The sequence below is a fragment of the Canis aureus genome, chromosome 26 (genome assembly GCF_053574225.1).
Source record: "Canis aureus isolate CA01 chromosome 26, VMU_Caureus_v.1.0, whole genome shotgun sequence".
NCBI lineage: Eukaryota > Metazoa > Chordata > Mammalia > Carnivora > Canidae > Canis > Canis aureus.
In genome coordinates this window covers 4,197,912-4,270,000 of record NC_135636.1, presented here as the reverse complement: position 1 = coordinate 4,270,000, position 72,089 = coordinate 4,197,912, and positions in this window count along the sequence as shown.

Here is a 72,089-nt window from a genome sequence, read left to right as displayed (position 1 = left end):
CACCTGGACATGTTGACTCTGGAACCTCTCTGGGCCTCATCCTTACCTGGTGACTCTGGTCCCCATCTGGATGTCACCTGGACCAGGTGATTCTGGTACCCCTCTAGGCCTCAACCAGGTCTTGTGACTCTGGTACTCCACTGCACCACACCTGAACCTAGTAAATATGCTCCATCTGGGTCTCATTGGACCTGGTGATTCTGATCCCAACCTCGGCATCATCGGGACATGGTTTCACTGCATGGTCTGCAGGTTGGCCTCACCTGGACCTGTTAAATCTCGTCCCTACCTGGGCATCATCGGGACATGGTTCCTCTGCATGGCCTGCAGGTTCGCCTCACCTGGACCTAGTGAGTGGGGTTGCCACCTGGGACTCGCCCATGCCTGGTGACACAGGTCCCCACGTGGGCCTCACTTGGACCTGTTGAATCTGGACCTTACCTGGTCCTCACCCGGAACTGTTAACTCAGGTCACCACCTGGGAATCACCTGGACCTGGTGAATCTGGTCCCCTTCTGGGGTCATCCATTCCTGGTGACTTTGTTCCCCAACTGGACCTGATTGCTGTGGACTCCTTCTTGGCCTCACCTGGAACTGGTGACTCTGATACTAACTGGGCCTCACCCTGATCTAGTGACTCTGGTCCTCACCTGTGGACCATTATCAACTGGATACTCTGTTCCACACGTGAGCCTCACCTGGACATGATGACTCTGGATCCCCTCTGGGCCTCAGCCTGACATGGTGACTCTGGTCCCCATCTGGATTTCACCTAGACCAGGTGAATCTGGTACCCCTCTAGGCCTCAACTTGACCTGGTGACTCTGGGCCCCAAGTGGGCCTCACCGGGACCTAGTGAACATGCTCCCCACCTGCGCCGCATCTGGGCATGGTGACTCTGGTTTTACCTGGGCATCCTCGGGAAATGGTTACTGTATTCCCCACTGGGACTGACCTGATCATGGCAACTCTGGTCCTGACTTTGACCTCTTCTGTACCAGGTGACTCTGGCTCTACCTGGGCCTCACCTGTAACTGGTGACTCTGATCCTAAGCATGGCCTCACCTGACCTGGTGACTGTGGTTCCCATCGGGATCTGACCAGGTCCTCATGTCTCTGGTGTCACCTGGGCCTCACCAGGACTTGGTGACTCTCGTACCCACCTGGGTAGCATCAGGATATGGTTACACTGTTCACTAACAGTGACCCAGCCGGACCTATTATCTCTGGTCTTCACCTCGCCACACCTGGACATGGTGACACTGGTTCCCACCTGGGTCTCACCTGGACATGGTGAGTCGGATCCCCACAGGGTCCTCACATCTAAGTGGTGATTCTCGTTCCCACATGGACATCATGTGGACCTGGTGGCTGCAGTGTTTCTAGCTTCTCATGTACCTCGTGACTCTGGTCCCCACCAGGGCCTCACCAAGACCTGGTGAGTGTGGTTGCCACCTGCACCTCACCTGGACCTGGTGATTCTGGTCTGCACCTGAGACTACCCTGGATCTGGTGACTATGGTCCCAACCTGGGCTTCACCTAGCCCTGTTGACCATGGTCCTCATCACGGAAAAATGGCACCCGGTGACTGTGTTCCACACCTGGACCTCACCTGGGGCAGGTGACTCTGTTCCCCCTGTGGGTCTCACCGTGCTCTAGTGACTGTGAACCCCACTTTGGCCTGACTAGGACCTGCTGACCCTGGTTGCCACCTGCGCGTGACCTCGAACTGTTGACTCTGGTTATTTCAAGGGCATCCCCTGTACCTTGTGATCCTGGTTCCCACCTGGGCCTCACCTGGGCCTGGTGACTCTTGTCACCACCGGGGACTCACTTGGACCTGGTTACAGTGTTCCACACTGGGCCTCAAGTAGAACTCTTGACCCTGGTTCCCAAGCCTGCCTCACATGGACCAGTTGCCTCTGATACCTACCAGCGACTGACGTGTACCTGGTAACTCTGGTCCTCACCTGGGCCTCATCTGGACCTAGTGACTCTGGTCCCCACCTGGGCTTCACCTGGATCTGGTGACTCTGGTCCCCACCTGGACCTCTCCTAGACCTGGTGACTCTCTTTCCAACCTGGGCCTCACCTGGATCTGGTGACTCTGGTCCTCAGTTTGGCCTCTCCTGGACCTGGTGTCTCTCGTCCCCACTTTGACCTAACTCAGAACTGCTGAATCTTGCCCCACCTAGGCCGCACCCAGACCTGGTGACTCTTGTCCCCAGCTATGCCTCAATTCGACCTGATGAATCTGGTCCTCACGTGGGCCTTAGATGGACCTGGAACTCAGCTGGATAGAGTGGCTCTGGTTCCCACAATGGGCTCACCTGATACTGGTGACTGGGGTCTTTTTCTATGCCTCACCAGGACCAGTGATTCTGTTCCCCATCTGGGCCTGCATGGCCCTAGTGACTCTGGTCCTCACCCAGGCATCATTGGGACCTGGATACTCTATTCCACACCTCGGCCTCACTTTGACCAGGGACCTCTGGTCCCATTCTGGGCCTCAAACTAAATTGGTTACTCTGGTTCCCCCTCTGGGACTCACCCTTACCTGGTGAATCTGGTCACGCCTTGGGCTTCACTTTGGCCTGGTGAATCTGGTCCTTAGCTGGTACTCACCTGGATCTGGTGACTGGTCGCCACCTGGGCCTCACCTGGACCTGGTGAATCTCTTCCCCATCTGGGCCTCACTCAGTCCTGGTGACTTTGTTCCCCACCTGGACTTGATTGCTTTGGACACTTTCTTGGCCTCACCTGGAACTGGTGATTCTCGTTCCCACATGGACATCATGTGGACCTGGTGGCTGCAGTGTTTCTAGCTTCTCATGTACCTCGTGATTCTGGTCCCCACCAGGGCCTCACAGGGACCTGGTGAGTGTGGTTGCCACCTGCACCACACCTGGAACTGATGATTCTGGTCTGCACCTGAGACTACCCTGGATCTGGTGACTGTGGTCCCCACCTGGGCTTCACCCGGATTTGGGGACTCCGGTCCCCATCCGGGCCTCAACTGTACCTGTTGACCATGGTCCTCAACTGGGCAAAATTTGGACCCGGTGACTGTGTTCCACAACTGGATCTCACCTGGACCACATGACTCTGGTCCCCCTCTGGGTCTCACTGTGCCTTCGTGACTGTGAACCCCACTTTGGCCTGACTTGGACCTGCTGACCTGGTTGCCACCTGCGCCTGACCTCGAACTGTTGACTCTGGTTCTTTCAAGGGCCTCCCTGTACCTGGTGATCCTGGTCCCCACCTGGGCCTCACGTGGACGTGGTGACTCTAGTCACCACCGCGGACTCACCTGGACCTGCTTACTGTGTTCCACACCTCGGCCTCAAGTAGACTTGTTGACCATGGTCCCCATGCCGGCCTCACATGGAGATGTTGACTCTAATCCCCACCGGGTCCTCACGTGTACCTGGTAACTCTGGTCCTCACCTGGGACTCATCTGGACCTAGTGACTCTGGTCCCCACCTGGGCTTCACCTGGAACTGGTGGCTCTGGTCCCCTACTGGATTTCACCTGGAACTGGTGACGCTCTTTCCAACATGGACTTCACTTGGTGAATCTGGTCCTTAGCTGGTCCACATTTGGATCTGGTGACTGGTCGCCACCTGGGCCTCACCTGGACTTGGTGAATCCTGTTGCCACCTGCGCCCCCCCTGGAACTTGTGACTGTGGTCCCACCAGAACCTCACCTGGATCTGGAGGCTCTGGTTCCCATAAGGGGCTCTCCTGGACCTGGTTCTTGTGGTCTCCATCTAGCCTCACATGGAACACAATGACTCTGATCCATATTTGGGCCTCTCTTGGACCTGTGGACTCTGGTCCTTACCTGGGCATCATTGGGACATGGATACTCTCTTATATACCTGGGCGTCACCTGGACCTGGTGACTGTGGTCCCACCTGGGCCTCAGCTGGATGAGGTCACTGGTTCCCACAGGGACCTCACCTGGACCTGGTGACTCAGGTCCTCAAATGGGCATCATGGGACCTGTTATCTCAGTTCCAAATCGGGGCCTCACCTGGACCTAGTGATTCTCGTCCCCCTCTGGGCCTCACCCTGACCTGTTGACTCTGGTCCTCACCTGGATATCACAAGAACCGGGTGACTCTGGTCCCCCTTTGGGTCTCACCGGAGCTGGAGAGACTGGTAATCAACTGGGCCTCAACACGATCTGGTGAATCTACTCCTCACTTAGGCCTCGTCTGCACCTTGTGACTCTTATCCCACCTGGCATCAATGGGATATGGTTACTCTGTTCCCCACCTGGGCCTCACTTGGACATGATAACTGTTCTCCGCACTTTGGCCTCAACTGGTCCTGATGACTCTGGTCCCCCCACCTAGGCCTCAATCTGGACCTGGTGACTGTGGTCCCCACCTGGGTCTCACCTTGACCTGTTGCCTCTCGTTCCCACATGAACCACACCTGGACCTGGTGACTGTGGTGTCCTTGTAGACTCACATTTACCTGGTGACTCCGTTCCCGTCTAGGGCCTCACCTGGATCTGGTGACTCTGGCCTGCAGGTTGGCTTCACCTGGAATTGGTGAGTGGGGTTGTCACCTGGGCCTCACACATACCTGGTGACTCAGGTCCCTACGTGGGCCTCTTGGACCTGGTGAATCTAGTACTTACCTGGTCCTCTCCCCGACCCGGGGACTCTGGTCACGACCTGGGCCTCACCTGGACCTGGTGAATCTGTTCCATATCTTGGCCTCACCGAGTCCTGGTGACTTTGTTCCCCACTTGGACCTGATTGCTGTAGACTCTTTTTGTCTCACCTGGAACTGGTGACTCTGATCCTATCTGCGCGTCACCCAGATATGGTGACTCTGGAACTCACCTGGGCATCATTGGTACCTGATTACTCTGTTCCACACCTGAGCCTCACCTGGACATGATGACTCTGGTACCTCTCTGGGGCTCACCCTGACCTGGTGACTCTGGTCCCCATCTGGATGTCACCTGGACCAGGTGATTCTGGTACCCCTCTGAGCCTCAACCAGATCTGGTGACTCTGGTCCTCAACTGGGCCTCACCTGGACCTAGTGAATATACTCGATGTGAGCCACATTTGGACCTGGTGACTCTGCTCCCTACCTGGGCATCATCGGGAGATGGTTCCACTGCATGGCCTGCAGGTTGGCCTCACCTGGACCTCGTAACTCTGGTCCCTACCTGGGCTTCATCGGGACACCGTTCCTCTGCATGGCCTGCAGGTTGGCCTCACCTGGACCTGGTGAGTGGGGTTTCCACATGGGCCTCACACATACCTGGTGACATAGGTCCCCAAGCGGGCCTCACTTGGACCTGGTGAATCTGATCCTTACCTGGTCCTCACCCAGAACTGGTAACTCTGGTCACCACCTGGGAATCACCTGGACAGGGTGAATCTGGTCCCCATCTGGGCCTCCCCCAGTCCTGATGACTTTGTTCCCCACCTGGAACTGATTGCTGTGGACCCCTTCTTGGCCTCACCTGGAACTGGTGACTCTCATCCTAACTGGGCCTAAATCAATCTGCTGACTCTTGTCCTCCCCTGTGGACCATTATGAACTGGATACTCTGTTCCACAACTGAGCCTCACCTGGACATGATGACTCTGGATCCACTCTGGGCCTCACCCTGACGTGGTGACTCTGGTCCTCATGTGGATGTCACCTAGACTAGGTGAATCTGGTACCCCTCTAGGCCTCAACTAGATCTGGTGACTCTGGTCCTCAACTGGGCCTCACCGGGACCTAGTGAATATGCTCCCCAACTGTGCCTCATCTGGACCTGGTAACTCTGGTTCTACCTGGGCATCATCGGGACATGTTTACTGTATTCCCCACTGGGACTGACCTGATCCTGGTAACTCTGGTCCTGATTTGGCCTCTTCTGTACCAGGTGACTCTGGATCCACCTTGGGTTCACCGGTAACTGGTGACTCTGATCCTCAGCATGGCCTCACCTGACCTGGTGACTGTGGTTCCCATCGGGACCGCACCTGGACCTCATGTCTCTGGTCCCAACTGGGCTTCACCAGGACCTGGTGTCTCTGGTACCCACCTTGGTAGCATCAGGATACGGTTACACTGTTCACTAACAGTGACCCAGCCGGACCTATTAACTCTGGTCTTCACCTGGGCCACACCTGGACATGTTGACACTGGTTCCCACCTGGGTCTCACCTGGACATGGTGAGTCGGATCCAAAACTTGTCCTCCCCTGTACTGGTGATTCTCGTTCCCACATGGACATCATGTGGACCTGGTGGCTGCAGTGTCTCTAGCTTCTCATGCACCTCGTGACTCTGGTCCCCACCAGGGCCTCACAGGGACCTGGTGAGTGTGGTTGCCACCTGCACCTCAAGTGGACCTGGTCATTCTGGTCTGCACCTGAGACTACCCTGGATCTGGTGACTATGGTCCCCACCTGGGCTTCACCTGCTTTGGGGACTCCGGTCTCCATCTGAGCCTCACCTGGCCCTGTTGACCATGGTCCTCAACTGGGCAAAATTGGGACCCGGTGACTGTGTTAAACAACTGGATCTCACCTGGACCAGGTGATTCTGGTCTCCCTCTGGGTCTCACCGCGCCCTAGTGACCGTAAACCCAACTTTGCCCTGACTTGGACCTGCTGACCCTGGTTACCACCTGCGCCTCACCTCGAACTTTTGACTCTGGTAATTTCAAGGGCCTACACTGTACCTTGTGATCCTGATCCCCACCTGGGTCTCACCTGGACGTGGTGACACATGTCACAACCGCGTACTCACCTGGAGCTGCTTACTGTGTTCCACATCTGGGCCTCAAGTAGACTTGTTGACCATGGTCCCCAAGCCGGACTCACATGGACCTGTTGCCTCTGATCCCCACCGGGGCCTCACGTGTACCTGGTAACTCTGGTCCTCACCTGGGCCTCATCTGGACCTAGTGACTCTGGTCCCCACCTGGGCTTCACCTGGATCTGGTGACTCTGGTCCCCTCCTGTACTTCACCTGGATCTGGTGACTCTGGTCCCCACCTGGACCTCTCCTGGACCTGGTGACTCTCTTTCCAACATGGACCTCACCTGGATCTGGTGACTCTGGTCCTCAGTTTGGCCTCACCTGGACCTGGTTTCTCTCGTTCCCACTTTGACCTAACTCAGAACTGCTGAATCTTGCCCCACCTAGGCCGCACCCAGACCTGGTGACTCTTGTCCCCAGCTATGCCTCAATTTGCCCTAATGAATCTGGTCCTCACGTGGGCCTCACATGGACCTGGGACTCAGCTGGATATTGTGGCTCTGGTTCCCACAAGGGGCTCACCTGATACTGGTGACTGTGGTCTTATTCTATGCCTCACCAGGACCTAGTGATTCTGTTCCCCATCTGGGCCTGCATGGCCCTAGTGACTCTGGTCCTCACCCTAGAATCATTGGGAACTGGATACACTATTCCACACCTGGGCCTCACTTTGACCAGGGACCTCTGGTCCCATTCTGGGCCTCAAACTAAACTGGTTACTCTGGTATCCCCTGTGGGCCTCACCCTTACCTGGTGACTCTGGTCACCCTTGGGCTTCACTTGGACCTGGTGAATCTGGTCCTTATCTGTTCCGCACCTGGATCTGCTGACTGGTCGCCACCTGGGTCTCACCTGGACTTGGTGAATCCTGTTGCCACCTGCACATCACCAGGACCTTGTGACTGTGGTCCCACCTGGACCTCACCTGGATCTGGTGGCTCTGGTTCTCATATGGGGCTCTCCTGGACCTGGTTCCTGTGGTCTCCATCTGGCCTCACCTGGAACACAATGACTCTGATCCATATTTGGTCCTCTCCTGGACCTGTTGACTCTTGTCCTTACCTGGGCATCATTGGGACCTGGATACTCTCTTATATACCTGGGCCTCACCTGGACCTGGTGACTGTGGTCCCACCTGGGCCTCACCTGGACGAGGTGACTGGTTCCCACAGGGACCTCACCTGGATCTGGTGACTCAGGTCCTCATATGGATATCATGGGACCTGGTTTCTGAGTTCCACATCGGGGCCTCACCTGGACCTAGTGATTCTCGTCCCCCTCTGGGCCTCACCCTGACGTGCTGACTCTGGTCCCCCCCTGGATATCACCAGAACCGGGTGACTCTGGTTCCCCTCGGGACTCACCCGGAGCTGGGGTCACTAGTCCTCAACTCAGCCTCAACAGGACCTGGTGAATCTACTCCTCACTTAGGCCTTGTCTGGACCTTGTGACTCTTATCCAACCTGGCATCAATGGGACATGGTTACTCTGTTCCCCACCTGGGCCTCACCTGGACATGATAAGTTTTCTCCGCACTTTGGCCTCAACTGGTCCTGACGACTCTGGTCCCCCCACCTAGGCCTCAATCTGGACCTGGTTCCTGTGTTCCCCACCTGGATCTCACCTGGATCTGGTAACTCTGGTCCCTACCTGGGCATCATCGGGACATGGCTCCTCTGCATGGCCTGCAGGTTGGCCTCATCTTGACCTGGTGAGTGGGGTTCCCACGTGGTCTTACCCATGCCTGGTGACACAGGTCCCCACGTGGGCCTCACTTGGACCTGGTGAATGTGGTCCTTACCTAGTTCTCACCCGGAACTGGTAAATCTGGTCACCACCTGTGTATCACCTAGTCCTGGTGACTTTGTTCCCCACCTGGACCTGATTGCTGTGGACACCTTCTTGGCCTCACCTAGAAGTGGTAATTCTGATCCTAACTGGGCCTCTCCCAGATCTGGTGACTCTGGTCCTCACGGGTGGACCATTATGACCTGGATACTCTGTTCCACACCTGAGCCTCACCTGGACATGCTGACTCTGGATCCCCTCTGGGCCTCACCCTGACATGGTTACTCTGGTCCCCATCTGGATGTCATCTAGACCAGGTGAATCTGGTACCCCTCTGGGCCTCAACTAGATCTGGTGACTCTGGTCCTCAACTGGGCCTCACCTGTACCTAGTAAATATGCTCCATCTGGGCCTCATTTGGACCTGGTGACTCTGGTCCCTACGTGGGCAATATCGTGACCTGGTTCCACATAATGGCCTGCAGGTTGGCCTCTTCTTGACCTGGTAACTCTGGTCCATACCTGATCATCATCGGGACACGGTTCCTCTGCATGGACTGAGGTTGGCCTCACCTAGACCTGGTGAGTGGGCTTGCCACCTGGGCCTCACCCATACGTGGTGACACAGGTCTGACGTGGGCCTCACTTGGACCTGGTGAATCTGGTCCTTACGTGGTCCTCACCCGGAACTGGTAACCCTTGTCACCAAATGGGAATCACCTGGACCTGGTGAATCTGGTCCCCATCTGGGCCTCACCCATTCCTGGTGACTTTGATCCCCACCTTGACCTGATTGCTGTGGACTCCTTCTTGGCCTCGCCTGGAACTTGTGACTCTGCTCCTAACTGGGCCTCACCCAGATCTGGTGACTCTGGTCCTCACCTGTGAACCATTATGACCTGGATACTCTGTTCCACACCTGAACGACACCTGAACATGATGACTCTGGATGCCCTCTGGGCCTCACCCTGACATGGTGACTCTGGTCCCCATCTGGATGTCACCTAGACCAGGTGAATCTGGTACCCCTCTAGGCGTCAACTAGACCTGGTGACTCTGGTCTTCATCTGGGCCTCACCTGGACCTTGTGAATATTCTACCCACCTGCGCCTCGCTGGACCTGGTGACTCTGATTCTACCTGGGCATCATTGGGACATGGTTACTGTATTACCCACTGGGACTGACCTGATCCTGGTAACTCTGGTCCTGACTTTGGCCTCTTCTGTACCAGGTGACTCTGGCTCCAGCTGGGACTCACCTGTTCCTGGTGACTCTGATCCTAAGCATGGGTTCACCTGACCTGGTGACTGTGGTTCCCATCGGGACCTCACCTGGACCTCATGTCTCCGGTTACACCTGGGCCTCATCAGGACCTGGTGTCTCTGGTACCCACCTGGGTAGCATCAGGATATGGTTACACTGTTCACTAACACTCATCCAGCCGGACCTAATAACTCTGGTCTTCACCTGGGGCACACGAGGACATGGTGACACTGGTTCCCACCTGGGTCTCACCTGGACATGGTGAGTCGGATCCCCACCTGGTCCGCACCTGTAACTGGTGATTTTCATTCCCACATGGACATCATGTGGACCTGGTTGCTGCAGTGTTTCTAGCTTCTCATGTACCTCGTGTCTCTGGTCCCCACCGGGGCCTCTCCGGGACCGGGTGAGTGTGGTTGCCACCTGCACCTCACATGGACCTGGTGATTCTGCTCTGCCCCTGAGACTACCCTAGATCTGGTGACTGTGGTCCCCACCTGGGCTTCACCTGGATTTGGGGACTCTGGTCCCCATCTGGTCCTCACCTGGCCCTGTTGACCATGGTCCTCAACTGGGCAAAATTGGGACGTGGTGACTGTGTTCCACAACTGGACCTCACCTGGACCACGTGACTCTGGTTCTCCTCTGGGTCTCACCGTGCCCTAGTGACTGTGAACCCCACTTTGGCCTGACTTGGACCTGCTGACCCTGGTTGCCACCTGCGCCTGACCACGAACTGTTGACTCTGGTTCTTTCAAGGGCCTTCCCTGGACATGGTGATCCTGGTCGGACCTGGCTCACACCTGGACGTGGTGACTCCTGTCACCAATGGGGAATCACCTGGACCTGCTTACTGTGTTCCACACCTGGGCCTCAAGGAGACCTGTTGACCATGGTCCCCAAGCCGTCCTCACATGGACGTGTTGCCTCTGATCCCCACCGGATCCTCACGTGTACCTGGTATCTCTGGTCCTCACCTGGGCCTCATCTGGACCTAGTGACTCTGGTCCCCACCTGGACTTCACCTGGATCTGGTGACTCTGGTCCCCACCTGGAACTCACCTGGATCTGGTGACTCTGGTCCTCACTTTGGCCTCACCTGGACCTGGTGTCTCTCGTCCCACTTTGACCTAACTCAGAACTGCTGAATCTTGCCCCACCTAGGCCGCACCCACACCTGGTGACTCTTGTCCCCAACTATGCCTCATTTCGACCTAATGAATCTAGTCCTCACGTGGGCCTCACATGGACCTGGGACTCAGCTGGATAGAGTTGCTCTGGCTCCCACAAGGGGCTCACCTGTTACTGCTGACTGTGGTCTTATTCTATGCCTCACCAGTACCTAGTGATTCTGTTCCACATCTGGGCCTGGATGTCGCTAGTGACTCTGGTCCTCACCCAGGCATCATTGGGACCTGGATACTCTATTCCACATCTGGGTCTCACTTTGACCAGGGATCTCTGGTCCCATTCTGGGCCTCAAACTAAACTGTTTACCCTGGTTCCCCCTCTGGTCCTCACCCTTACCTGGTGACTCTGGTCACCCCTTGGGCTTCACTTGGGCCTGGTGAATTTGGTCTTTAGCTGGTCCTCACCTGGATCTGGTGATTGGTCGCCACTTGGGCCTACGTGGACTTGGTGTATCCTGTTGCCACCTGTGCCTCAACTGGACCTGTGACTGTGGTCCCACCTGGACCTCACCTGCATCTTGTGGTTCTGGTTCCCATATGGGGCTCTCCTTTACCTGGTTCTTGTGATCTCCATCTGGCCTCCCCTAGAACACAATGACTCTGATTCGTATTTGGGCCTCTCCTGGACCTGTTGACTCTGGTCCATCCCTGGGCATCATTGGGACCTGGATACTCTCTTATATACCTGGGCCTCACCTGGACCTGGTGACTGTGGTCCCACATGGGCCTCACCTGGATGAGGTGACTGGTTCCCACCGGGACCTCACCTGGACCTGGTGACTCAGGTCCTCATATGGGCATCATGGGACCTGGGTTCTCAGTTCCATATCGGGGCCTCACCTGGACCTAGTGATTTTCGGCCCCTCTGGGCCTCACCCTGACGTGGTGACTCTAGTCCCCACCTGGATATCACCAGAACCGGGTGACTCTGGTCCCCATCTGGGACTCATCCGGACCTGGGGACACTGTTCCTCAACTGGGCCTCAAGAGGACCTGGTGAATCTACTTCTCACTTAGACCTCTTCTGGACCTTGTGACTCTTCCCACCTGGCATTAATGGGAAATGGTTACTCTGTTCCCCACCTGGGCCTCAACTGGACATGATAACTTTGCTCCACACTTTGGCCTCAACTGGTCCTGATGACGCTGGTCCCCCCACCTAGGCCTCAATCTGGAACTGGTGACTGTGGTCCCCACCTGGGTCTCACCTGGATCTGGTGACTCTCGTTCCCACATGAACCACACCTGGACCTGGTGACTGTCGTGTTCTGGTAGACTCACATTTACATAGTGACTCTGGTCCCCGCTAGGGCCTCACCTTGATCTGGTGACTCTGCAGGTTTGCCTCACCTGGACCTGGTGAGTGGGGTTGCCACCTGGGCCTAACCCATACTTGGTGACTCAGGTCCCCACGTGGGCCTCTTCTACCTGGTGAATCTGGTCCTTACCTGGTCCTTTCCTAGACTCGGGGACACTGGTCACCACCTGGGCCTCACCTAGACCTGGTGAATCTGGTCCCCATCTGAGCCTCACCCAGTCCTGGTGACTTTGTTCCCCACCTGGACCTGATTGCTGTGATCTCTTTCTTGGCCTCACCTGGAACTGGTGACTCTGATCCTATCTGCGCGTCACCCAGACCTGGTGACTCTGGTCCTCACCAGGGCATCCTTGGTACCTGGTGACTCTGTTCCACACCTGAGCCTCACCTGAACATGAGGCTCTGGACTCTCGAATCACTCTGGGCTTAACCCTGACCTGCTGATTATGGTCTCCATCTGGATGTCACCTGGACCAGGTGATTCTGGTACCCCTCTCTGCCTCAACCACTTCTGTTGACTCTGGTCCTCAAATGGGCCTCACCTGGACCTAGTGAATATGCTCCATCTGGGCCTCCTTTGGACCTGGTGACTCTGGTCCCTACCTGGGTATTATCGGGACATGGTTCCTCTGCATGGCCTGCAGGTTGGCCTCACCTGGACCTGGTGAGTGGCGTTGTTTCCTTGGCCTCACCCAAGCTTGGTGACACAGGTCCCCACGTGGGACTCACTTGGACCTTGTGAATCTGGTCTTACCTGATCTTCACCCGGAACTCCTAACTCGGGTCACCACCTGGGAATCACATGAACCTGGTTAATCTGGTTCCCATCTGGTCCTCATTCAGTCCTGGTGACTTTGTCAACCCACCTGGACTTGATTGCTGTGGACTCCTTCTTGGCCTCACCTGGAACTGGTGACTCTGAATCTAACTGGGCCTCACCCAGATCTGGTGACTCTGGTCCTCACCTATGGACCATTATGACCTGGATACTCTGTTCCACACCTGAGCCTCACCCTGACATGATGACTGTGGTCCCCATCCGGATGTCACCTAGACTAGGTGAATCTGGTATCCCTCTAGGCGTCAACTTGACCTGGTGACACTGGTCCTCAACTGGGCCTCACGGGGACCTAGTGAACATGCTCCCCACCTGTGCCTCATCTGGACCTGGTGACTCTGGTCCTCACCTGGGCATTATTGGTACCTGGTGACTCTGTTCCACACCTTAGGCTCACCTGGACATGATGACTCTGGAACCTCTCTGGGCCTCACCCTGACATGGTGACTCTGGTCCCCATCTGGATGTCGCCTAGACCAGGTGAATCTGTTACCCCTCTAGGGCTCAAATAGACCTGGTGACACTGGTCCTCAACTGGGTGTCACCGAGACCTAGTGAATATGCTCCCCAGCTGCGCCTCATCTGGACCTGGTGACGCTGGGGCTACCTGGGCATCATCGGGACATGGTTACTCTGTTCCCCACTGGGACTGACCTGATTCTGGTAACTCTGGTCCTGACTTTGGCCTCTTCTGTACCAGGTGACTCTGCTTCCACCTTGGCCTCACCTGTAACTGGTGACTCTGATCCAAAGCATGGCCTCTCCTGACCTGGTGACTGTGGTTCCCATCGGACCTCACCTGGACCTCATGTCTCTGGTCCCACCTGGGCCTCACCAGGACCTGGTGTCACTGGTACCCACCTGGGTAGCATCAGGATATTGTTACACTGTTCACTAACAGTGACCCAGCCGGACCTATTAACTCTGGTCTTCACCTGGGCCACACCTGGACATGGTGACACTCGTTCCCACCTGGGTCTCACCTGGAAATGGTGAGTCAGATACCCACCTGCTCCTAACCTGTAACTGTTGATTCTCCTTCCCACATGGACATCATGTGGACCTGGTGGCTGCGGTGTTTCTAGTTTGTCATGTACCTTGTGACTCTGGTCCCCACCAGGACCTCACCGAGACCTGGTGACTGTGGTTGCCACCTGCACCTCACCTGGACCTGGTGATTCTGGTCTGCACCTGAGACTACCCTAGATCTGGTGACTGTGGTCCCCACCTGGGCTTCACCTGGATTTGGGGACTCTGGTCCCCATCTGGGCCTCACCTGGCCCTTTTGACCATGGTCCTCAACTGGGCAAAATTGGTGACTGTGTTCCACAACTGGACCTCACCTGGACCACGTGACTCTGGTGCCCCTCTGGGTCTCACCGTGCCCTAGTGACTGTGAACCCCACTTCGGCCTGACTTGGACCTGCTGACCCTGGTTGACACCTGCGCCTGACCTCGAACTGTTGACTCTGGTTTATTCAAGGGCTTCCCCTGTACCTGGTGATCCTGGTCCCCCCTGGGACTCACCTGGACGTGGTGACACTTGTCACCACCGGGGACTCACCTGGACCTGGTTACTGTGTTCCACACCTGGGCCACAATTAGATCTGTTGACCATGGTACCGAAGCCGGCCTCATATGGACCTGTTGCCTCTGATTCCCACCGGGGCATCACGTGTACCTGGTAACACTGGTCCTCACTTGGGCCTCATCTGGACCTAGTGACCCTGGTCCCCACCTTGGCTTCACCTGGATCTGGTGACCCTGGTCCTCAACTGGGCCTCACCTGGACCTATTCAATATGCTCCATCTGGGCCTCATTTGGACCTGGTGACTCTCTTCCCTACCTGGGCATCATCGGGACATGTTTCCACTGCATGGCGTTTAGGTTGGCCGCACCTGGACCTGGTAACTGTGGTTCTACCTGGGCATCATCGGGACACTCTTCCTCTGCATTGCCTGCAGTGTGTCCTCACCTGGATCTGGTGAGTGGGGATGCCACTTGGGCCTCACCCATACCTGGTGACCCAGGTGCCCACGTGGGACTCACTTGGACCTGGTGAATCTGGTCCTTACATGGTCCTGACCCATTCCTGGTGATTTTGTTCCCCACCTGGACCTGATTGCTGTGGACCCCATCTTGGCCTCACCTGGAAGTGGTGACTCTGATCGTAGCTGGGCCTCACCCAGATATGGTGACCTGGTCCTCACCTGTGGACCATTATGACCTGGATACTCTGTTCCACACCTGAGCCGCACCTGGACATGATGACTCTGGATCCACTCTGGGCATCACCATGACATGGTGACTCTGGTCCCCATCTGGATATCACCAGAACCGGGTGACTCTGGTCTCCCTTTGGGACTAACCCAGAGCTTGGGACACTGGTCCTCAACTGGATCTCAATAGTACCTGTTGAATCTACTCCTCACTTAGGTCTCGTCTGAACCTTGTGACTCTTTTCCCACCTGGCATCAACGGGACATGGTTACTCTGTTCCCCACCTGGGCCTCACCTAGACATGATAACTTTGCTCCACACTTTGGCCTCAACTGGTCCTGATGAATCTGGTCCCCCCACCTAGGCCTCAATCTGGACCCGGTGACTGTGGTCCCTACCTGGGGCTCACCTGGACCTGGTGACTCTCGTTCCCACATGAACCACACCTGGACCTGGTCCCTGTGGTGTTCTTGTAGACTCACATTTACCTGGTGACTCCGGTCCCCACTAGGGCCTCACCTGGATCTGGTGACACTGGCCTGCATGTTGGCCTCACCTGGACCTGGTGAGTGGGGTTGCCACCTGGGCCTCACCCATACCTGGTGACTCAGGTCCTCACGTGGGCCTCACCTGGACCTGGTGAATCTGGTCCCCATATGGGCCTCAGCTAGTCATGGTGACTTTGTTCACCACCTGGACCTGATTGCTGTGGACAGTTTCTTGGCCTCACCTGGAACTGGTGACTCTAATCTATCTGCACATCACCCAGACCTGGTGACTCTGGTCCTCACCTGGGCATCATTGGTACCTGGTGACTCTGTTCCACAGCTGAGCCTCACCTGGACTTAAAGACTCTGGAACCTCTCTGGGCCTCACCCTGACCGGGTGACTCTCGTCCCCATCTGGATGTCACCTGGACCATGGGATTCTGGTACCCCTCAAGGCCTCAACCAGGTCTGGGGACTCTGGTCCTCAACTGGGCCTCACCTGGACCTAGTGAATATGCTTAATCTGGGCCTCAGTTGGACTTGGTGTCTCTCGTCCCTACCTTGGCATCATCGGGACATGCATCCACTGCATGGCCTGCAGGTTGGCCTCAGCTGGACCTTGTAACTCTGGTCCCCACCTGGGCATCACCGGGACACGGTTACTCTGCATGGCCTCCAGGTTGGCCTCACCTGGCCCTAGTGAGTGGGGTTGCCACCTGGGGCTCACCCATACCTGGTGACACAGGTCCCCACTTGGTCCTCACTTTGACCTGGTGAATCTGGTCCTTTCCTGGTCCTCACCCGGACCTGGTAACCCTGGTCACCACCTGGGAATCACCTGGACCTGGTGATTCTGGTCCCCATCTGGGCCTCACCCAGTCCTGTTGACTTTCTTCCCCACCTGGACCTGATTGCTGTGGACTCCTTCTTGGCCTCAACTGGAACTGTTGACTCTGATCCTAACTGGGCCTCACCCAGATCTGGTGACTCTGATACTCACCTGTGGACCGTTATGACCTGGATACTTTGTTCCACACCTGAGCCTCACCTGGACATGCTGACTCTGGATCCCCTCTGGGCCTCACCCTGACATGGTGACTCTGGTCCCCGTCTGGATGTCACCTAGACCAGGTGAATCTGGAACCCCTCTAGGCCTCAACTTGTCCTGGTGACTCTAGGCCTCAACTGGGCCTCACCAGGACCTAGTGAACATGCTCCCCACCTCGCCTCATCTGGACCTGGTGACTCTGGTCCTACCTGGGCATCACCGGGACATGGTTACTCTATTCCCCACTGGGACAGACCTGATCCTGGTATCTCTGGTCCTGACGTTGGCATCTTCTGTACCAGGTGACTCTGGCTCAAACCTGGGTCTCACCAGTAACTGGTGACTCTGATCCAAAGCATGGCCTCACCTGACCTGGTGACTGTGGTTCTCATCGGACCTCACCTGGACCTCATGTCTCTGGTCCCACCTGGGCCTCACCAGGACCTGGTGTCTCTGGTACCCACCTGGGTAGCATCAGGATATGGTTACACTGTTCACTATCAGTGACCCAGCTGGACCTATTAACTCTGGTCTTCACCTGGGCCACAACTGGACATGGTGACACTGGTTCCCACATGGGTCTCACCTGGACATTGTGATTCGGATCCCCACCTGGTCCTCACCTGTAACTGGTGATTCTCATTCCCATATGTACATCATGTGGACCTCCTGGCTGCAGTGTTTCTAGATTCTCATGTACCTCGTGACTCTGGTCCCCACCAGGGCCTCACCGGGACCTGGTGAGTTTGGTTGCCACCTGCACCTCACCTGGACCTGATGATTCTGGTCTGCACGTGAGACTACCTTGGATATGGTGATGTGGTCCCCACCTCGGCTTCACTACTTTGGGGACTCAGGTCCCCATGTGGGCCTCACCTGGCCCTGTTGACCATGGTCCTCAACCTGGCTAAACTGCGACCCGGTGACTGTGTTCCACAACTGGACCTCAACTGGACCAGGTGACTCTGGTCCCACTCAGGGTATCACCGTGCCGTAGTGACTGTGAACCCCACTTTGGCCTGTCTTGGACCTACTGACCCTGGTTGCCACCTGCGCCTGACCTCAAACTGTTGACTCTGGTTCTCTCAAGGGCCTCCCCTGTACCTGGTGATCCTGGTCCCCAACTGGTCCTCAACTGGACGTGGGGACTCTTGTCACAACCGGGGACTCACCTTGACATGATTACTTTGTTCCACACCTGGGCCTCAGGTAGACCTGTTGACTATGGTCCCCAAGCCGGCCTCACGTGGACCTTTTGGCTCTGATCCCCGCCGGGGGCTCACGTGTATCTGGTAACTCTGATCCTCACCTGGGCCTCATCTGGACCTAGTGACTCTGGTCCCCACCTGGGCTTCACCTGGATCTGGTGACTCTGGTCCCCACCTGGACCTCTCCTGGACTTGGTGACTCTCTTTCCAACATGGACCTCACCTGGATCTGGTGACTCTGGTCCGAATCTGGACCTCTCCGGACCTGGTGTCTCTCTTGCCCACTTTGACCTAACTCAGAACTGCTGAATCTTGCCCCACCTAGGCCGCACCCAGACCTGGTGATTCTTGTCCCCAGCTATGCCTCAATTCGACCTGATGAATCTGGTCCTCACGTGGGACTCACCTGGTCCTGGGACTCAGCTGGATAGAGTGGCTCTGGTTCTCACAAGGGGCTCACCTGATACTGCTGAATGTGGTCTTATTCTATGCCTCACCAGGACCTAGTGATTCTGTTCCCCATCTGGGCCTGCATGGCCTTAGTGACTCTGGTCCTCACCCAGGTGTCATTGTGACCTGGATACTCTATTCCACACCTGGGCCTCTCTTTGACCAGGGACCTCTGGTCCCATTCTGGGCCTCAAACTAAACTGGTTACTCTGGTCCCCCCTCTGGGCCTCACCCTGCCCTGGTGACTCTGGTCACCCGTTGGGCTTCACTTGGGCCTGGAGAATCTGGTCCTTATCTGTTCCGCACCTGGATCTGGTGACTGGTCGCCACCTGGGCCTCACCTGGACTTGGTGAATCCTGTTGCCTCCTGCGCCTCACCTGGACCTTGTGACTGTGGTCCAACCTGGACCTCACCTGGACGAGGTGACTGGTTCCCACAGGGACCTCACCTGGACCTGGTGACTCAGGTCCTCATATGGGCTTCATGGGACCTGGTTTCTCAGTTCCACATCGGGGCCTCATCTGGACCTAGTGATTCTCGTCCCCCTCTGGGCCTCACCCGGACGTGGTGATTCTGATCCCCACCTGGATATCACCAGAACCAGGTGACTCTGGTCCCCCTCTGGGACTCACCCGGAGCTGGGACACTGGTCCTCAGCTGATCCTCAACAAGACCTGGTGAATCTACTCCTCACTTAGGCCTCGTTTGGACCTTGTGACTCTTTTCTCACCTGACATCAATGGGACATGGTTATTCTGTTCCCCACCTGGGCGTCACCTGTACATGATAACTTTGCTCCACACTTTGGCCTCAACTGCTCCTGATGACTCTCGTCCCCCACCGAGGCCTCAATCTGGACCTGGTGACTGTGGTCCCCACCTGGGTCTCACCTGGATGGTGACTCTCGATCCCACATGAAACACACCTGGACCTGGTGACTGTTGTTTTGTTGTAGACTCACATTTACCTGGTGACACCGGTCCCCACTAGGGCCTCACCTGGATCTGGTGACTCTGGCGTGCAGGTTGGCCTCACCTGGACCTGCTGAGTGGGGTTGCTACCTGAGCTTCATCCATACCTGGTGACTCAGGAACCCAAGTGGTTCTCTTGGACCTGGTGAATCTGGTCCTCTCCCAGACCCGGGGATTCTGGTCACCTCCTGGGCCTCACCTGGACCTGGTGAATCTCTTCCCCATCTGGGCCTCAACCAGTCCTGGTGAGTTTGTTCCCCACCTGGACCTGATTGCTTTGGACTCTTTCTTGGCCTCACCTGGAACTGGTGACTCTTATCCTCTCTGCACGTGACTCAGGCCTGGAGACTCTGGTCCCCATCTAGATGTCACCTGGACCAGGTGATTCTGGTACCCCTCTAGGTCTAAACCAGACCTGGTGTCTCTGGTCCTCAACTGGGCCTAGTCTGGACCTAGTGAATATGCTCCATCTGGGCCTCATTTGGATCTGGTGACTCTCTTCCCTACCTGGGCATCATCGGGACAAGGTTCCACTGCATGGCCTTTAGGTTGGCCGCACCTGGACCTGATAACTGTGGTTCTACCTGGGCATCATCGGGACGTGGTTACTCTATTCCCAGTGGGACTGACCTGATCGTGGTAACTCTGGTCCTGACTTTGGCCTCTTCTGTGCCATGTGACTCTGGCTCCCCCTGGACCTCACCTGTAAGTGGTGACTCTGATCCTCAGCATGGCCTCTCCTCACCTGGTGACTGTGGTTTCCATCGGTACCTCACCTGGACCTCATGTCTCTGGTCCAAACTGGGACTCACAAGGACTTGTATCTGGTACCCACCTGAGTAGCATCAGGATATGGTTACACTGTTCACCAACAGTGACGCGGCCGGACCTATTAACTCTCGTCTTCACCTGGTCCACACTTGGACATGGTGACACTGGTTCCCACCAGGGTCTCACCTGGACATGGTGACTCAGATCCCCACCTGGTCCTAACCTGTAACTTGTAATTCTCGTTCCCACATGGACATCATGTGGACCTGGTGGCTGCAGTGTTACTAGCTTCTCATGTACCTCGTGAGTCTGGTCCCCACCAGGGCCTCACCGGGACTTGGTGAGTGTGGTTGCCACCTGCACCTCACCAGGACCTGGTGATTCTGGTGTCCACCTGAGACTACCCTGGATCTGGTGACTGTGGTCCCCACCTGGGCTTCACCTGAATTTGGGGACTCCGGTCCCCATCTGGGCCTCAACTGGCCCTGTTGACCACGGTCCTCAACTGTGTAGAATTGGGACCCGGTGACTGTATTCCACACCTGGATCTCACCTGGACAAGGTGACTTTGGTCCACCTCTGGGTCTCACTGTGCCCTAGTGACTGTGAACCCCACTTTGGCCTGTCTTGGACCTACTGACCCTGGTTGCCACCTGCGCCTGACCTAAAACTGTTGACTCTGGTTCTCTCAAGGGCCTCCCCTGTACCTGGTGATCCTGGTCCCCAACTGGTCCTCAACTGGACGTGGGGACTCTTGTCACAACCGGGGACTCACCTTGACATGATTACTTTGTTCCACACCTGGGCCTCAGGTAGACCTGTTGACTATGGTCCCCAAGCCGGCCTCACGTGGACCTTTTGGCTCTGATCCCCGCCGGGGGCTCACGTGTATCTGGTAACTCTGATGCTCACCTGGGCCTCATCTGGACCTAGTGACTCTGGTCCCCACCTGGGCTTCACCTGGATCTGGTGACTCTGGTCCCCACCTGGACCTCTCCTGGACTTGGTGACTCTCTTTCCAACATGGACCTCACCTGGATCTGGTGACTCTGGTCCGAATCTGGACCTCTCCTGGACCTGGTGTCTCTCTTGCCCACTTTGACCTAACTCAGAACTGCTGAATCTTGCTCCACCTAGGCCGCACCCAGACCTGGTGACTCTTGTCCCTAGCTATGCCTCAATTCGACCTGATGAATCTGGTCCTCACGTGGACCTCACATTTACCTGGGACTCAGCTGGAAAGAGTGGCTCTGGTTCCCACTAGGGGCTCACCTGGTACTGCAGAATGTGGTCTTATTCTATGCCTCACCAGAACCTAGTGATTCTGTTCCCCATCTGGGCCTGCATGGCCTTAGTGACTCTGGTCCTCACTCAGGCATCATTGGGACCTGGATACTCTATTCCATACCTGGGCCTCACTTTTACCAGGAACCGCTGGTCCCATTCTGGGCCTCAAACTAAACTGGTTACTCTGGTTCCCCCTCTTAACCTCACCCTTACCTGATGACTCTGATCACCCCTTGGGCCTCCCCTGGGCCTGGTGACTCTGGCCTGCAGGTTGGCCTCACCTGGACTTGATTAGTGGGATGCAACCTGGGCCTCACCCATACCTGGTGACTCAGGTCCCCACATGGGCCTCTTGGACCTGGTGAATCTGGCACTTACCTGGACTTCTCCCAGACCCGGGGAGTCTGGTCACAACATGGGCCTCACCTGGACCTGCTGAATCTGGTCCCCATCTGGGCCTAACCCAGTCCTGGTGACTATGTTCCCCAACTGTACCTGATTGCTCTGGACTCTTTCTTGCCCTCACCTTGAACTGGTGACTCTGATCCGATCTGTGCGTCACCCAGACCTGGTGACTCTCGTCCTCACCTGGGCATCATTGAAACCTGGTTACTCTGTTCCACACCTGAGCCTCACCTGGACATGATGTCTCTGGGACCTCTCTGGGCCTCACCCTGACCTGGTGATCTGGTCCCCATCTGGATGTCACCTGGACCAGGTGATTCTGGAACCCCTCTAGACCTCAACCAGATCTGGTGACTCTTGTCCTCAACTGGGCCTCAACTGGACCTAGTGAATATGCTCCATCTGGGCCTCATTTGGACCTGGTGACTCTGGTCACTCACTGGGCATCATCTGGAAATGGTTCCACTGCATGGCCTGCTGGTTTGCCTCACCTGGACCTGGTAACTCTGGTCCGTACCTGGGCATCATCGGGACATCTTGACCTGGTGAGTGGGGTTCCCACCTGGATCTTACCCATGCCTGGTGACACAGGTCCCCACGTGGGCCTCACTTGGACCTGGTGAATGTGGTCCTTACCTAGTCCTCACCCGGAACTGGTAAATCTGGTCATCACCTGGGCATCACCTAGTCCTGGTGACTATGTTCCCCACGTGGACCTGATTGCTGTGGGCACCTTCTTGGCCTCACCTGGAAGTGGTAACTCTGATCCCAACTGGGCCTCTCCCAGATCTGGTGACTCTGGTCCTCACCTGGGCCTCATCTGGACCAAGTGACTCTGCATGGCCTGTAGGTTGGCCTCACCTGGACCTGGTAACTCTCGTCCCTACCTGAGCATCTTTCGGACCTGGTTCCTCTGCATGACCTGCAGGTTGGCCTCACCTGGAACTGGTGAGTGGGTTTGTCACCTGGGCCTCACCCTTGCCTAGTGACACAGGTCCCCACGTGGGCCTCACTTGGACCTGGTGAATCTGGTCCTTACCTGGTGGTCACCCGGAACTGGTAACTCTGGTCACCACATGGGAATCACCTGGGCCTGGTGAGTCTGGTCCCCATCTGGGCCTCACCCAGTCCTGTTGACTTTCTTCCCCACCTGGACCTGATTGCTGTGGACTCCTTCTTGGCTAACCTGGAACTGCTGACTCTGATGCTAACTGGGCCTCACCCAGATCTGGTGATTTTGGTCCTCACCTGTGGACCATTATGACCTGGATACTCTGTTCCACACCTGAGCCTCAACCGGATATGTTGACTCTGGATCCCTTCTGGGCCTCAGCCTGACATGAGGACTCTGGTCCCCATCTGGATGTCACCAGACCAGGTGAATCTGGTACCCCTCTAGGCTTCACCTAGACCTGGTGACTCTGGTCCTCAACTGGGCCTCAACGGACCTAGTTAACATACTCCCCACCTGCGCCACATCTGGGCCTGGTGACTCTGGTTCTACCTGGGCATCATCGGGACATGGTTACTCTATTCCCAATTGGAGTGACCTGATCCTGGCAACTCTGGTCCTGACTTTGGCCTCTTCTGTACCAGGTGACTCTGGATCAACCTTGGGTTCACCTGTAACTGGTGACTCTGATCCTAAGCATGGCCTCACCTGACCTGGTGACTGTGGTTCCCATCGGGACCTCCCCTGGACCTCATGTCTCTGGTCCAAACTGGGCCTCACCAGGACCTGGGGTCTCTGGTACCCACCTTGGTAGCATCAGGATACGGTTACACTGTTCACTAACAGTGACCCAGCAGGACCTATAAACTCTGGTCTTCACCTGGGACACACCTGGACATGTTGACACTGGTTCCCACCTGGGTCTCACCTGGACATGGTGAGTCCATCCACAACTGGTCCTCCCCTGTAACTGGTGATTCTCGTTCCCACATGGACATCATGTGGACCTGGTGGCTGCAGTGTTTCTAGCTTCTCATGTACCTCGTGACTCTGGTTCCCACCAGGGCCTCACAGGACCTGGTGAGTGTGGTTGCCACCTGCACCTCAAGTGCAACTGGTCATTCTGGTCTGCACCTGAGACTACCCTGGATCTGGTGACTGTGGTCCCCACCTGGGCTTCACCTGCTTTGGGGACTCTGGTCTCCATCTGGGCCTCACCCATACCTGGTGACTCAGGTCCCCACCTGGGCCTCTTTGATCTGTTAATCTGGTCCTTACCTGGTCCTCTCCCAGACCCGGGGACTCTGCTCACCACCTGGGCCTCACCTGGACCTGGTGAATCTGGTCCCCATCTGGGCCTCACCCATTCCTGGTGACTTTGTTCGCCACCTGGACCTGATGGTTGTGGTCTCCTTCTTGGCCTCACCTGGAACTGGTCACTCTGATCGTATCTGCACGTCACCCAGATCTGGTGAGTCTGGTCCTCACCTGGGCATCATTGGTACCTGGTGACTCTGTTCCTCACCTGAGTCTCACCTGGACATGATGACTCTGGAACCTCTCTGGGCCTCACCCTGACCTGGTGACTCTGGTCCCCATCTGGATGTCACCTGGTCCAGGTGATTCTGGTACCCCTCTAGGACTCAACCATATCTGGTGACTGTGATCCTCAACTGGGCCTCACCTGCACCTAGTGAATATGCTCCATCTGGGCCTCAATTGGAACTGGTGACTCTGATCCCTACCTGGGCATCATCGGGACATGTTCCACTGCATGGCCTGCAGGTTGGCCTCACCTGGACCTGAGAACTCTAGTCCCTACCTCGGCATCATCAGGACATGGTTCCTCTGCATGGCCTGCAGGTTGGCCTCACCTGGACCTGGTGAGAGAGGTTGTCACTTGGGCCTCACACATGCCTGGTGACACAGGTCCCCACGTGGGCCTCACTTGGACCTGGTGAATCTGGTCCTTCCCTGGTCCTCACCCGGAACTCGAAACTCTGTTCACCATCTGGGAATCACCTGGACCTGGTGAATCTGGTCCCCATCTGGGCGTCACCCAGTCCTCGGGGCTTTGTTCCCCACCTGGACCTGATTGCTGTGGACCCTTTCTTGGCCTCACCTGGAACCGGTGACTCTGATCCTATTTGCGTGTCACCCAGACCTGGTGACTCTGGTACTCACCTGGGCATCATTGGTACCTGGTGAATCTCTTCCACACCTGAGCCTCACCTGGACATGATGACTCTGGAACCTTTCTGGGCCTCCCCCTGACATGGTGATTCTGGTCCCCATCTGGATGTCACCTGGACCAGGTGTTTCTGGTACCCCTCTAGGCCTCAACCAGATCTGGTGACCCTGGTCCTCACCTGGGCCTCACTGGGACCTAGTGATCATGATCCCCACCTGTGCCCCATGTGGACCTGATGACTCTGGTTCTACCTGGGCATCATTGGACATGGTTACTCTATTCCACACTCGAACTGACCTGATCCTGGTAACTCTGGTCCTGACTTTGGCCTCTTCTGTACCAAGTGACTCTGGCTCCACGTGGGCCACACCTGTAACTGGTGACTCTGATCCTAAGCATGGCCTCAGCTGACCTGGTGACTGTGGTTCCCATCGGGACCTCACCTGGACCTCATGTCTCTGGTCCCACCTGGGGCTCACCAGGTCCTGATGTCTCTGGTACCCACCTGGGTAGCATCAGCATATGGTTATATTGTACACTAACAGTGACCCAGCCGGACCTATCAACTCTGGTCTTCACCTGGGCCACTCCTGGACATGGTGACACTGGTTCCCACCTGGATCTCACCTGGACATGGTGAGTCGGATCCCCACCTGGTCCTCACCTGTAACTGGTGATTCTCGTCCCCACATGGACATCATGTGGACCTGGTGGCTGCAGTGTTTCTAGCTTCTCATGTACCTCGTGACTCTGGTCCCCACCAGGACCTCACCGGGACCTGGTGAGTGTGGTTGCCACCTGCACCACACATGGACCTGGTGATTCTGGTCTGCACCTGAGACAAACCTGGAGCTGGTGACTGTGGTCCCCACCTTGGCTTCACCTGGATTTGGGGACTCCGGTCCCCATCTGGGCCTCACCTGGCCCTGTTGAACATGGTCCTCAACTGGGCAAAATTGGGACCCAGAGACTGTGTTCCACAACTGGACCTCACCTGGACCAGGTGACTCTCGTCCCCCTCTGGGTCTAAACGTGCCCTAGTGACTCTCAACCCCACTTTGGCCTGACATGGACCTGCTGACCCCAGTTGCCACCTGCGACTGACCTCGAACAGTTGACTCTGGTTCTTTCAAGGACCTCCCCTGTACCTGGTGATCATGGCCCCACTTGGGCCTCACCTGGACGTGGTGACTCTTGTCACCACCGGTTCTCACATGGACCTGGTTACTGTGTTCCACACCTGGGCCTAATGTAGACCTGTTGACCATGGTCCCCAAGCCCGCCTCACATGGACCTGTTGCCCCCTATCCCCACCGGTGCCTCACGTGTACATGGTAACTCTGGCCCTCACCTAGGCTTCATCTGGACCTACTGACTGGTCCCAACCTGGGCTTCACCTGGATCTGGTGACTCTGGTCCCCACCTGGAAGTCACCTGGATCTGGTGACTCTGGTCCCCAGCTGGACCTCTCCTCGACCTGGTGACTGTCTTTCCAACATGGAGCTCACCTGGATATGGTGACTCTGGTCCTCAGTTTGGCCTCACCTGGACCTGGTGTCTCTCGTCCCCACTTTGACCTAACTCAGAACTGCTGAATCTTGCCCCACCTAGGCCGCGCCCAGACCTGGTGACTCTTGTCCCCAGCTATGCCTCAATTCGACCTGATGAATCTGGTCCTCAAGTGGGCCTCACATGGACCTGGGACTCAGCTGGATAGAGTGGCTCTGGATCCCACATGGGACTCACCTGATACTGGTGACTGTGGTCTTATTCTATGCCTCACCAGGACCAAGTGATTCTGTTCCCCATTTGGGCCTGCATGGCCCTAGTGACTCTGGTCCTCACCCAGGCATCATTGGGACCTGGATACTCTATTCCACACCTGGGCCTCACTGTGACCAGGGACGTCTGGTCCCATTCTGGGCCTCAAACTAAACTGGTTACTCTGGTTCCCCCTCTGGGCCTCACCCTTACCTGGTGACGCTGGTCACCCCTTGGGCTTCACCTGGGCCTGGTGAATCTGGTCCTTAGCTGGTCCTCACATGGATCTGGTGACTGGTCGCCACCTGGGCCTCACCTGGACTTGGTGAATCCTGTTGACACCTGCGCCTCACCGGGACCTTGTGACTCTTTTCCCACCTGGCATCAATGGGACATGGTTACTCTGTTCCCCACCTGGACCTCACCTGGATATGATAAGTTTGCTCCACACTTTGGCCTCAACTGGTCCTGATGACTCTGGTCCCCCCACCTAGGCCTCAATCTGGACCTGGTGACTGTGGTCCCCACCTGGGTCTCACCTGGACCTGGTGTCTCTCGTTCCCACATGACCACACCTGGACTTGGTGACTGTGGTGTTCTTGTAGACGCACATTTACCTGGTGACTCCGGTCCCCACTAGGGCCTCACGTGGATCTGGTGACTCTGGCCTGAAGGTTGGCCTCACCTGGACCTGGTGAGTGGGGTTGCCACCCCGTACCTTATGACTGTTCCCCACGTGGGCCTCTTGGACCTGGTGAAACTGGTCCTTACCTGGTCCACTCCCAGACCCGGGGACTCTGGTCACCACCTGGGCCTCACCTGGACCTGTTGAATCTGGTCCCCATCTGGGCCTCACCCAGTCCTGGTGACTGTGTTCCCCACCTGGATCTGATTGCTGTGGACTCTTTCTTGGCCTCACCTGGAACTGGTGACTCTGATCCTATCTGCGCGTCACACAGATCTGGTCACTCTGGTCCTCACATGTGGACCACTAAGACCTGGACACTGTGTTCCACACCTGAGCCTCACCTGGACATGTTGACTCTGGAGCCCCTCTTGGCCTCACCCTGACCTGGTGACTCTGGTCCCCATCTGGGACTCACCCAGTCTTTGTGACTTTGTTCCCACATGGACCTGATTGCTGTGGAATCTTTCTTGGCCTAACCTGAAACTGGTGACTCTGATCCTATTGTGCGTCTCCCAGATCTGGTGACTCTGGTCCTCACCTTGGCATCATTGATACCTGGTGACTCTGTTCCACACCTGAGCCTCACCTGGACATGATGACTCTGGAACCTCTCTGGGACTCACTCTGACCTGGTGACTCTGGTCCCCATCTGGATGTCACCTGGACCAGGTGATTCTGGTACCCCTCTAGGGCTCAAAGTGATCTGGTGACTCTGGTCCTCAACTGATTCTCACCTGGACCTATTGAATATACCCCATCTGGGCCTCATTTGGACCTGGTGACTCTGGTCCCTACCTGGGCATCATCGGGATATGGTATCACGGCATGGCCTGCAGGTAGGCCTCACCTGGACCTGGTGAGTGGGGTTGTCCTCAACTGGGCAAAATTGGGACCTGGTGACTGTGTTCCACAAATGGCCTCACCTGGACCAAGTGACTCTGGTCCCCCTCTGGGGGTCACCGTGCCCTAGTGACTGTGAACCCCACTTTGGCCTGATTGGACCTGCTGACCCTGGTTGCCACCTGCTCCTGACCTCGAACTGTTGACTCTGGTTCTTTCAAGGGCCTCCCCTGGACCTGGTGATCCTGGTCCCCACCTGGGCCTCACCTGGACGTGGTGACTCTTGTCACCACCGGGGACTCACCGGGACCTGCTTACTGTGTTCCACACCTGGGCCTCAAGTAGACCTGTTGACCATGGTCCCCAAGCCAGACTCACATGGACATGTTGCCTCTGATCCCCACCGGGGCCTCACGTGTACCTGGTAACTCTGGTCCTCACCTGGGCCTCATCTAGACCTAGTGACTCTGGTCCCCACCTGGACTTCACCTGGAACTGGTGACTCTGGTCCACCCCAGGACCTCTTCTGGACCTGGTGACTCCTTTCCAGCATGGACCTCATGTGGATCTGGTGACTCTGGTCCTCAGTTTGGCCTCACCTGGACTTGGTGTCTCTCATCCCCACTTGGACCTAACTCAGAACTGCTGAATCTTGCCCCACCTAGGCCGCACTCAGACCTGGTGACTCTTGTCCCCAGCTATGCCTCAATTCGACCTGATGAATCTGGTCCTCACGTGTGCCTCACATGTACCTGGGACTCAGCTGCATAGAGTGGCTCTGGTTCCCACAAGGGGCTCACCTGATACTGGTGACTGTGGTCTTATTCTATGCCTCACCAGGACGTAGTGATTCTGTTCCCCATCTGGGCCTGCATGGCCCTAGTGCCTCTGGTCCTCACCCAGGCAGCATTGGGTGATGGGCCCAATGATCCTCACCCTGGATACTCTATGCCACACCTGTGCCTCACTTTGACCAGGGACTTCTGGTCCCATTCTGGGCCTCAAACTAAACTGGTTACTCTGGTTCCACTCTGGGCCTCACGCTTACCTGGTGACTCTGGTCACCCCTTGGGCATCAATAGGGCCTGGTGAATCTGGTCCTTAGCTGGTCTGCACATGGATCTGGTAACTGGTCACAACCTGGGCCTCACCTGGACTTGGTGAATCCTGTTGCCACCTGTGCCTCACCTGGACCTTGTGACTGTGGTCCCACCTGGACCTCACCTGGATCTGGTGGCTCTGGTTCCCATATGTGGCTCTCCTGGACCTGGTTCCTGTGGTCTCCATCTGGCCTCACCTGGAACACAATGACTCTGATCCATATTGGGTCTCTCCTGGACTTGTTGACTCTGGTCCTTACCTGGGCATCATTGGGACCTGGATACTCTCTTATATACCTGGGCCTCACCTGGACCTGGTGACTGTCGTCCCACCTGGGCCTCACCTGGACCAGGTGACTGGTTCCCACAGGGACCTCACCTGGACCTGGTGACTCAGGTCCTCATATGGGCATCATGGGACCTGGATTCTCAGGTCCACATCGGGGCCTCACCTGGACCTAGTGCTTCTCATCCCACTCTGGGCCTCACCCTGAAGTTATGACTCTGGTCCCCCCCTGGATATCACGAGGACCGGGTGACTCTGATCCCCTCTGGGACTCACCCGGAGCTGGGGACACTGGTCCTCAACTGGGCCTCAATAAGACCTGGTGAATCTACTCCTCATTCAGGCCTCGTCTGGACCTGTGACTCTTTTCCCACCTGGCATCAATGGGACATGGTTACACTGTACCCCACCTGGGCCTCACCTGGACATGATAACTCTGCTCCACACTTTGGCCTCAACTGGTACTGATGACTCTGGTCCCCCCACCTAGGCCTCAATTTGGACCTGGTGTCTGTGGTCCCCACCTGGGTCTCACCTGGCCCTGGTTACTCTTGTTCCCACATGAACCTCACCTGGACCTGGTGGCTGTGGTGTTCTTGTAGACTCATATTTACCTGGTGACTCCGGTCCGCACTAGGGTCTCACGTGGATCTGGTGACTCTGACCGGCAGGTTGGCCTCACCGGGACTTGCTGAGTGGGGTGGCACCTGGGCCTCACCCATACTTGGTGACTCAGGTCCCCACATGGGCATCTTGGACCTGGTGAATCTGGTCCTTACCTGGTCCTCTCCCAGACCCGGGGACTCTGGTCTCCACCTGGGCCTCACCTGGACCTAGTGAATATGCTCCATCTGGGCCTCATTTGGACCTGGTGACTCTGGTCACTTCCTGGGCAACATCAGGACATGATTCCACTGCATGGCCTGCAGGTTGGACTCACCTAGACCTGGTAAATCTGGACCCTCCCTGGGCATCATCGGGACACGGTTCTTCTGCATGGCCTGCACGTATGCCTCACCTGGCCCTGGTTTGTGGGTTTGCCTCCTGGGCCTCACCCATACCTGGTGACACTGGTCCCGACGTGGGCCTCACTTGGACCTGGTGAATCTTGTCCTTACCTGGTCCTCACCGGAACTGGTAACTCTGGTCACCACTTGGGAATCACCTGGACCAGTGAATCTGGTCCCCATCTGGACCTCACCCAGTCCTGGTGACTTTGTTCCCCACCTGGACCTCATTGCTGTGGACTCTTTCTTGACCTGACCTGGAACTGGTGACTCTGATCCTATCTGCGCGTCACCCAGATCTGGGGACTCTGGTCCTCACCTGGGCATCATTGGTACCTGGTTACTCTGTTCCACACCTGAGCCTCACCTGGACATGATGACTCTGGAACCTCTCTGGGCCTCACTCTGACCTGGAGACTCTGGTTCCCATCTTGATGTCACCTGAACCAGGTGATACTGTTACCCCTCTAGGCCTCAACGAGATCTGGTTACATTTGTCCTCAAATGGGCCTCACGTGGACCTCTTGAATATGCTCCATCTGGGCCTCATTTGGACCTGGTGACTCTTGTCACTACCTGGGCATCATCAGGACATGTTTCCAGTGCATGACCTGAAGGTTGGCCTCACCTGAATCTGGTAACTCTGGTCCCAACCAGGGCATCATCGTGACATGGTTCCTCTGGATGGCCTACAAGTTGGCCTCACCTGGACCTGGGGAGTGGGGTTGCCACTTGGGCCTCACCCATACCTGGTTACACAGGTCCCCATGTGGGCCTAACGTGGACCTGTTGAATCTTGTCCTTTCCTGGTCCTCACCCTGAACTGGTATCTCTGGTCACTACCTGGGAATCACCTGGACCTGGTGAATCTGTTCCCCATCTGGGCCTCACCCAGTCCTGCTGACTTTGTTCCCCACCTGGATCTGATTGCTGTGGACTCCTTCTTAGCCTCACCTGGAACTGGTGACTCTGATCCTAACTGGCCCTCACCCAGATCTGGTGACTCTGGTCCTCACCTGTGGACATTATGACCTGGATCTCTGTTCCACACCTGAGCCTCACCTGGACATGATGACTATGGATCCCCTCTGGGCCTCACCCTGACATGGTGACTCTGCTCCACATCTGGATGTCACCTAGACCGGGTGAATCTGGTACCCCTCTAGGCCTCAACTAGACCTGGGGATTCTGGTCCTCAAGTGCGCCTCACGGAGACCTAGAGAATATGCTACCCACCTACTCCTCATCTGGACCTGGTGACTCTGGTTCTACCTGCGCATCATCGGGACATGGTTACTCTATTCCCCACTGGGACTGTCCTGATCCTGGTAACTCTGGTCCTGACTTTGTCCTCTTCTGTACCAGGTGACTCTGGCTCCACCTGGGCCTCACCAGTAACTGGTGACTCTGATCCTAAGCATGGCCTCACCAGACCTGGTGACTGTGGTTCCCATCGGGACCTCACCTGGACCTCATATCTCTGGTCCCACCTGGGCCTGACCAGGACCTGGTGTCTCTGGTACCCACCAGGGTAGCATCAGGATATGGGTGCACTGTTCACTAACAGTGACCCAGCCGGACCTATTAACTCTGGTCTTCACCTGGGCCACACCTGGACATGGTGACACTCGTTCCCACCTGGGTCTCAACTGGACATGGTGAGTCGGATCCCCACCTGGTCCTCACCTGTAACTGGTGATTCTCGTCCCCACATGGACATCATGTGGACCTGGTGGCTGCAGTGTTTCTAGCTTCTCATGTACCTCGTGACTCTGGTCCCCACCAGGGCCTCACCGGGACCTGGTGAGTGTGGTTGCCACCTGCACCTCACCTGGACTTGGTGATTCTGGTCTGCACCTGAGACTACCCTGGATCTGGTGACTGTGGTCCCCACCTGGTCTTCACCTGGATTTGGGGACTCCGGTCCCCATCTGGGCCTCACCTGGCCCTGTTGACCATGGTCCTCAACTGGGCACCATTGGGGCCCGGTGACTGTGTTCCACAAATGGACCTCACCTGGACCAGGTGACTCTGGTCCCCCTCTGGTTCTCACCGTGCCCTAATGACTGTGAACCGCACTTTGGCCTGACTTGGACCTGCTGACCCTGGTTGCCACCTGCGCTTGACTTCGACCTGTTGACTCTGGTTCTTTCTTTTTTCTTTTTTTCTTAAATTTATTTTTTATTATTGGTGTTCTATTTACTAACATACAGAATAACCCCCAGTGCCCGTCACCCATTCACTCTCACCCCCCGCCCTCCTCCCCTTCTACCACCCCTAGTTCGTTTCCCAGAGTTAGCAGTCTTTACGTTCTGTCTCCCTTTCTGATATTTCCCACACATTTCTTCCCCCTTCCCTTATATTCTCTTTGACTATTATTTATATTCCCCAAATGAATGAGAACATATAATGTTTGTCTTTCTCCGACTGGCTTACTTCACTCAGCATAATACCCTCCAGTTCCATCCACGTTGAAGCAAATTTTGGGTATTTGTCATTTCTAATAGCTGAATAATATTCCATTGTATACATAAACCACATCTTCTTTATCCATTCATCTTTCGTTGGACACCGAGGCTCCTTCCACAGTTTGGCTATCGTGGCCATTGCTGCTATAAACATCGGGGTGCAGGTGTCCGGGCATTTCATTGCATTTGTCTCTTTGGGGAAAATCCCCAACAGTGCAATTGCTGGGTCGTAGGGCAGGTATATTTTTAACTGTTTGAGGAATCTCCACACAGTTTTCCAGAGTGGCTGCACCAGTTCACATTCCCACCAACAGTGTATGAGGATTCCCTTTTCTCCGCATCCTCTCCAACATTGGTTGTTTCCTGTCTTGGTAATTTTCCCCATTCTCACTGGTGTGAGGTGGTATCTCATTGTGGTTTTGATTTGTATTTCCCTGATGGCAAGTGATGCGGAGCATTTTCTCATGTGCATGTTGGCCATGTCTATGTCTTCCTCTGTGAGATTTCTGTTCATGTCTTTTTCCCATTTCATGATTGGATTGTTTGTTTCTTTGGTGTTGAGTTTGATAAGTTCTTTATAGATCTTGGAAACTAGTCCTTTATCTGATATGTCATTTGCAAATATCTTCTCCCATTCTGTAGGTTGTCTTTGAGTTTTGTTGACTGTATCCTTTGCTGTGCAAAAGCTTCTTATCTTGATGAAGTCCCAATAGTTCATTTTTGCTTTTGTTTCTTTTGCCTTCGTGGATGTATCTTGCAAGAAGTTACTATGGCCGAGTTCAAAAAGGGTGTTGCCTGTGTTCTTCTCTAGGATTTTGATGGAATCTTGTCTCACATTTAGATCTTTCATCCATTTTGAGTTTATCTTTGTGTATGGTGAAAGAGAGTGGTCTAGTTTCATTCTTCTGCATGTGGATGTCCAATTTTCCCAGCACCATTTATTGAAGAGACTGTCTTTCTTCTAATGGATTGTCTTTCCTCCTTTATCGAATATTAGTTGCCCATAAAGTTCAGGGTCCACTTCTGGATTCTCTATTCTGTTTCACTGATCTATGTGTCTGTTTTTGTGCCAGTAGACTCTAGTTCTTTCAAGGGCCTCAACTGTACCTGGTGATCCTGGTTCCCACCTGGGACTCACCTGGACGTGGTGATTCTTTTCACCACGGGGACTCACCTGGACCTGCTTACTGTGTTACACACCAGGGCCTCAAGTAGACCTGTTGACCATGGTCCCCAAGCCGGCCTCACATGGACCTGTTGCCTCTGATCCCCCCCGGGCCTCCACGTGTACCTGGTAACTCTGGTCCTCACCAGGGCCTCATCGGGACCTAGTGACTCTGGTTCCCACCTGGGCTTCACGTGGATCTGGTGACTCTGGTCCCCACCTGGACTTCACCTGGATCTGGTGACTCTGGTCAGCACCAGGACCTCTCCTGCACCTGGTGACTCCCTTCCAACATGGACCTCACCTGGATCTGGTGACTCTGGTTCTCAGTTTGGCCTCACCTGGAACTGGTGTCTCTCGTCCCCACTTATTTTTTTTTTCAATTTTTATTTATTTATGATAGTCACAGAGAGAGAGAGAGAGAGAGAGAGAGAGGCAGAGACACAGGCCGAGGGAGAAGCAGGCTCCATGCACCGGGAGCCCGATGTGGGATTCGATCCCGGATCTCCAGGATCGCACCCTGGGCCAAAGGCAGGCGCCAAACCGCTGCGCCACCCAGGGATCCCTCTCGTCCCCACTTTGACCTAACTCAGAACTGCTGAATCTGGTCCCACCTAGACCGCATCCAGACCTGGTGACTCTTGTCCCCAGCTATGCCTCAATTCGACCTGATGAATCTTGTTTTCAAGTGGGCCTCACATGTATCTGGGACTCAGCTGGATAGAGTGGCTCTGGTTCCCAAAAGAGGCTCACCGGATACTGCTGACTGTGGTCTTATTCTATGCCTCACCAGCACCTAGAATTCTGTTCCCCATCTGGGCCTGGATGGCCCCAGTGACTCTGGTCCTCACCCAGGCATCATTGGGACCTGGATACTCTATTCCACACTGGGGCCTCACTTGACCAGGCACCTCTGGTCCCATTCTGGGCTTCAAACTAAACTAGTTACTCTGGTTACCACTCTGGGTCTCACCCTTACCTGGTGACTCTGGTCACTGCTTGGGCTTCACTTGGGCCTGGTGAATCTGGTCCTTAGCTGGTCCGCACCTGGATCTCGTGACTGATCGCCACCTGGGCCTCACCGGGACTTGGTGAATCCTGTTGCCACCTGCGCCTCACCTGGTCTTTGTGACTGTGGCCCCACCAGGACCTCACCTATATCTGGTGTCTCTGGTTCCCATATGGGGCTCTCCTGGAACTGGTTCCTGTGGTCTCCTACTGGCCTCACCTGGAACAAGATGACTCTGATCCATATTTGGGCCTCTCCTGGACCTGTTGACTCTGGTCCATACCTGGGTATCATTGCGACCCGGATACTCTCTTATATACCTGGGCCTGACCTGGACCTGGTGACCGTGCTCCCACCTGGTCCTCACCTGGACGAGGTGACTGGTTCCCACAGGGACCTCACCTGTACCTGGTGACTCAGGTCCTCATATGGGCATCATGGGACCTGGTTCCACAGTTCCACATCGGGGACTCACCTGGACCTAGTGATTCTCGTCCCCTTCTGGGCCTCACCCTGACGTGGTGACTCTGGTCCCCACCTGGATATCACCAGAACCTGGTGTCTCTGGTCCCCGTCTGGGACTCACCCGGAGCTGGGGACACTGGTCCTCAACTAGGCCTCAGCAGGACCTGGTGAATCTACTCCTCACTTAGGCCTCATCTGGACCTCTTGACTCTTTTCCCACCTGGCATCAATGGGACATGGTTACTCTGTTCCCCACCTGGGCCTCACCTGGATATGATAACTTTGCTCCGCACTTTGGCCTCAACTGGTCCTGATGACTCTGGACCCACCACCTAGGCCTCAATCTGGACCTGGTGACTGTGGTCCCCACCTGGGTCTCACCTGGACCTGGTGACTCTCGTTCCCACATGAATCACACCTGGACCTGGTGACTGTGGTGTTCTTGTAGACTCACTTTTACCTGGTGACTCTGGTCCTCACTAGGGCCTCTCCTGGATTTGGTGACTCTGGCCTGCAGGTTGGCCTCACCTGGACCGGGGGAGTGGGGTTGCCACCTGGGCCTCACCCATACCTGGTGACTCAGGTCCCCAAGTGGTTCTCTTGGACCTGGTGAATCTGGTCCTTACCTGGTCCTCTCCCAGACCCGGGGACTCTGGTCACCACCTGGGCCTCAACTGGACCTGGTGAATCTGGTCCCCACCTGGGCCACACCCAGTCCTGGTGACTTTGTTCCCCACCTGGACTTGATTGCTGTGGACTTTTTCTTGGCCTCACCTGGAACTGGTGACTCTGATCCTATCTGGGCGTCACCCAGAACTGGTGACTCTGGTCCTCACCTGGGCATCCTTGGTACCTGGTGACTCTCTTCCACACCTGAGCCTCTCCTGAACATGATGATTCTTGAACCTCTCTGGGCCTCACCCTGACCTGGTGACTCTGGTCCCCATCTGGATGTCACCTTGACCAGGTGATTCTGGTATCCCTCTAGGGATCAACCAGATCTGGTGATTCTGGTCCTCAACTGGGCCTCACCTGGACCTAGTGAATATGCTCCATCTGGGCCTCATTTGGACCTGGTGACTCTGGTCCCTCTCTGGGCATCATCGGGAAATGGTTCCACAACATGGCCTGCAGTATGGCCTCACCTGGACCTGGTGAGTGGTGTTGCCACCTGGGCCTCACCCATACGTGGTGACACAGGTCCCCACGTGGGCTTCACTTGGACCTGGTGAATCTTGTCCTTACCTGGTCTTCACCCGGAACTGGTATGTCTGGTCACCACCTGGGAATCACATGGGCCTGGTGAATCTGGTCCCAATCTGGGCCTCACCCTGTCCTGGTGACTTTGTTCCCCACCTGGACCTGATTTCTGTGGACTCCTTCTTGGCCTCACCTGGAACTGGTGACTCTGATCCTAAGTGGGCCTCCCCCAGTTCTGGTGACTCTGGTCCTCACCTGCAGATCATTATGACCTGGATACTTTGTTCCAAACCTCAGCCTAAGCTGGACATGATGACTCTGGAACCCCTCTGGGCCTCACCCTGACATGGTGACTCTGGTCCCCATCTGGATGTCACCTAGACCAGGTGAATCTGGTACCACTCTAGGCCTCAACTTGACCTGGTGGCTATGGTCCTCAACTGGGCCTCACCGGGAACTAGTGAACATGCTCCCCACCTGCGCCTCATCTGGACCTGGTGACTCTGGTTCTGCCTGGGCATCATCCGGACATGGTTACTGTATTCCCCACTGGACTCACCTGATCCTGGTAACTCTGGTCCTGACTTTGGCCTCTTCTGTACCAGGTGATTCTGTCTCCACCTGGGCTTCACCTGTACATGGTGACTCTGATCCTAAGCATGGCCTCACCTGACCTGGTGATGGGGAACCCATCGGGACCTCACCTGGACCTCATGTCTCCGGTCCCACCGGGGCCTCACCAGGACCTTGTGTCTCTGGTACCCACCTGGATAGCATCAGGATATGGTTACATTCTTCACTAACAGTGAACCAGCCCTACCTATTAACTCTGCTCTTCACCTGGGCCACACCTGGACATGGTGATTCTGGTCTGCACCTGAGACTACCCGGGATCTGTTGACTGTGGTCCCCACCTGGGCTTCACCTGGATATTTTGACTCCAGTCCCCATCTGGGCCTCACCTGGCCCTGTTGACATGGTCCTCAACTGGGCAAAATTGGGACCCGGTGACTGTGATCCACAACTGGATCTCACCTCGACCAGGTTACTCTGGTCCCCCTCTGGGTCTCACCGACCTCTAGTGACTGTGAACCCCACTTTGGCCTGACTTGGACCTGCTGATCCTGTTTGCCACCTGCGCCTGACCTCGAACTGTTGACTCTGGTTCTTTCAAGGCCCTCCCCTGTACCTGGTGATCCTGGTCCCCAACTGGGCCTCACCTGGACGTGGTGACTCTTGTCACCACCGGGGACTCACCTCGACATGCTTACTGTGTTCCATACCTGGGCCTCAAGTAGATCTGTTGACCCTTGTCCCCAAGCCGGCCTCACATGAACCTGTTGCCTCTGATCAAAACCGGAGCTCACGTGTACCTGGTTACTCTGGTCCTCATCTGGGACTCATCTGGACCTAGTGAGTCTGGTCCCCATCTGGGCTTCACGTGGATCTGGTGACTCTGGTCCCCAACTGGACTTCACCTGGATCTGGTGACACTGGTCCCTACCAGGACCTCTCCTGGACCTGGTGACTCTCTTTCCAACATGGACCTCACCTGGATCTGGTGACTCTGGTCCTCAGTTTGGCCTCCCCTGGACCTGATGTCTCTCGTCCCCACTTTGACCTAACTCAGAACTGCTGAATCTTGCCCGACCTAGGCCGAACCCAGACTTGGTGACTCTTGTCCCCAGCTATACCTCAATTCGACCTGATGAATCTGGTCCTCACGTGGGCCTCACATGGACCTGGGACTCAGGTGGATAGAGTGGCTCTGTTTCCCACAAGGGGCTCCCCTGATACTGGTGACTGTGGTCTTATTCTATGCCTCACCAGGACCTAGTGATTCTGTTCCCCATCTGGGCCTGCATGGCCCTAGTGACTCTGGTCCACACCCAGGAATCATTGGGACCTGGATACTCTATTCCACACCTGGGCCTCACTCTGACCAGGGACCTCTGGTCCCAATCTTGGCTCCAAACTAAACTGGTTAATCTGAATCCCCCTCTGGGCCTCACCCTTACCTGGTGACTCTGGTCACCCCTTGGGCTTCACTTGGGCCTGGTGAATCTAGTCCTTAATTGTCCGCACCTGGATCTGGTGACTGGTCACCACCTGGGCCTCACCTGGACTTGGTGAGTCTTGTTGCCACCTCTGCCTCACCTGGACCTTGGACTTTGGTCCCACCTGAACCTATCCTGGATCTGGTGGCTCTGGTTCCCATATGGGGCTATCCTGGACCTGGTTCCTGTGGTCTCCATCTGGCCTCACCTGGAACTCAATGACTCTGATCCATATTTGGGCCTCTCCTGCTCCTGTTGACTCTGGTGCTTACCTGGGCATCATTGAGACCTGGATACTCTCTTATATACCTGGGCCTCACCTTGACCTGGTCACTGTGGTCACACCTGGGCCTCATCTGGACGAGGTGACTGGTTCCCACAGGGACCTCACCTGGACCTGGTGACTCAGGTCCTTATATGTGCATCATGGGACCTGGTTTCTCAGTTCCACATCGGGGCCTCACCTGGACCTAGTGATTCTCGTCCCTCTCTGGGCCTCACCCTGACGTGGTAACTCTGGTCCCCACCTGGATATCACCAGAACCGGGTGACTCTGGTCCCCCTCTGGGAATCACTTGGAGCTGTGGACACTGGTCCTCAACTGGGCCTCAACAGGACCTGATGAATCTACTCCTCACATATGCCTCGTCTGGACCTTCTGACTCTTTTCCCACCGGGCATCAATGGGACATGGTTACTCTGTTCCCCACCTGGGCCTCACCTGGACATGATAACTTTGCTCCGCACTTTGGCCTCAACTGGTCCTGATGACTCTGGTCCCCCCAACTAGGCCTCAATCAGGACCTGGTGACTGTGGTCCCCACCTGGGTCTCACCTGGACCTGGTGACTCTCGTTCCCACATGAACCACAGCTGGACCTGGTGACTGTGGTGTTCTTGTAGACTCACATTTACCTGGTGAGTCCGGTACCCACAACGGCCTCACTTGCATCTGGTGACTCTGGCCTGCAGGTTGGCCTCACCTGGACCTGGTGAGTGGGGTTGCCACCTGGGCCTCACCCACACCTGGTGATTCAGGTCCTCATGTTGGTCTCTTGGACCTGGTGAATCTGGGCCTTACCTGGTCCTCTCCCAGACCCGGGGACTCTGGTCACCACCTGGGCCTCACCAGGAACTGGTGAATCTAGTCCCCATTTGGGCCTCACCCAGTCCTGATGACTTTGTTCCCACATGGACCTGATTGCTGTGGACGCTTTCTTGGCCTCACCTGGAACTGGTGACTCTGATCCTATTGTGCGTCTCCCAGATCTGGTGACTCTGGTCCTCACCTGGGCATCATTGATACCTTGGTACTCTGTTCCACACCTGAGCCTCACCTGGATATGATGACTCTGGAACCTCTCTGGGACTCACTCTGACCTGGTGACTCTGGTCCCCATCTGGATGTCACCTGGACCAGGTGATTCTGGTACCCCTCTAGGGCTCAAGGTGATCTGGTGACTCTGGTCCTCAACTGGGCCTCACCTGGACCTAGTGAATATACCCCATCTGGGCCTCATTTGGACCTGGTGACTCTGGTCCCTACCTGGGCATCATCGGGATATAGTATCAGGCATGGCCTGCAGGTTGGCCTCACATGCACCTGGTGAGTGGGGTTGTCCTCAACTGGGCAAAATTGGGACCCGGTGACTGTGTTCCACATGTGGCCTCACCTGGACCAAGTGACTCTGGTCCCCCTCTGGGGGTCACCATGCCCTAGTGACTGTGAACCCCACTTTGGCCTGACTTGGACCTGCTGACCCTGGTTGTCACCTGCGCCTGACCTCGAACTGTTGACTCTGGTTCTTTCAAGGGCCTCCCCTGGACCTGGTGATCCTGGTCCCCACCTGGGCCTCACCTGGACGTGGTGACTCTTGTCACCACCGGGGACTCACCGGGACCTGCTTACTGTGTTCCACACCTGGGCCTCAAGTAGACCTGTTGACCATGGTCCCCAAGCCAGACTCACATGGACATGTTGCCTCTGATCCCCACCGGAGCCTCACGTGTACCTGGTAACTCTGGTCCTCACCTGGGCCTCATCAGGACCTAGTGACTCTGGTCCCCACCTGGACTTCACCTGGAACTGGTGACTCTGGTCCACCCCAGGAGGTCTCCTGGACCTGGTGACTCCTTTCCAACATGGACCTCATGTGGATCTGGTGACTATGGTCCTCAGTTTGGCCTCCCCTGGACTTGGTGTCTCTCGTCCCCACTTTGACCTAACTCAGAACTGCTGAATCTTGCCCACATAGGCCGCACCCAGACCTGGTGACTCTTGTCCCTAGCTATGCCTCAATTCGACCTGAGGAATCTGGTCCTCACGTGTGCCTCACATGTACCTGGGACTCAGCTGGATAGAGTGGCTCTGGTTCCCACAAGGGGCACACCTAATACTGCTGACTGTGGTCTTATTCTATGCCTCACCAGGACGTAGTTATTCTGTTCCCCATCTGGGCCTGCATGGCCCTAGTGCCTCTGGTCCTCACCCAGGCATCATTGGGTGATGGACCCAATGATCCTCACCCTGGATACTCTATTCCACACCTGGGCCTCACTTTGACCAGGGACTTCTGGTCCCATTCTGGGCCTCAAACTAAACTGGTTACTCTGGTTCCCCTCTGGGCCTCAGCCTTACCTGGTGACTCTGTTCACCCCTTGGGCTTCACTAGGGTCTGGTGAATCTGGTCCTTAGCTGGTCCGCACATGGATCTGGTGACTGGTCGCCACCTGGGCCTCACCTGGACTTGGTGAATCCTGTTGCCACCTGCGCCTCACCTGGACCTTGTGACTGTGGTCCCACCTGGACCTCACCTGGATCTGGTGGCTCTGGTTCCCATATGGGGCTCTCCTGACCTGGTTCTTGTGGTCTCCAAGTGGCCTCACTTGGAACACAATGAGTCTGAACAATATTTGAGCCTCTCCTGTACCTGTTGACTCTGGTCCTTACTTGGGCATCATTGGGAGCTGGATACTCTCTTATATACCTGGGCCTCACCTGGACCGGTGACAGTGGTCCCACCTGAGCCTCACCTGGACGAGGTGACTGGTTCCCACAGGGAGCTCACCTGGACCTGGTGACTCAGGTCCTCATATGGGCATCATGGGACCTGGTTTCTCACTTCCATATTGGGGCCTCACTTGGACCTAGTGATTCTCGTCCCACTCTGGGCCTCACCCTGACGTGGTGAGTCTGGTCCCCACCTGGATATCACCAGAACCGCGTGACTCTGGTCCCCTTCTGGGACTCACCCGGAGCTGGGGACACTGGTCCTCAACTGGGCCTCAACAAGACCTGGTTAATCTACTCCTCACTCAGGCCTCTTCTGGACCTGTGACTTTTTTCCCACCTGGCATCAATGGGACATGGTTACACTGTTCCCCACCTGGGCCTCACCTGGACATGATAACTTTGCTCCACACTTTGGCCTCAACAGGTCCTAATGACTCTGTTCCCCCCACCTAGGCCTCAATCTAGACCTGGTGACTGTGGTCCCCACCTGGGTCTCACCTGGACCTGGTGACTCTTGTTCCCACATGAACCACACCTGGACCTTGTGGCTGTGTTGTTCTTGTAGACTCATATTTACCTGGTGACTCCGGTCCCCACCAGGGCCTCACGTGGATCTGGTGACTCTGACCTGCATGTTGGACTCACCGGGACCTGCTGAGTGGGGTGGCCAACTGGGCCTCACCCATACCTGGTGACTCAGGTCCCCACCTGGGCATCTTGGACCTGGTGAATCTGGTCCTTCACTGGTCCTCTCCCAGACCCGGGGACTCTGGTCACCACCTGGGCCTCACCTGGACCTGGTGAATCTGGTCCCCATCTGGGCCTAACCCAGTCCTGGTGACTATGTTCCCCAACTGGACCTGATTGCTCTGGACTCTTTCTTGCCCTCACCTTGAACTGGTGACTCTGATCCGATCTGTGCGTCACCCAGACCTGGTGACTCTCGTCCTCACCTGGGCATCATTGGTACCTGGTTACTCTGTTCCACACCTGAGCCTCACCTGGACATGATGTCTCTGGGACCTCTCTGGGCCTCACCCTCACCTGGTGATCTGGTCCCCATCTGGATGTCACCTGGACCAGGTGATTCTGGAACCCCTCTAGGCCTCAACCAGATCTGGTGACTCTTGTCATCAACTGGGCCTCAACTGGACCTAGTGAATATGCTCCATCTGGGCCTCATTTGGACCAGGTGACTCTGGTCACTCACTGGGCATCATCTGGAAATGGTTCCACTGCATGGCCTGCTGGTTTGCCTCACCTGGACGTGGTAACTCTGGTCCCTACCTGGGCATCATCGGGACATCTTGACCTGGTGAGTGGGGTTCCCACCTGCATCTTACCCATGCCTGGTGACACAGGTCCCCACGTGGGCCTCACTTGGACCTGGTGAATGTGGTCCTTACCTAGTCCTCACCCGGAACTGGTAAATCTGGTCACCACCTGGGCATCACCTAGTCCTGGTGACTTTGTTCTCCACCTGGACCTGATTGCTGTGGACACCTTCTTGGCATTACCTGGAAGTGGTAACTCTGATCCCAACTGGGCCTCTCTCAGATCTGGTGACTCTGGTCCTCACCTGGGCCTCATCTGGACCTAGTGACTCTCGTCCACACCTGGGCTTCAACTGGATCTGGTGACTCTGGTCCCCACCTGGATTTCACCTGAAACTGGTGACTCTGGTCCATACCTGAACCTCTCCTGGACCTGGTGACTCACTTTCCAACATGGACCTCACTTGGATCTGGTGACTATGGTCCTCAGTTTGGCCTCACCTGGACCTGGTGTCTCTCGTCCACACTTTGACCTAACGCAGAACTGCTGATCTTGCCCCACCTAGGCCGCACACAGACATGGTGACTCTTGTCCCCAGCTATGCCTCAATTCGACCTGATGAATCTGGTCCTCACGTGGGCCTCCATGGACCTGGGACTCAGCTGGATAGAGTGGCTTTGGTTCCCACAAGGGGCTTACCTGATACTGCTGACTGTGGTCTTATTCTATGCCTCACCAGGACCTAGTGATTCTGTTCCCCATCTGGTCCTGCATGGCCCTAGTAACTCTTTTCCTCACCCAGGCATCATTGGGATCTGGATACTCTATTCCACATCTGCGCCTCACTTTCACCAGGGACCTAGGGTCCCATTCTGGGCCTCAAACTAAACTGGTTATTCTGGTTCCCCCTCTGGGCGTCACCCCTACCTGGTGACTCTGGTCACCCCTTGGGCTTCACTTGGGCCTGGTGAATCTGGTCCTTAGCTGTTCCGCACCTGGATCTGGTGACCGGTCGCTACCTGGGCCTCACCTGGATTTGGTGAAACCTGTTGCCACCTGCGCCTCCTCTGGACCTAGTGACTGTGGTCCCACCCAGACATCACCTGGATCTGGTGGCTCTGGTTCCCATATGGGGCTCTCCTGGACCTGGTTCCTGTGGTCTCCATCTGGCCTCACTTGGAACACAATGACTCTGAACCATATTTGGGCGTCTCCTGGACCTGTTGACTCTGGTCCTTACCTGGGCATCATTGGGACCTGGATACTCTCTTATATACCTGGGCCTCACCTGGACCTGGTGACTGTGGTCCCACCTGGGCCTCACCTGGACGAGGTGACTGGTTCCCACAGAGACCTCACCTGGACCTGGTGACTCAGGTCCTCATATGGGCATCATGGGACCTGGTTTCTCAGTTCCACATCGGGGCCTCACCTGGACCTAGTGATTCTCGTCCCCTCTGGGCCTCTTCCTGACGTGGTGACTCTGGTCCTCACCTGGATATGACCAGGACCGGGTGACTCTGGTCCCCATCTGGGACTCACCCGGGGCTGGCGACACTTGTCCTCAGCTGGGCCTCAACATGACCTGGTGAATCTACTCCTCACTTAGGCCTCGTCTGGACCTTGTGACTCTTTTCCCACCTGGCATCAATGGGACATGGTTACTCTGTTTCCCACCTGGGTCTCACATGGACATGATAACTTTGCTCCACACTTTGGCCTCAACAAGTCCTGATGACTCTGGTCCCCCTACCTAGTCCTAAATCTGGACCTGGGGACTATGGTCCCCACCTGGGTCTCACCTGGACCTGGTGACTCTCGTTCCCACATGAACCACACCTGGACCTGGTGACTATGGTGTACTTGTAGACTCACATTTACCTGGTCACTCCGGTCCCCACTAGGGCCTCACCTGGATCTGGTGACTCTGGCCTATAGGTTGGCCTCACCTGGACCTGGTGAGTGGGTTGCCACTAGGGTCTCACCCATACCTGGTGACTCAGGTCCCTACGTGAGCCTCTTGGACCTGGTGAATCTGGTCCTTACCTGGTCCTCTCCCAGACCCGATGACTCTGGTCACCACCTGGGCCTCAACGGACCTGGTGAATCTGGTCCCAATCTGGGCCTCACCCATTCTTGGTGACTTTGTTCCACACCTTGACCTGATTGCTGTGGACTCTTTCTTGGCCTCACCTGGAACTGGTGACTCTGATCCTATCTGCGCGTCACCCAGAACTGGTGACTCCGGTCCTCACCTGGGCATCATTGGTACCTGGTGACTCTGTTCCACCCCTGAGCCTCACGTGTACATGATGACTCTGGAACTTCTCTGGGCCTCACCCTGACCTGGTGACTCTGGTCCCCATTAGGACGTAACCTGGACTGGGTGATTCTGGTTCCCATCTAGGCCTCAAGCAGATCTGGTGATTCTGGTCCTCAACTGGGCCTCACGTGGACTTAGTGAATATGCTCCATCTTGGCCTCATTTGGACCTGGTGACTCGGGTCCCTACCTGGGCATCATCGGGACATGGTTCCGCGCATCGCCTGCAGGTAGGCCTCACCTGAACCTGGTGAGTGGGATTGCCACTGTGGCTCACCCATACCTGGTGACTCAGGTCCCCACGTGGGCCTCTTGGACCTGGTGAATCTAGTCCTTACCGCTTCTTCTCCCAACCTGGGGACTCTGGTCATCACCTGGGCCTCACCTGGAGAAGGGGAACTGGTCCCCATCTGGGCCTCACCCAGTCCTGGTTACTTTGTTCCCCACCTAGAACTGATTGCTGTGGACTCTTTCTTTGCCTCACCTGCAACTGGTGACTCTGATCCTATCTGAGCGTCACCCAGATCTGTTGACTCTGGTCCTCATCTGGGCATCTTGGTACCCGGTGACTCAGTTCCACACCTGAGCCTAACCTGGACATGATGACTCTGGAACCTCTCTGGGCCTCACCCTGTCCTGGTGACTTTGGTCCCCATCTGGATGTCACCTGGACCAGGTGATTTTGGTACCCCTCTGAGCCTCAACCAGATCTGGTGACTCTGGTCCTCAACTGGGCCTCACCTGGACCTAGTGAATATGCTCCATCTGGGCCTCATTTGGACCTGGTGACTCTGGTCCCTCCCTCGGCATCATCGGTACATGGTTCCACTGCATTGCCTGCAGGTTGGCATCACCTGGACCTGGTAACTCTGGTTCCTACATGGGCATCATCGGGACACGGTTCCTCTGCATGGCGCGAAAGATGGCTTCTCCTGGACCTGGTGAGTGTGGTTGCCACCTGTGCCTCACCCGTACCTGGGGACACAGGCTCCTCGTCGGCCTCTTGGACCTGGTGAATCTGGTCCTTACCTGGTCGTCTCCGATACCCGGGGTCTCTGGTCACCCCCTGGGCCTCACCTGGACCTAGTCAATTGGTCCCCATCTGGGCATCACCCAGTCCTGGTGACTTTGTTCCCCACTTGGATGATTGCTGTGGACTATTTCTTGGCCTCACCTTGAACTGGTGACTCTGATCCTATCTGCGCATTACCCAGACCTGGTGACTCTGGTCCTCACCTGGGCATCTTTGGTACCTGGTGACTCTGTTCCACACCTGAGCCTCACCTGGACATGTTGACTCTGGAACCTCTCTGGGCCTCATCCTGACCTGGTGACTCTGGTCCCCATCTGGATGTCACCTGGACCAGGTGATTCTGGTACCCCTCTAGGCCTCAACCAGGTCTTGTGACTCTGGTACTCCACTGCACCACACCTGGACCTAGTAAATATGCTCCATCTGGGTCTCATTGGACCTGGTGATTCTGATCCCAACCTCGGCATCATCGGGACATGGTTTCACTGCATGGCCTGCAGGTTGGCCTCACCTGGACCTGTTAAATCTCGTCCTTACCTGGGCATCATCGAGACATGGTTCCTCTGCATGGCCTGCAGGTTCGCCTCACCTGGACCTGGTGAGTGGGGTTGCCACATGGGCCTCGCCCATGCCTGGTGACACAGGTCCCCACGTGGGCCTCACTTGGACCTGGTGAATCTGGACTTTACCTGGTCCTCACCCGGAACTGTTAACTCAGGTCACCACCTGGGAATCACCTGGACCTGGTGAATCTGGTCCCCGTCTTGGGTCATCCATTCCTGGTGACTTTGTTCCCCAACTGGACCTGATTGCTGTGGACTCCTTCTTGACCTCACCTGGAACTGGTGACTCTGATACTAACTGGGCCTCACCCTGATCTAGTGACTCTGGTCCCCACCTGTGTATCATTATGAACTGGATACTCTGTTCCACACGTGAGCCTCACCTGGACATGATGACTCTGGATCCCCTCTGGGCCTCAGCCTGACATGGTGACTCTGGTCCCCATCTGGATTTCACCTAGACCAGGTGAACCTGGTACCCCTCTAGGCCTCAACTTGACCTGGTGACTCTGGGCCCCAAGTGGGCCTCACCGGGACCTAGTGAACATGCTCCCCACCTGCGATGCATCTGGGCATGGTGATTCTGGTTTTACCTGGGCATCCTCGGGAAATGGTTACAGTATTCCCCACTGGGACTGACCTGAACATGTCAACTCTGGTCCTGACTTTGGCCTCTTCTGTAACAGGTGACTCTGGCTCTACCTGGGCCTCACCTGTAACTGGTGACTCTGATCCTAAGCATGGCCTCACCTGACCTGGTGACTGTGGTTCCCATCGGGATCTCACCTGGACCTTTGTCTCTGGTCCCCACCTGGGTAACATCAGGATATTGTTACACTGTTCACTAACAGTGATCCAGCTGGACCTATTAACTCTGGTCTTCACCTGGGCCACACCTGGACATGGTGACACTAGTTCCCACCTGGATCTCACCTGGACATGGTGAGTCGGATCCCCACCTGGTCCTCACCTGTAACTGGTGATTGTCGTTCCCACATGGACATCATGTGGACCTGGTGGCTGCAGTGTTTCTAGCTTCTCAGTACCTCGTGACTCTGGTCCCCACCAGGGCCTCACCGGGACCTGGTGAGTGTGGTTGCCACCTGAACCTCACCTGGACTTGGTGATTCTGGTCTGCACCTGAGAATACCCTGGATCTGGTGACTGTGGTCTACACCTGGGCTTCACCTGGATTCGGGGACTCCGGTCCCCATCTGGGCGTCACATGGTCCTGTTGACCATGGTACTCAACTGGGCAAAATTGGGACCTGGTGACTGTGTTCCACACCTGGACCTCACCTGTACCAGGCGACTCTGGTCCCCCTCTGGGTCTCACCGTGCCCTAGTGACTGTGAACCCCACTTTGGACTGACTTGGACCTGCTGACCCTGGTTCCCACCTGCGACTGACATCGTATTGTTGACTCTGGTACTTTCAAGGACCTCCCCTGGACCTGGTGATCCTGGTCCCCACCTGGGCCTCACCTGGACGTGGTAACTTTTGTCACCACCGGTTACTCACCTAGGCCTTGTTACTGTGTTCCACACCTGAGCCTCAAGTAGACCTGTTGACCATGGTCCCCAAGCCGGCCTCACATGGACCTGTTGCCTCTGATCCCCACCGGGGCCTCTCGTGTTCCTGGTAACTCTGGTCCTCACCTGGGCATCATTGGTCCTGGTGACTCTGTTCCATACCTGAAGCTCCCCTGGACATGATGACTCTGTTACCTCTCTGGCTATCAACCTGACCTGGTGACTCTGGTCCCCATATGGATGTCACCATGACCAGGGGATTATGGTACCCCTCTGGGCCTCAACCAGGTCTGGTGACTCTGGTCCTCAACTGGGCCTCAACTGGACCTAGTGAATATGCTCCATCTGGGCCTCATTTGCACCTGGTAACTCTGGTCCCTACCTGGGCATCATCGGGACATGGTTCCACTGCATGGCCTGTAGGTTGGCCTCACCTGGACCTGGTAACTCTCGTCCCTACCTGAGCATCTTTCGGACCTGGTTCCTCTGCATGGCCTGTAGGTTGGCCTCACCTGGATCTGGTGAGTGGGTTTGTCACCTGGGCCTCACCCTTGCCTAGTGACACAGGTCCCCACGTGGGCCTCACTTGGACCTGGTGAATCTGGTCCTTACCTGGTGGTCACCCGGAACTGGTAACTCTGGTCACCACATGGGAATCACCTGGGCCTGGTGAATCTGGTCCCCATCTGGGCCTCACCCAGTCCTGTTGACTTTCTTCCCCACCTGGACCTGATTGCTGTGGACTCCTTCTTGGCTAACCTGGAACTGCTGACTCTGATGCTAACTGGGCCTCACCCAGATCTGGTGATTCTGGTCCTCACCTGTGGACCATTATGACCTGGATACTCTGTTCCACACCTGAGCCTCAACCGGATATGTTGACACTGGATCCCTACTGGGCCTCAGCCTGACATGGGGACTCTGGTCCCCATCTGGATGTCACCAGACCAGGTGAATCTGGTACCCCTCTAGGCCTCACCTAGACCTGGTGACTCTGGTCCTCAACTGGGCCTCAACGGGACCTAGTGAACATGCTCCCCACCTGCGCCACATCTGGGCCTGGTGACTCTGGTTCTACCTCGGCATCATCGGGACATGGTTACTCTATTCCCAATTGGAGTGACCTGATCCTGGTAACTCTGGTCCTGACTTTGGCCTCTTCTGTACCAGGTGACTCTGGATCCACCTTGGGTTCACAGGAAACTGGTGACTCTGATCCTAAGCATGGCTTCACCTGACCTGGTGACTGTGGTTCACATCGGGACCTCCCCTGGATCTCATGTCTCTGGTCCCAACTGGGACTCACCAGGACCTGGTGTCTCTGGTACCCACCTTGGTAGCATCAGGATACGGTTACACTGTTCACTAACAGTGACACAGCCGGACCTATTAACTCTGGTCTTCACCTGGGCCACACCTGGACATGGTGACACTGGTTCCCACCTGGGTCTCATCTGGACATGGTGAGTCTCATCCACAACTGGTCCTCCCCTGTAACTGGTGATTGTCGTTCCCACATGGACATCATGTGGACCTGGTGGCTGCAGTGTTTCTAGCTTCTAATGTACCTCGTGACTCTGGTCCCCACCAGGGCCTCACCGGGACCTGGTGAGTGTGGTTGCCACCTGCACCTCAAGTGGACCTGGTCATTCTGGTCTGCACCTGAGACTACCCTGGATCTGGTGACTGTGGTCCCCACCTGGGCTTCACCTGTTTTGGGGACTCCGGTCTCCATCTGGGCCTCACCTGGCCCTGTTGACCATGGTCCTCAACTGGGCAAAATTGGGATCCGGTGACTGTATTCCACAACTGGACCTCACCTGGACCAGGTGATTCTGGTCTCCCTCTGGGTCTCACCACGCCCTAGTGACTGTGAACCCAAGTTTGCCCTTACTTGGACCTGCTGACCCTGGTGGCCACCTGCGCCTGACCTCAAACTGTTGACTCTGGTACTTTCAAGGGCCTACCCTGTACCTTGTGATCCTGGTCCCCACCTGGGACTCACCTGGACGTGGTGACTCATGTCACAACCGCGTACTCACCTGGACCTGCTTACTGTGTTCCACATCTGGGCCTCAAGTAGACTTGTTGTCCATGGTCCCCAAGCCGGCCTCACATGACCTGTTGCCTCAGATAACCACCGGGGCCTCACGTGTACCTGGTAACTCTGGCCCTCATCTGGGCCTCATCTGGACCTAGTGACTCTGGTCCCCACATGGGCTTCACCTGGATCTGGTGACTCTGGTCCCCACCTGAACCTCACCTGGATCTGGTGACTCTGGTCCCCACCTGAACCTCACCTGGATCTGTTGACTCTGGTCCCCACCTGGACCTCTCCTGCACCTGGTGACTCTTTCCAACATGGACCTCACCTGGATCTGGTGACTCTGGTCCTCAGTTTGGCCTCCCCTGGACCTGGTGTCTCTCATCCCCACTTGGACCTAACTCAGAACTGCTGAATCTTGCCCCACCTAGGCCGCACCCAGACCTGGTGACTCTTGTCACCAGCTATGCCTCAATTCGACTTGATGAATCTGATCCTCACGCGGGCCTCACATGGACCTGGGACTCAGCTGGATACAGTGGCTCTGGTTCCCACAAGGGGCTCAACTGATACTGGTGACTGTGGTATTATTCTATGCCTCACCAGGACCTAGTGATTCTGTTCCCCATCTGGGCCTGCATGGCCCTAGTGACTCTGGTCCTCACCCAGGAATCATTGGGAAGTGGATACTCTATTCCACACCTGGGCCTCACATTGACCAGGGACCTCTGGTCCCATTCTGGGTCTCAAACTAAACTGGTTACTCTGGTTCCCCCTCTGGGCCTCACCCTTACCTGGTGACTCTGGTCACCCCTTGGGCTTCACTTGGGCCTGGTGAATCTGGTCCTTAGCTGGTCCACACCTGGAATTGGTGACTGGTTGCCACCTGGGTCTCACCTGGCCTTGGTGAATCCTGTTGCCACCTGCACATTACCTGGACATTGTGACTGTGGTCCCACCTGGACCTCACCTGGATCTGGTGGCTCTCGTTCCCATATGGGGCTCTCCTGGACCTGGTTCCTGTGGTCTCCATCTGGCCTCACCTGGAACACAATGACTCTGATACATATTTGGACCTCTCATGGACCTGTTGACTCTGGTCCTTACCTAGGCATCATTGGGACCTGGATACTCTCTCATATACCTGGGCCTCACCTGGACCTAGTGACTGTGGTCCCACCTAGGCCTCACCTGGACGAGGTGACTGCTTCCCACAGGGACCTCAACTGGACCTGGTGACTCAGGTCCTCATATGGACATCATGAGACCTGGTTTCTCAGTTCCACATCGGGGCCTCACCTGGACCTAGTGATTCTCGTCCCTCTCTGGGCCTCACCCTGACGTGCTGACTCTAATCCCCCCCCGGATATCATCAGAACCGGGTGTCTCTGGTCCCCCTCGGGACTCACCCGGAGCTGGGGTCACTGGTCTTCAACTCGGCCTCAACAGGACCTGGTGAATCTACTCCTCACTTAGGCCTCGTCTGGACCTTGTGACTCATTTCCCTCCTGGCAACAATGGGACATGGTTACTCTGTTCCGCACTGGGCCTCACATGGACATGATAACTTTGCTCCGCACTTTGACCTCAACTGGTCCCGATGACCCTGGCCTCATCCGAGGCCTCAATCTGGACCTGGAGACTGTCGTCCCTACCTGGGTCTCACATGGACCTATTGACTCTCGTTCCCACATGAATCACACCTGGACCTGGTGACTGTGGTGTACTTGTAGATTCACATTTACCTGGTGACTCCGGTCCCCACTAGTGCCTCACCTGGATCTGGTGACTTTGGCCTGCAGGTTGGTCTCACCAGGACCTGGTGAGTGGGGTTGCCACCTGGGCCTCACCCAAACCTGGTGATCTGGTCCCCATCTGGATGTCACCTGCACAAGGTGATTCTGGTACCCATCTGGATGTTACCTGGTCCAGGTGATTCTGGTACCCCTCTAGGACTCAACCATATCTGGTGACTGTGATCCTCAACTGGGCCTCACCGGCACCTAGTGAATATGCTCCATCTGGGCCTCATTTGGACCTGGTGACTCTGATCCCTACCTGGGCATCATCGTGACATGTTTCCCTTGCATGGCCTGCAGGTTGGCCTCACCTGAACCTGGTAACTCTGGTTCCTACACGGGCATCATCGGGACATGTTCCACTGCATGGCCTGCAGGTTGGCTCACCTGGACCTGAGAACTCTAGTCCCTACCTCGGCATCATCGGGACCTCGTTCCTCTGCATGGCCTGCAGGTTGGCCTCACCTGGACCTGGTGAGAGGGGTTGTCACTTGGGCCTCACACATGCCTGGTGACACAGGTCCCCACGTGGGCCTCACTTGGACCTGGTGAATCTGGTCCTTCCCTGGTCCTCACCCGGAACTCGTAACTCTGTTCACCACCTGGGAATCACCTGGACCTGGTGAATCTGGTCCCCATCTGGGCCTCACCAAGTCCTCGGGGCTTTGTTCCCCACCTGGACCAGATTGCTGTGGACCATTTCTTGGCCTCACCTGGAACTGGTGATTCTGATCCTATCTGCGTGTCACCCAGAACTGGTGACTCCGGTCCTCACCTGGGCATCATTGGTACCTGGTGAATCTGTTCCACACCTGAGCCTCACCTGGACATGATGACTCTGGAACCTTTCTGGGCCTCACCCTGACATGGTGACTCTGGTCCCCATCTGGATGTCACCTGGACCAGGTGTTTCTGGTACCCCTCTAGGCCTCAAGCAGATCTGGTGACCCTGGTCCTCACCTGGGCCTCACCTGGACCTAGTGATCATGCTCCCCACCTGTGCCCCATGTGGACCTGATGACTCTGGTTCTACCTGGGCATCATCGGGACATGGGTACTCTATTCCACACTCGAACTGACCTGATCCTGGTAAATCTGGTCCGGACTTTGGCCTCTTCTGTACCAAATGACTCTGGCTCCTCCTGGGCCACACCTGTAACTGGTGAATCTGATCCTAAGCATGGCCTCACCTGACCTGGTGACTGTGGTTCCCATTGGGACCTCACCTGGACCTCAAGTCTCTGGTCCCACCTGGGGCTCACCAGGTCCTGGTGTCTCTGGTACCCACCTGGGTAGCATCAGGATATGGTTATATTGTACACTAACAGTGACCCAGCCGGACCTATCAACTCTGGTCTTCACCTGGGCCACTCCTGGACATGGTGACACTGGTTCCCACCTGGATCTCACCTGGACATGGTGAGTCGGATCCCCACATGGTCCTCACCTATAACTGGTGATTCTCGTCCCCACATGGACATCATGTGGACCTGGTGGCTGCAGTGTTTCTAGCTTCTCATGTACCTTGTGACACTGGTCCCCACCAGGGCCTCACCGGGACCTGGTGAGTGTGGTTGCCACCTGCACCTCACCTGAACCTGGTGATTCTGGTCTGCACCTGAGACTACCCTGGATCTGGTGACTGTGGTCCCCACCTTGGCTTCACCTGGACTTGGGGACGCCGATCCCCATCTGGGTCTCACCTGGCCCTGTTGACCATGGTCCTCAACTGGGTAAAATTGGGACCCGGTGACTGTGTTCCACAACTGGACCTCACCTGGACCAGGTGACTCTGGTCCCCCTCTGGGTCTCACCGTGTCTAGTGGCTGTGAACCCCCTTTGGCCTGACTTGGAAATGCTGACCCTGGTTGAAACCTGCGCCTGACCTCGAACTGTTCACTCTGGTTCTTTCAAGGGCCTCCCCTGGACCTGGTGAGCCTGGTCCCCAACTGGGCCTCATCTGGACTTGGTGACACTTGTCACTACCAGGGACTCACCTGGACCTGTTTACGGTGTTCCACACCAGGGCCTCAAGTAGACCTGTTGACCATAGTCCACAAGCTGGCCTCACATGGACCTGTTGCCTCTGATCCCCACCGGGGCCTCACTTGTACCTGGTAACTCAGGCCCTTCACCTGGATCTGGTGACTCTGGTCCCCACCTGGACCTCTCTTGGACCTGGTGACTCTCTTTCCAACATGGACCTCACCTGGATCTGGTGACTCTGGTCCTCCGTTTGGCCTCACCTGGACCTGGTGTCTCTCTTCCCCACTTTGACCTAACTCAGAACTGCTGAATCTTGCCCCATCTAGGCCGCACCCAGACCTGGTGACTCTTGTCCCCAGCTATGCCTCAATTCGACCTGATGAATCTGCTCCTCACGTGGGCCTCACATGGACCTGGGACTCAGCTGGATAGAGTGGCTCTGGTACCCACAATGGGCTCACCTGTTATTGCTGTCTGTGGTCTTATTCTCTGCCTCACCAGGACCTAGTGATTCTCTTCCACATCTGGGCCTGCATGGCCCTAGTGACTCTGGTCCTCACCCAGGCATCATTGCGACCTAGATACTCTATTCCACATCTGGGCCTCACTTTGACCAGGGACCTCTGGTCCCAATCTGGGCCCCAAACTAAACTGTTTACTCTGGTTCCCCCTCTGGGCCTCACCCTTACCTGGTGACTCTGGTCACCCCTTGGGCTTCACTTTGGCCTGGTGAACCTGGTCATAGCTGGTCCGCACCTGGATCTGGTGACTGGTCGCCACCTGGGTCTCACTTGGACTTGGTGAATCCTGTTGCCACCTGCGCCTCACCTGGACCTTGTGACTGTGGTCCCACCTGGACCTCACCTGGATCTGGTTGCTCTGGTTCCCATATGGGGCTCTCCTGGACCTGGTTCCTGTGGTCTCCATCTGGCCTCAACTGGAACACAATGACTCTGATCCATATTGGGCCTCTCCTGGACTTGTTGACTCTGGTCGTTACATGGGCATCATTGGGACCTGGATAATCTCTTATATTCCTGGGCCTCATCTGGACCTGGTGACTGTGGTCTCACCTGGGCCTCACCTGGACGAGTTGACTCTTTCCCACCGGGACCTCATTTGGACATGGTGACTCAGGTCTTCATATGAGCATCATGGGACCTGGTTTCTCAGTTCCACATCGGGGCCTCACCTGGACCTAGTGATTCTCGTCCCCCTCTGGGCCTCACCCTGACGTGGTGACTCTGGTCCCCACCTGGATATCACGAGGACCGGGTGTCTCTGATCCCCCTCTAGGACTCACCCGGAGCTGGCGACACTTGTCCTCAGCTGGGCCTCAACAGGACCTGGTGAATCTACTCCTCAGTTAGGCCACTTCTGGACCTTGTGACTCTTTACCCACCTGGCATCAATGGGACATGGTTACTCTGTTCCCCACCTGGGCCTCACCTGGACATGATAACTTTGCTCCGCACTTTGTTCTCAACTGGTCCTGATGACTCTGGTCCCCCCACCTAGGCCTCAATCTGGACCTGGTGACTGTGGTCCCCACCCGGGTCTCACCTGGACCTGGTGACTCTCGTTCCCACATGAACCGCACCAGTACCTGGTGACCGTGGTGTTCTTGTAGACTCACATTTACCTGGTGACTCCGGTCCCCACTAGGACCTCACCTGGATCTGGAGACTCTGGCCTGCAGGTTGGCCTCACCTGGACCTGGTGAGTGGGGTTGCCTCCTGGGCCTCACCCATACCTGGTGACTCAGGTCCCCACGTGGGCCTCTTGGACCTGGTGAATCTGGTCCTTACCTGGTCCTTCCCGGACCCGGTGACTCTTGTCACCACCTGGGACTCACCTGGACCTGGTGAATCTGGTCCCCATCTGGGTCTCACCCAGTCCTGGTGATTTGTTCACCACCTGGACCTGATTGATGTGGACTCTTTCTTGGCTTCACTTGGAACTAGTGACTCTGATTCTATCTGCGCATCACGCAGACCTGGTGACTCTGGTCCTCACCTGGGCATCGTTGGTACCTGGTGACTCTGTTCCACACCTGAGCCTCACCTGGACATGATGACTCTGGAAAATCTCTGGGTCTCACCCTGACCTGGTGACTCTGGTCCCCATCTGGATGTCACATGGACCAGGTGATTCTGGTACCCCTCTAGGCCTCAACCAGATCTGGAAACTCTGGTCCTCAACTGGGCCTCACCTGGACCTAGTGAATATGCTCCATCTGGGCCTCACTTGGACCAGGTGACTCTGGTCCCTACCTGGGCATTATCGGGACATGGTTCCACTGCATGGCCTGCAGGTTCGCCTCACCTGTATCTGGTAACTCTGGTCCCAACCAGGGCATCATCGTGACATGTTTCCTCTGCATGGCCTGCATGTTGGCCTCACCTGGACCTGGGGAGTGGTGTTGCCACCTGGTCCTCACCCATACCTGGTGACACAGGTCCCCACGTGGGCCTCACGTGGACCTGTTGAATCTTATCCTTACCTGGTCCTCACCCGGAACTGGTAAGTCTGGTCACCACCTGGAAGTCATCTGGACATGGTGAATCTGGTCCCCATCTGGGCCTCACCCAGTCCTGGTGAATTTGTTGCCCACCTGGTCCTGATTGCTGTCGATTCCTTCTTGGGCTCACCTGGAACTGGTGACTCTGATCCAAACTGGGCCTCACCCAGATCTGCTGAATCTGGTCCTCACCTGTGTCCAGTGTGACCTGGATACTCTCTTCCACACCTGAGCCCTACCTGGACATGATGACTTTGGTTCCCCTCTGGGCCTCACCCTGACATGGTGACTCTGGTCCTTATCTGGATGTCACCTAGACCAGGTGAATCTGGTACCCCTCTAGGCCTCAAATAGACCTGGTGACTCTGTTCCTCAACTGGCCCTCACCGGGACATAGTGAACATACTCCACACCTGCGCCTCATCTGGACCTGGTGACTCTGGTTCTACCTGGGCAGCATCGGGACATGGTTACTCTATTCCTCACTGGGGCTGACCTGATCCTGGTAACTCTCGTCCTGTCTTTGGCCTCGTCTGTACCAGGTGACTCTGGCACCACCTGGGCCTCACTTTTATCTGGTGACACTGACACAAAGCATGACGTCAACTGACCTGGTGACTGTGGTTCCCATCAGGACTTCACCTGGACCTCATGTCTCTGGTCCCACCTGGGCCTACCGAGACCTGGTGTCTCTGGTACCCACCTGGGTAGCATCAGGATATGGTTACCCTGTTCACTATCAGTGACCAAGCCGGACCTATTAACTCTGGTCTTCACATGGGACACACATCGACATGGTGACACTGGTTCCCACCTGGGACTCACCTGGACATGTTGAGTCGGATCCCCACCTGGTCCTCACCTGTAACTGGTAATTGTCGTTCCCACATGGACATCATGTGGACCTGGTGGCTGCAGTTTTTCTAGCTTCTCATGTATTTAGTGACTCTGATCCCCACTAGGGCCTCACCGGGTCCTGGTGACTTTGGTTTCACCTGAACCTCACCTGGACCTGGTGATTCTGGTCTGCACCTAAGACTACCCTGGATCTGGTGACTGTGGTACCCACCTGGGATTCACCTGGATTTGGGGACTCCGGTCCCCATCTGGGCCTCACCTGGCCCTGTTGACCATGGTCCTCAACTGGGCAAAATTGGGACCCGGTGACTGTGTTCCACAACTGGACCTCACCTGGACCAGGTCACTCTGGTCCCCCTCTGGGTCTCACGTGTCCTAGTGACTGTGAACCCCACTTTGGCCTGACTTGGACCTGCTGACCCTGGTTGCCACCCGCGCCTGACCTCGAACTGTTGACTCTGGTTATTTCAAGGGCCTCCACTGTACCTGGTGATTCTGGTCCTCACCTGGGCCAAACCAGGACTTGGTGACACTTGTCACCACCAGGGAATCCCCTGGACCTGCGTACTGTGTTCCACACCTGGGCCTCAAGTAGACCTGTTGTCCATGGTCCCTAAGCCGGCCTCACATGGACCTGTTGCCTCTGACCCCCACCGGGGCCTCACTTGTACCTGATATCTCTGGTCCCCACCTTGACCTCATCTGGACTTAGTGACTCTGGTCCCCACCTGGGCTTCACCTGGATCTGGTGACTCTGGTCACCCCTTTGACTTCTCTTGGGCCTGGTGAATCTGGACATTAGCTGGTCCGCACATGGATGTGGTGACTGGTCGCCACCTGGGCCTCACCTGGACTTGGCGAATCCTTTTGCTAATTGCGCCTCACCTGGACCTTGTGACTGTGTTCCCACCTGGACCTCACGTGGATCTGGTGGCTCTGGTTCCCATATTGGGCTCTCCTGGACCTGGTTCCTGTGGTCTCCATCTGCACTCACCTGGAAAACAATGACTCTGATCCGTATTTGGGCCTATCCTGGATCTGTTCTCTCTGGTCCTTACCTGGCCTCATTGGGACCTGTATACTCACTTATATACCTGGGCCTCACCTGACCCTGGTGACTGTGGTCCCACCTGGGCCTCACTTGCACGAGGTGCCTAGTTTCCACAGGGACCTCACCTGGACCTGGTGACTCAGGTCCTCATATGGGCATCATGGGACCTGGTTTCTCAGTTCCACATCGGGGCTTCACCTGGACCTAGTGATTCTCGTCCCCCTCTGGGCCTCACCCTGACGTGGTGACTCTGGTCCCCACCTGGATATCACCAGAACCAGGTGACTCTGGTCCACCTCTGGGACTCACCGGGAGCTGGGTACACTGGTCCTCATCTGGGCCTCAACAGGACCCGGTGAATCTACTCCTCACTTAGGCCTCGTCTGGACCTTTTGACTCTTTTCCCACCTGGCATCAATGGGATATGGTTACTCTGTTCCCCACCTGGGCCTCACCTGGACATGATAACTTTGCTCCACACTTTGGCATCAACTTGTCCTGATGACTCTGGTCCCCCACCTAGTCCTCAATCTAGACCTGTTGACTGTGGTCCCCACCTGGGTCTCACCTGGACCTGGTGACTCTTGTTCCCACATGAACCACATGTGGGCCTGGTGACTGTGCTGATCTTGTAGACACATTTACCTGGTGACTCCGGTCCCCATTAGTGCCTCACCTGCAACTCGTAACTCTGGTCCCTACCTGGGCATTATCGGGACACGGTTCCTCTGCTTGGCCCGAAGTTTGGCCTCCCCTGGACCTGGTGAGTGGGGTTGCCATCTGGGCCTCACCCATACCGGTGACACAGGTACCCACGTGGGCCTCACTTGGACCTGGTGAATATGGTCCTTACCTGGTACTCACTCGGAACTGGTAACTCTGGTCACCACGTGAGAATCACCTGGACCTGGTGAATCAGGTCCCCATCTGGGCCTCACCCAGTTGGTGACTTTGTTCCCTACCGGGACCTGATTGCTGTGGACTCCTTCTTGGCCTCACCTGGTACTGGTGCGTCTGATGCTATGTGAGCCTCACCCAGATCTGGTGACTCTGGTCTTCACCTGTGGACCATTATGACCTGGATACTCTGTTCCACACCTGACCCTCACCTGGACATGATGACTCTGGATCAACTCTGGGCCTCACCCTGACATGGTGACTCTCGTCCCCATCTGGATGTCACGAAGGCCAGGTGAATCTGGTTCCCCTCTAGGCCTCAACTAAACCTGGGCATTCTGGTCCTCAACTGGGCCTCACCGGGACCTAGTGAATATGCTCCCCACCTGTGCCTCATCTGGACGTGGTGACTCGGGTTCTACCTGGGCATCATCGGGACATGGTTACTCTATTCCCTACTGGGACTGGCCTAATCCTTGTAACTCTAGTCCTGACTTTGGCCTCTTCTGTCCCAGGTGACTCTGGCTCCACCAGGGACTCACCTCTAACTGGTGACTCTGATCCTAAGCGTGGCCTCACCAGACCTGGTGACTGTGGTTCCCAATGGAACCTCACCTGGACCTCATGTCTCTGGTCCCTCCTGACCCTCACCAGGACCTGGTGTCTCTGGTACCCACCAGGGTAGCATCAGGATATGGTTACACTGTTCACTAACAGTGACCCAGCCGGACCTATTAAGTCTGGTCTTCAACTGGGCCACACCTGGACATGGTGTCACTGGTTCCCACCAGGGTCTCACCTGGACATGGTGAGTCGGATCCCCACCTGGTCCTCACCTGTAACTGATGATTCTCGTTCCCACGTGGACATGATGTGGACCTGGTGGCTGCAGTGCTTCTAGCTTCTCATGTACCTCGTGACTCTGGTCCCCACCAGGGCCTCACCGGGACCTGGTGAGTGTGGTTGACACCTGCACCTCACCTGGACCTGGTGATTCTGGTCTGCACCTGAGACTACCCTAGATCTGGTGACTCTGGTCCCCACCTGGGCTTCACCTGGATTTGGGGACTCCGGTCCACATCTGGGCCTCACCTGGCCCTTTTGATCATGATCCTCACTTGGGCCAAATTGGGACCCGGTGACTGTGATCCACAACTGGACCTCACCTGGACCAGGTCACTCTGGTCCCCCTCTAGGTGTCACCGTGCACCAAGTGACTGTGAACCCCACTTTGGCATGACTTGGACCTGCTGACCCTGGTTGCCACCTACGCCAGACCTCGAAATGTTGACTCTGGTTCTTTCAAGGGCCTCCCCTGTACCTGGTGATCCTTGTCCCCACCTGCTCCTCAACTGGACGTGGTGACACTTGTCCCAACCAGGGACTCACCTGGACCTGCTAACTGTGTTCCACACCTGGGCCTCCAGTAGAGCTGTTGACCATGGTCCCCAAGCCGGCCTCAGATGGACCTGTTGCCTCTGACCCCCACCGGGGCCTCACGTGTACCTTGTAACTCTGGTCGTCACCTGGGCCTCATCTGGACCTAGTGACTCTGGTCCCCACCTGGGCTTCACCTGGATCTGGTGACTCTGGTCCCCTACTGCACCTCTGCTGGACCTGGTGACTCTCTTTCAAACATGGACCTCACCTGAATCTGGTGACTCTGGTCCTCAGTTTGACCTCACCTGGACCTGGCGTCTCTCGTCCCCACTTTGACCTAACTCAGAACTGCTGAATCTTGCCCCAATTAGGCCGCACCCATACCTGGTGACTCTTGTCCCCAGCTATGCCTCAATTCGACCTGATGAATCTGGTCCTCACGTGGGCTTCACATGGACCTGCTACTCAGCTGGATAGAGTGGCTCTGGTTCCCACATGGGGCTCACCTGATATTGCTGACTGTGGTCTTATTCTATGCCTCACCAGGACCTAGTGATTCTGTTCCCCATCTGGGCCTGCATGATACTAGTGACTGTGGTCCTCACCCAGGCATCATTGGGACCTGGATACTCTATTGCACATCTGGGACTCACTCTGACCAGGGACCTCTGGTCCCATTCTTGGCCTCAAACTAAACTGGTTACTCTGGTTCCCCCTCTGGGCCTCACCCATACCTGGTGACTCTGGTCACCCCTTTGGCTTCATTGGGATTGGTGAACCTGGTCCTTAGCTTGTCCTCACTTGGATCTGATGTCTGGTCGCCACCTGGGCCTCACCTGGACTCGGTGAATCCTGTTTCCAACTGCGCCTCACCTGGAACTTTTGACTGTGTTCCCACCTGGTTCTCACTTGGATCTGGTGGCTCTGGTTCCCATATGGGGCTCTCCTGTAACTGTTTTCTGTGGTGTCCATCTGGCCTCACCTGGAACACAATGAATCTGATCCATATTTCGGCCTCTCCTGGACCTGTTGACTCTGGTCCTTACCTGGGCATCATTGGGACATGGATGCTCTCTTATATACCGGGACCTCACCTGGACCTGGTGACTGTGGTCCCACCTGATCCTCACCTGGACGAGATGACTGGTTCCCACAGGGACCTCACCTGGACCTGGTGACTCAGGTCATCATATGGGCATCATGGGACCTGGTTTCTCAGTTCCACATCGGGGCCTCACCTGGACCTAGTGATTCTCGTCCCGCTCTGGGCCTCACCCTGACGTGGTGACTCTGGTCACCACCTGTATATCACCAAAATCAGTGACTCTGGTCTCCGTCTGGGACTAACCCGGCGCTGGGGACAGTGGTCCTAACCTGGGCCTCAACAGGACCTGGTGAATCTACTCCTCACTTAGGCCTCGTCTAGACCTTGTGACTCTTTTCTCACCTAGCATCAATGGGACATGGTTACTCTGTTCCCCACCTGGGCCTCACCTGGACATGATAACGTTGCTCCACACTTTGGCATCAACTTGTCCTGATGACTCTGGTCCCCACACCTAGGCTTAATCTGGACCTGGTGACTGTGGTCCGCACCTGGGTCTCACCTGGACCTGGTGACTCTCATTCCCACATGAACCACACCAGGACCTGTTGACTGTGGTGTTCTTGTAGACCCATATTTACCTGGTGACTCCGGTCCCCACTAGGGCCTCACCTGGATCTGGAGACTCTGGCCTGCAGGTTGGCCTCACCTGAACCTGGTGAGTGGTGTGCCACCTGGGCCTCACCCATACCTGGTGACTCAGGTCCCCACGTGGGCCTCTTGGACCTGGTGAATCTGGTCCTTACCTGGTCCTCTCCCGGACCCGGGGACTCTGGTCACCACCTGGAACTCACCAAGACCTGGAGAATCTGGACTCCATCTGGGTCTCACCCAGTCCTGGTGACTTTGTTCCCCACCTGGACCTGATTGCTGTGGACTCTTTCTTGGCCTCACCTGGAACTCGTGACTCTGATCCTCTCTGCGCGTCACTCAGACCTGGTGACTCTGGTCCTAACCTGGGCATCATTGGTACCTGGTGACTCTGTTCGACACCTGAGCCTCACCTGGACATGATGACTCTGGAACCTGGCTGGGCCTCACCCTGACCTGGTAACTCTGGTCCCCATCTGGATGTCACCTGGATCAGGTGATTGTGGTATCCTCCTAGGCCTCAACCAGTTCTGGTGCCTCTGGTCCTCAACTGGGCCACACCTGGACCTAGTGAATATGCTCCATCTGGGCCTCATTTGGACCTGGTGACTCTGGTCCCTACCTGGGCATCATCGGGACATGGTTCCACTGCATGGCCTGCAGGTTGGCCTCACCTGGACCTGGTAACTCTGATGTCTACCTGGGCATCATCGAGACATGGTTCCTCTGCTTGGCCTGCAGGTTGGCCTCACCTGGACCTGGTGAGTGGGGTTGCCACTTGGGCCTCACTCATACCTGGTGACACAGGCCCCTACGTGGGCCTCACTTGGACCTGGTGTATCTCGTAATTCTGCTCACAACCTGGGGATCACCTGGACCTGGTGAATCTGGTAAATCTGGTCACGACCTGGGAATCACCTGGACCTGGTGAATCTGTGTCCCCATCTGGGCCTCACCCAGTCCTGGTGACTTTTTTCCCCACCTGGCCCTGACTGCTGTGGACTCCTTCTTAGCCTCACCTGGAACTGTTGACTCTGATCCTAACTGGGCCTCACCCAGATCTGTTGACTCTGGTCCTCACCTGTAGATCATTATGACCTGGATACTCTGTTCCACACCTGAGACTCACCTGGACATGATGACTCTGGATCCCCTTTGGGCCTCTCCCTGACATGGTGACTCTGGTCCCCATCTGTACGGCACCTAGACCAGGTGAATCTGGTACCCCTCTAGGCCTCAACTAGACCTGGTGACTCTGGTCCTCTACTGGGCCTCAACGGGAAGTAGTGAATATGCTCCCCAACTTCGCCTCATCTGGACATGGTGACTCTGGCTCCACCTGGGCCTCACCCGTAACTGGTGACTCTCATCCTAAGCATGGCCTCACGTGACCTGGTGAATGTGGTTTCCATCTCTACCTCACCTGGACCTCTTGTCTCTGGTCCCACCTGGGTATCACCAGGAACTTGAATCTGGTACCCACCTGAGTAGCATCAGAATATGGTTACACTGTTCACTAACAGTGACCCAGCCGGACCTATTAACTCTGGTCTTCTCCTGGTCCACACCTGGACATGGTGACTCTTGTTCCCACCTGGGTCTCACCTGGACATTGTGAGTCGGTTCCCCACCTGGTCCTCACCTGTAACTGGTGATTCTCGTTCCCACATGGACATCATGTGGACATGGTGGCTGCAGTGTTTCTAACTTCTCATGTATCTCGTGACTCTGGTCCGCAACAGGGCCTCACCGGGACCTGGTGAGTGTGGTTGCCACCTGCACCTCACCTGAACCTGGTGATTCTGGTCTGCACCAGAGACTACCCTGGATCTGGTGACTGTGGTCCCCACCTGGGCTTCACCTGGATTTGGGGACTCCAGTCCACATCTTGGCCTCACCTGGCCCTGTTGACCATGGTTCTCAACTGGGCAAAATTGGGACCCAGAGACTGTGTTCCACATCTGGACCTCACCTGGACCAGGTGACTCTGGTCCCCCTCTGGGTCTCACCGTGCCCTAGTGACTGTGAACCCCACTTTGGCCTGACTTGGACCTGCTGACACTGGTTGCCACCTGCGACTGTCCTCGAACTGTTGACTGTGGTTCTTTCAAGGGCCTCCCCTGGACCTGGTGATCCTGGTCCCCACTTGGACCTCACCTGGACGTGGTGACCCTTGTCACCACCGGGGACTCACCTGGACCTGGTTACAGTGTTCCACACCGGGGCCTCAAGTAGACCTGTTGACCATGGTCCCCAAGCCGGCCTCACATGGACCTGTTGCCTCTGATCCCCACCGGGGCCTCACGTGTACCTGGTAACTCTGGTCCTCACCTGGGCCTCATTTGGACGTAGTGACTCTGGTCCCCACCTTGGCTTCACCTTGATCTGGTGACTGGTCCCCACCTGGGCTTCACCTGGATCTGTTGACTCGCGTCCCCACCTGGACCTGTCCTGGACCTGGTGACTCTCTTTCCAACATGGACCTCATCTGGATCTGGTGACTCTGGTCCTCAGTTTGGCCTCACCTGGACCTGGTGTCTCTCTTCCCCACTTTGACCTAACTCAGAACTGCTGAATCTTGACCCACCTTGGCCGCACCCAGACCTGGTGACACTTGTCCCCAGCTATGCCTCAATTCGACCTGATGAATCTGGTCCTCACGTTGGCCTCACATGGACCTTGTACTCAGCTGAATAGAGTGGCCCTGGTTCCCACAAGTGGCTCATCTGATACTGGTGACTGTGGTCTTATCTATGCCTCACCAGGACCTAGTGATTCTGTTCCCCATCTGGGCCTGCATGGCGATAGTGACTCTGGTCCTCACCCAGGCATCATTGGGACCTGGATACTCTATGCCACACCTGGGCCTACCTTTGACCAGGGATCTCTGGTCCCATTTTGGGCCTCAACTAAACTGGTTACTCTGGTTCCCCTCTGGGCCTCACCCTTACCTGGGGACTCTGGTCACCCCTTGGGGTTCACTTGGGCCTCGTGAATCTGGTCCTTAGCTGGTCCGCACCTATCCCTGGTGACAGGTCACCACGTGGGCCTCACCTGGACTTGGTGAATCATGTTGCCACCTGCGCGTCACCTGGACCTTGTGACTGTGGTCCACCTGGACCTCACCTGGATCTGGTGGCTCTGGTTCCCATATGGGGCTCTCCTGGACCTTTTCCCTGTGGTCTCCCTCTGGCATCACCTGGAACACAATGACTCTGATCTATATTTGGGCCTCTCCTGGACCTGTTGACTCTGGTCCTTACCTTGGCATCATTGGGACCTGGATACTCTCTTATATAGGGCCTCACCAGGACCTGGTGACTGTGGTCCCACCTGGGCCTCACCTGGACGGGTTTACTGGTTCCCACAGGGACATCACCTGGACCTGGTGACTCAGGTCCTCATATGGGCATCTTGGGACCTGGTTTCAAAGTTCCACATTGGGGCCGCACCTGGACCTAGTGATTTACATCCCCCTCTGGGCCTCACCCTGACTTGTGACACTGGTCCCCACCTGGATATCACCAGAACCGGGTGACACACCCGGAGCTGGGGACACTGGTCCTCAGCTGGGCCTCAACAGGACCTGGTGAATCTACTCCAAACTTAGGCTTCGTCTGGACCTTGTGACTCTTTTCCCACCTGGCATCAATGGGACATGGTTACTCTGTTCCCCACCTGGGCCTCACCTGGACATGATAACTTTGCTACACACTTTGGCCTCAACTGGTCCTGATGACTCTCGTCCCCAAACCTAGGCCTCAATCTGGACCTGGTGACTGTCGTCCCCAACTGGGTCTCAGCTGGACCTGGTGACTCCCGTTCCCACATGTACCACACCTGGACCTGGTGACTGTGGTGTTCTTGTAGACTCACATTTACCTTGTGAATCCCGTCCCCACTAGGGCCTCACCTGGATCTGGTGACTCTGGCCTGCAGGCTGGCCTCTCTTGGACCTGGTGAGTGGGGTTGCCACCTGGGACTCACCCATAACTGGTGACTCAGGTCCCCACGTGGGCCTCTTGGACCTGGTGAATCTGGTCCTACCTGGTCCTCTCCCAGAACCGGGTACTTTGGTCACCACCTGGGCCTCACCTGGACCTGGTGAATCTGGTCCCCATCGGGGCTTCACCCAGTCCTGGTGAATTTGTTCCCCACCTGGACCTGATTGCTGTGGACTCTTTCTTGGCCTCACCTGGACCTGGTGACTCTGATCCTATCTGCGCGTCACCCAGATCTGGTGACTCTGGTCCTCACCTGGGCATCATTGGTACCTGGTGACTCTGTTCCACAGCTTAGCCTCAGCTGGACATGATGAGTCTTGAAACTCTCTATGCCTCACCCTGACCTGGTGACTCTGGTCCCCATCTGGATGTCACGTGGACCAGGGGATTCTGGTACCCCTCTCGGCCTCAACCAGATCTGGTGACTCTGGTCCTCATCTGGGCCTCACCTGGACCTAGTGAATATGCTCCATCTGGGCCTCATTTGGACCTGGTGACTCTGGTCCCTACCTGGGCAACATCGGACCATGGTTCCACATAATGGTCTGCAGGTTGGCCTCTTCTTGACCTGGTAACTCTGATCCCTACCTGTGCGTCATCGGGACACGGTTCCTCTGCATGGCCTGCAGGTTGGCGTCACCTGGACCTCGTACCTCTGGTCCCTACCTGGGCATCATCGGGACACGGTTCCTCTGCATGGCCTGCAGGATGGCCTCACCTGGACCTGGTGAGTGGGCTTGCCACCTGGGCCTCACCCATGCATGGTGACACCGGTCCCCACGTAGGCCCCATATCCTGGTGAATCTCGTCCTTACCTGGTCCTCAACCGGATCTGGTAACCCTAGTCAACACCTGGGAATCACCTGGACCTGGTGTATCTGGCCCCATCTGGGCCTCACCCAGTCCTGGTGACTTTGTTCCCCTCTGGACCTGATTTCTGTGGACTCCTTCTTGGCCTCAACTGGAACTGGTGACTCTGATCCTAACTGGACCTCACCCAGATCTTGTGAGTCTGGTCCTCACCTGTGGACCACTATGACCTGGACACTGTGTTCCTCACCTGAGCCTCACCTGGACATGTTGACTCTCGTTCCCCTCTGGGCCTCACCCTGACGTGGTGACTCTGGTCCGCACCTGGATATCACCAGAACCGGGTGACTCTGGGCCCCCTCTGGGACTCAACTGCACCTGGAGACACTGGTCCTCAAGTGGGGCTCAACAGGACCTGGTGAATCTACTCCTCACTTAGGCCTCGTCTGGACCTTGTGACTCTTTTCCCACCTGGCATCAATGGGACATGGTTACTCTGTTCCCCAACTAGACATCACCTGGACATGACAACTTTGCTCCACACTTTGGCCTCAACTTGTCCTGATCAATTTGTTCCCCCCACCTAGGCCTCAATCTGGACCTGGTGACTATGGTCCCCACCTGGGTCTCAGCTGGACCTGGTGACTCTCATTCCCACATGAACCACACCTGGACCTGGTGACTCTGGTTTTCTTGTAGACTCACATTTACCTGGTGACTCCGGTCCCCACTAGGGCCTCACCTGGATCTGGTGACTCTGGCCTGCAAGTAGGCCTCACCTGGACTTGGTGAGTGGGGTTGCCACCTGGGCCTCACCCATACCTGGTGACTCAGTTTCACACGTGGGCCTCTTGGACCTGGTGAATCTCATCCTTACCTGGTCCTCTCCCAGACCCGGGGATTCTGGTCACCACCTCGCTTCACCTGGACCTGGTGAATCTGGTCCCCATCTGGGCCTCACCCAGTCCTGGTGACTTTGTTCCCCACCTGGACCTGATTGCTGTGGACTCTCTCTTGGTCTCACCTGGAACTGGTGACTCTGATCCTATCTGAGCGTCACCAAGACCTGGTGACTCTGGTCCTCACCTGGGCATCATTGGTACCTGGTTACTCTGTTCAACACCTGAGCCTCACCTGGACATGATGACTCTGGAACCTCTCTGGGCCTCACCCTGACCTGGTGACTCTTGTCCCCATCTGGATGTCAACTGGACCAGGTGATTCTTGTACCCCTCTAATACTCAACCAGATCTGGTGACTCTGGTCCTCAACTGGGCCTCACCTGGACCTAGTGAATATGCTCCAACTGGGCCTCATTTGGACCTGGTAACTCTGGTCCCTTCCTGGGCATCATCGGGACATGGTTCAGCTGCATGGCCTTCAGGTTTGCCTCACCTGGACATGGTAACTCTGGTCCCTACCTGGGCATCATCGGGACATGGTTCCTCTACATGGCATGCAGGTTGGCCTCACCTGGACCTGGTGAGTGGGGTTGGCACTTGGGCCTCACCCATACATGGTGACACAGGTCCCCCGTGGGCCCAGTATGACCTGGTGAATCTCGTCCTTACCTGGTCCTCACCCGCACCTGGTAACCCTGATCAACACCTGGGAATCACCTGGACCTGGTGACTCTGGTCACTCACTGGGCATCATCGGGAAATGGTATCACTGCATGGCCTGCTGGTTGGCCTCACCTGGACCTGGTAACTCTGGTCCCTACCAGGGCATCATCGGGACATGGTTCCTCTGCATGGCCTGCAGGTTGGCCTCATCTTGACCTGGTGAGTGGGGTTCCCACGTGGGTCTTACCCATGCCTGGTGACACAGGTCCCCACGTGGGCCTCACTTGGACCTGGTGAATGTGGTCCTTACCTAGTCCTCACCCGGAAGTGGTAAATCTGGTCACCACCTGGGCATCACCTAGTCCTGGTGACTTTGTTCCCCACCTGGACCTGATTGCTGTGGACACCTTCTTGGCCTCACCTGGAAGTGGTAACTCTGATCCTAACTGGGCCTCTCCCAGATCTGGTGACTCTGGTCCTCACCTGTGGACCATTATGACCTGGATACTCTGTTCCACACGTGAGCCTCACCTGGACATGATGACTCTGGATCCCCTCTGGGCCTCACCCTGACATGGTTACTCTGGTCCCCATCTGGATGTCACCTAACCAGGTGAATCTGGTACCCCTCTAGGCCTCAACCAAACCTGGTGACTCTAGTCCTCAACTGGATCTCACCGGGACTTGGTGAATATGCTCCCCAACTGCGCCTCATCTTGACATGATGACTCTGGTTCTAAGTGGGCATCATCGGGACATGGTTACTCTATTCCCCACTGGTAGTGACCTGATCCTTGTAACACTGGTCTGACTTTGGCATTTTCTGTACCAGGTGACTCTGGCTCCACCTGGGCCTCACCTGTAACTGGTGACTCTGATCCTAAGCATGGCCTCACCTGACTTGGTGACTCTGGTCCCCATTAGGATGTATCCTGGACCAGGTGATTCTGGTTCCCCTCTAGGCCTCAACCAGATCTGGTGACTCTGGTCCTCAATTGGGCTTTACCTGGACCTAGTGAATATGCTCCATCTGGGCCTCATTTGGACCTGGTGACTGTCGTCCCTACCTGGGCATCATCGGGACATGGTTCCGCGCATTGCCTGCAGGTTGGCCTCACCTGGACCTGGTGAGTGGGATGCCACCTGTGGCTAACCCATACCTGGTGACACAGGTCCCCACGTGGGCCTCTTGGACCTGGTGAATCTGGTCCTTACCTCGTCTTCTCCCAACCTGGGTACTCTGGTCATCACCTGGGCCTCACTAGGACAAGGTGAACTGGTCCCCATCTGGGCCTCACCCAGTCCTGGTTACTTTGTTCCCCACCTGGAACTGATTGCTGTGGACCCTTCCTTGCCTCACCGGGAACTGGTGACTCTGATCCTATCTGCGCGTCACCCAGATCTGGTGACTCTGGTCCTCATCTGGGCATCATTGGTACCTGGTGACTCAGTTCCACACCTGAACCTCACCTGGACTTGATGACTCTGGAACCTCTCTGGGCCTCACCCTGTCCTGGTAACTCTGGTCCCCATCTGGATGTCACCTTGACCAGGTGATTCTGGTACCCCTCTGAGCCTCAACCAGATCTGGTGACTCTGGTCCTCAACTGGGCCTCACCTGGACCTAGTGAATACGCTCCATCTGGGCCTCATTTGGACCTGGTGACTCTGGTCCCTACCTGAGCATCATCGGGACATGGTTCCACTGCATGGCCTGCAGGTTGGCATCACCTGGACCTGGTAACTCTGGTTCCTACATGTACATCATCGGGACACGGTTCCTCTGCATGGCGCGAAGGATAGCCTCTCGTGGACCTGGTGAGTTTGGTTGCCACCTGTGCCTCACCCGTACCTGGGGACACAGGTCCCCGCTTGGGCCTCTTGGACCTGGTGAATCTGGACCATACCGGGTCGTCTCCCAGCCCCGGGGTCTCTGGTCACCACCTGGGCCTCACCTGGACCTGGTGAATCTGGTCCCCATCTGGGCCTCACCCAGTCCTGGTGACTTTGTTCCCCACCTGGATCTGATTGCTATGGACTCTTTCTTGGCCTCACCTGGAACTGGTGACTCTGATCCTATCTGCACATTACCCAGAACTGGTGACTCTGGTCCTCACCTGGGAATCTTTGGTACCTGGTGACTCTGTTCCACACCTGAGCCTCACCTGGACATGATGACTCTGGAACCTCTCTGGGCCTCATCCTGACCTGGTGACTCTGGTCCCCATCTGGATGTCACCTGTACCAGGTGATTCTGGTACCCCGGTAGGCCTCAACCAGGTCCTGTGACTCTGGTCCTCCATTGGATCTCACCTGGACCTAGTGAATATGCTCCATCTGGATCTCATTGGACCTGATGATTCTGATCCCTACCTGGGCATCATCGGGACGTGGTTCCACTACATGGACTTCAGGTTGGCCTCACCTGGACCTGTTAACTCTGGTCCCTACCTGGGCATCATCTGGACATTGTTCCACTGCATGGCCTGCAGGTTGGTCTCACCTGGACCTGGTA